At 34.0% G+C, this 72089-nt stretch overlaps 4 protein-coding genes across 17 annotated transcripts; 2 read left to right on the top strand and 2 right to left on the bottom strand.

Moving 5' to 3' along the window:
- Positions 1–7462: 7462 nt before the first annotated feature.
- LOC147392001 (protein ACCELERATED CELL DEATH 6-like) lies at positions 7463–16984 on the top strand. 10 transcript variants are annotated; one of them, XM_086457630.1, is made up of 6 exons: positions 7463–8127; positions 8236–8351; positions 11614–12395; positions 14625–15148; positions 16219–16262; positions 16730–16984. In XM_086457630.1, exons 3-6 carry the CDS (start codon positions 11681–11683, stop codon positions 16830–16832), a joined length of 1386 nt encoding a protein of 461 aa, XP_086313756.1. In that variant the 5' UTR covers positions 7463–8127; positions 8236–8351; positions 11614–11680; the 3' UTR covers positions 16833–16984. The 10 variants fall into 10 exon arrangements, with proteins under 10 accessions (XP_086313756.1, XP_086313753.1, XP_086313750.1 ...); XM_086457623.1 differs by having other exon boundaries at positions 7470–7689; positions 7812–8127; positions 16219–16984; XM_086457629.1 differs by having other exon boundaries at positions 7475–8127; positions 16219–16455.
- Positions 16985–26641: 9657 nt separating this feature from the next.
- LOC147392000 (homeobox-leucine zipper protein HDG2-like) lies at positions 26642–33831 on the top strand. Of its 4 annotated transcripts, XM_086460003.1 has the most exons (14): positions 26642–26890; positions 27073–27205; positions 27302–27559; positions 28290–28501; positions 28604–28721; positions 28918–29106; positions 29215–29634; positions 29756–29857; positions 30189–30389; positions 30502–30673; positions 30775–31049; positions 32400–32495; positions 32594–32980; positions 33480–33831. In XM_086460003.1, the coding sequence occupies exons 3-13, from the start codon at positions 27455–27457 to the stop codon at positions 32957–32959; spliced, it is 2256 nt and encodes a 751-aa protein (XP_086316129.1). In that variant the 5' UTR covers positions 26642–26890; positions 27073–27205; positions 27302–27454; the 3' UTR covers positions 32960–32980; positions 33480–33831. The 4 variants fall into 4 exon arrangements, with proteins under 4 accessions (XP_086316129.1, XP_086316128.1, XP_086316130.1 ...); XM_086460002.1 differs by having other exon boundaries at positions 27073–27559; XM_086460004.1 differs by having other exon boundaries at positions 26642–26948; positions 27073–27559.
- A 12730-nt stretch (positions 33832–46561) lies between these two features.
- On the bottom strand, positions 46562–50985 carry LOC147391999 (uncharacterized). Its single transcript, XM_086417362.1, has 9 exons — positions 50818–50985; positions 50248–50395; positions 50009–50085; positions 49665–49736; positions 47927–47974; positions 47723–47850; positions 47459–47618; positions 47160–47361; positions 46562–46833 (listed from the first exon to the last, which is right to left on the bottom strand). The coding sequence occupies exons 1-9, from the start codon at positions 50962–50964 to the stop codon at positions 46787–46789; spliced, it is 1029 nt and encodes a 342-aa protein (XP_086273488.1). The 5' UTR covers positions 50965–50985; the 3' UTR covers positions 46562–46786.
- A 4543-nt stretch (positions 50986–55528) lies between these two features.
- Positions 55529–69891, bottom strand: LOC147391998 (AP-5 complex subunit zeta-1). 2 transcript variants are annotated; one of them, XM_086458635.1, is made up of 16 exons: positions 69589–69888; positions 69362–69502; positions 67848–67939; positions 64205–64301; positions 63229–63272; positions 62611–62699; positions 60850–60941; positions 60613–60759; positions 60041–60188; positions 59802–59878; positions 59400–59471; positions 57667–57714; positions 57460–57587; positions 57196–57355; positions 56897–57098; positions 55529–56560 (listed from the first exon to the last, which is right to left on the bottom strand). In XM_086458635.1, the coding sequence occupies exons 1-16, from the start codon at positions 69709–69711 to the stop codon at positions 56514–56516; spliced, it is 1707 nt and encodes a 568-aa protein (XP_086314761.1). In that variant the 5' UTR covers positions 69712–69888; the 3' UTR covers positions 55529–56513. The 2 variants fall into 2 exon arrangements, with proteins under 2 accessions (XP_086314761.1, XP_086314762.1); XM_086458636.1 differs by lacking the exons at positions 63229–63272; positions 64205–64301 and having other exon boundaries at positions 69589–69891.
- Positions 69892–72089: the final 2198 nt, after the last annotated feature.

The raw sequence follows: 72089 nt of genomic DNA, 5'->3' as shown, positions 1-72089 counted from the left end.
TACAAGTCTGAATTACAGTTTAATCTTGTCTCCACCAAATTTTCCAGGTCAAGCTATAGTTTGAAATTTTGAATCTTGAAGATTGTCATTGGTCTTGGTTTTGACTTTGTTATTCTAGCACTTCTCGTGACATATATATATATATATATATATGACTACACTAAAGTTTGCATGTGCTAACAGTATGGCCATCCTCTTTGAGGTTAATTAAGATAGTAAAATAGAAAAACAATAAAATTGGATTGGTATTATTGAAAAAGTGACGAAAAGAGGAAAGATAAATAAATTTGGAGGGTTATAATTGAAAAAGAAAAGAGGAGAAAGTACACTATAATTGGAAGGATATTCTTACTTTCTTAGAGAGAAGGAATAGAAGAGAAATGATAACAAAGTTGGAAAAGTATTCTTGAAAACTAACAAAAAGAAAGATAATAACGTAAAAGTTATCTTTGAGAATTGTAATAAAATTAAATCTCAACCCCACTTTGTACAGGGGGATAAAAGGAATGAAATTTGTCATTGTATTTTATGATATGGGTTAGTTTTGCTTGGCCTAACGTACTTAGTGTCTATTTCATAAGTGACCGTAAGAGTTACGCATTAAAGTGTTAACTCTTGAAAGTTCAATTTTTAAAAGTTGACAATGAATATTAATTATAATTTTTATGTTTTGTTATTTACAAGAATTCACCTAAAAGTTATATAAAGCTCCAACTCCATTGGAAGATTGGAGGAAATATTTTTTAAAATCCAACTTCCTAGTTGAGGTTGAACATAAATCCTTGTTTATTTATTTATTTTTTTCAAATTTTAATTTTAATTATTTAATATTATTTATTTTTTTAATTATTAATTATTTTTCTCATAGTTACAAAAATTAGTGATATAGGTTTTATTATTATTATTAATATTTCATTAATTTATTTTTATTACTTTTTGTTTTCTTATTACTATAATAAAATAATAATATATATTTTATCATTAATTATTTTTAATTTTATTATAATTTATTTATTTATTTTATTATTATTATTTTTTCACAGTATCGTAATAATAAATAAAATGAAAAAAAAAAAAAAAGGTGAAAGTTGGTGGGTGAAAGTTGAAATGCTTCAATTTTAGGTAGTTAGTGAGTTGACAACTCTCGTGAATTGAATTTTTCAAACGCACAATCTTTAACAATTTATGAGAGTTGCTAATTCTCATGTTCAAATTTTTGCTTATCAAACACACCTTTAGTAAGATTTCAAACCTTACAAAGGGTAGTGAGCTCAAATTATGCATGGCACCCAAAAATAAAATTTATTTTTTACCATTGAATTTTGGAAGCTTTACGAGATCGGTAGCTTTCCATTTTTAACCCCTTGGATTAAGTTCAAAAAATAGTTTTTTTTTTAAATCTGAATTTTACCATTAAGTCTAGAAGCCTTTTGTGTTGGATAGATAATGTGGTAATCCATGTGGGCCAAACAATTTTTGGTTGTATAGAACCATAGATTACCAACATCTCATTGTCTCATGAGAAGAAGAGAAATTGAAAGGATGGAGAAACTCGTGACGTGTTGTTTGGTGATACATCAAGCTCAGCCCCCTTCTTTGGTCATGCGTTGAAAACGAAGGCTGGCCCCATCATTGGATGGTTTGACTATTTCAACGAATAAAAAACAATAATAGAAAATAGCTTCTCAGCTTTGATTTCTCTATCTATGTTTTTCTATGAACTTAGAATGAGGAATGTCGCACTTGACTAAACAGCTCGATCTAGAAGTCATTTTAATCATTTAATTGCTTTCCAATTTAACCATTTTAATCTCAATTTGTTTCTAATTATTTTTTATAAATAAAGAATATATTAATCAACCAAGAAATAAAAAGGAAAAAATCCCTTAATTTACAACTCTAAATTGAGGCAATCCCTACTAACTTTTCATACAGGTTTTTTTGCTTTTTTGTTTTTTTGTTTTTTTTTAAATGGAAAACCTTCAAAGTTGGAAGAAGAATTACTACTAATTCTGAATTCAACCAATGCTATCGAACTTTCTCTCTCCACACATGATGCACTACTTAAGAGAGCTGGTCCAAGAGTCATGATAAAATGACTCCCCCACGTGACGTATTCAATCGACTTCGTTAACATGTCTTAGAATCATAAAATTGCACTTCTTGGGATACACAACTGCACATATATCTATAGGGGCGTGCAGTTATGTATCCTAAGAAATACAAATCTACGCTTCTAGCATATGTTACATCAGGAGAGTTGATTGAGTATGTCACTTGCAAGAGTCATTTAATCATTACTCCTTCTCCAAAGAGTTAAGAATTGAGTGCAATCATTGTTGTTACTCTTTAGATTATCCATGAATAAATTATAAAATTAAAATCTAATTTAAAAATATATTGTTAACTCATTTCTACTTTTTCTCTAGTCTCTCACTTCTTCTTTTTTAAGCGAGTGCCTATTAAATATGATCCAACATCAAAATTAATTAAGTTTCAATTTAAAATTTAATGGTAGGCCAGAGAGAATTGCATATCTTGAATTTTTATTGAGTCTCTATTATAGTCAACTTTTATATCGATGATGTGACTAACACTTCGCGTGGTGGTTGGCATATACCGCATCAAATTTGTCCCTTTCGACGTATATGCAAGGGTAGGGATGGAGTTAGTAAGGAGTTAGTGGGGGGAAATTATCCTCATAGAACTTTGAGACACTCTTATATTTTCAACTAATTACATGTCTCATTTGTTCCCACTCCCTCACCTTTCTCCCTAGTTGCCCCCACACCCTGACCTCCCTCTGATTTTTTTTTTTTAATGATATTGTTTCTTGATTGAGCCTTCTCATATATTAATTGCAAATGACCTAAATATCCTTTTCTTTAACTTCTAACAAAAAAACCTCTAAATTTCTCTCTAAAATCATTCACCTTCAACTATACAACTAATCATAATTTGCCCCCACTACAAGAAAATCTTGGCTCTACCGCTGCATATATGGTGATATTTATCACCTTAAATTTGTATTATCATGTCAAAGGAAAATAGTCTAACAAATGTCTTTTTCTAACCATGATCTGTATCTTAAGTAATTATAGGGTTCGAAACTACTATTATTGGTGGTCAGCTTGGTCGTATATGAGATTCCACGTTCCATAAGACAGAAATTAACAGATCCATGGTTTATATGCCATTTTTTGCACACCAACCGTTCATTTAATGCACATAGTCCTTTTCATGTGCTAGGGCTCAAGAGAGTAGACAGTTTCACGCTTGGAGTATGGCAATTGTTTACTTTGACCTTAGGATTCCCTGTGTGACATCCTCAAGGTTGGTGTGAGGCCACGACTACACTGCGGACCACATGATTTTGTCACCATTAAAACATCCAATTGAAAGATTTGAAAGGAAAATGTCTAGCCCCACAACTAATGTTTTTTATTTATCTATTCACTAATCTTTGAATCTACTTAAATTTGGGGTCACATGAATCATGTTTTTCCATTTATTTCTACCTCAAGCTTTTTTCAACTCTACCTTTCCTCTCAGTTAGTTTGTTTTTTTTGGATAAATAGTAATTCATTTATATAATAGAATTAGGTCGGTCGAGATGACCAACCTAACAAGACCTTACAAAACGACACTAAACACCAATAGAGCAACAAATCCCATCCTAGTTATGCATAAAATCCTTGAAAAATAGACCCCTAAACTCCTCATAGACTTTGGACCAACAAAACATAAACTCCAAAGTGGAAATAATCATATCTGAGCCATCTTTTTGTTTCCCTTCAAAGATGTGCTGTAAAAGTTGTAACTCATCTAAGCCTTACATGTGTCTAGATATTGTTGAAAGTCAAAGTAGATCAAAATGACATCCGCTCCGAGTAAGAGGTACCCAGGTAAGATCAACAGTCCAATCCCCCTCAACTACAAGTCAGGGTGAAGCTAGATGTCTGTTCTACCGACAAAGAAGGACAAAATTGATAAGCATGCGTAGATCTAGATCTATTCTTTGACTTTCTAATTTGAAAGATAGATTCCGAGAATCTTAGAGTAATTAACGAAGTAAAACCTGTTCCCTGTATAGTGATCTAGTTTCCTTTTGGATAAGGGATTTTCCATTATCAGATCACTTGATTGAAGGAATCAAGGAGGGAATTCCTATTCTTGAGGGATTGATGAAAACCCTATAAGAGAAAGAGAGATCGAGAGGGGAGGCGAACGTGAGAATTGATTATTCCTTTTTTTCTAGTCTAACTTGGTCGTCGAATAATTCTTGACGGGTACCACACCGGTTCCACCAAATGACTGGAGGAGTAAGGAGCATTCATCAGAGTTACAGAGTAGAGTTGATAGAGGTAAACCTGGAATCGCCTCTATAGTATGTATGGATAAAACTATATACACCCAAATAATTTACTTTTGATCTAGTTGCTATTACAATAGGTCGGTGGTGGTCCCAAAATGCTCAAATATAGCAATTGGATTAATTCGCCGACCATATGAGTCCAATGGGACATAGGGTCGCCAATCATCACATGCAATCCATATTCCTTATTACCAATCTTTCCTTGTATTATCAACCATCAAACTTTCCCTCCCTTATCTCCATCATAGGAGTGAGGGGTTGATGTCTCTCATTATCTGGCCCTTCCCTTGTCATAACCAAACATCTAATTTGTTATCTTGTAAGGATGGTTTCAGAATCATAGTTTTTAAAACTCAGTTGAATGGATTTGAAACCTGACTCATAAGTACGAACACAAAATAATTGGATTTTGAGGTGTCTTGGTTCCTAAACTCGATGGAACCAACTCTTTGAGTGAACTTGACAAACCATTGAGCCAACTTGTCAATTTGGGAAAGTTAAAATGAAAATGCAGTAAGTTAGTCATGTAAAAAAACTCGACCTAATAATTTAGTTATATATCTAATTTTTGTGGAGAGCAAAACGAATGTATTCCTTATTTATTTTAAAATATTAAACCATTTTTAAATATTTATAAAATTTTATTTGACTCAATTGAGTCAACTTTTGTGAGTTTTCGACTTGACTCAAATTGCTTGACATTTGAGTTGAGTTTTCTAGTTTTAAAGTTATGTTCAAAACTAAGGGGACAGTTAACTGATTTGACTTGGTCAAAAATCAGTTCAAATTGGTAAAAAAAAAAAAATTTTAATCAGGGTTTGAACATTTGAAAGAGTCCATCTCTTTGAAAAATTTTATTTTTGTAAAATGAGTTTAGGAATTTAATATTTTTTTTTAATATGTAAATATAATATGATTTAAATATAGTAATCATGATTACATATTTCTCTAGAACTCCATTAGAAGTCTACAAAAAGTAATACCTCTGTAATTTCAATCAAGACTTGGTCATTTGCTATTATTAGAGATGGAATAATCATTGATAAGAGTGGGAAAATCAACATATAAAATCGAATATAATACTCATCATTTCAAAAAGGTAGGTTCGTTTCTTCCTCTTTCAATTAAAATAAGATATTTATTATAGAATTTGAGAACATGTTAAAATTGTGATATACTTAGATGATCATGAAATTTTATGCTTAGAGTGTGATTAATAATGAATAGTTTTTTTTTTCCCTAATATGTTTGAAATTATTACTGTCATTGATTATACGCGCGCGCGCGCGTGTGTGTGTGTGTATGTGTATGTGTGTATTCTTGTATGATTTTCATGTTCTATTTCTTTTTCTTATGTTAAATTATAGAAAAATGTGGAGATGAGTTCTTATTCAAGTTTTGTGACTTATGTTTTATCAACATGTATAAATGATTTTTCTTTTGTTTTCAATTTGAAAAAGGCAATTGAAGAATGAATAACTAAGTTATTGTATCAAAAAAAATTAAAGATGATTCTTGATCTATAAATTAAATAAATGTTTTTTGTCTCACCCTTGAGTCCTGAGTCACAAGAAGATTAGTCATGGATAATGAGTAGAATTGTGGATCCAGAATTCAGGGTATGATAATTTATAAGAAAGTATATGTTGGAAATTCAGTCCAGCATAAGTAAATTGGCTCGAATACTTGTTTTCTAGGCTGGGCTTGGATATAGATGATCTTTATTAGACTTCGTATGACCCACTAGACCTGGCCATTAGACGGGCTGGGGTCAAATAGAATTTTAGGACCGACTAGCTAGTAGCGGTGCCCTAAACAACTAGGCCACTGCATTGGCAACCTAACGACACGACCTACCCTTTTATAAAACAAACTCACTCATCTTAAGCTTACAACTCTCCATATGACTAGCATTTCTCCCTTAACATTTTAAGATGGAGAGTTTACACTGAAATTAGAGAAAGCTTAAATTTATTAAACCTCGTCATCAATTCATTGACTTCAATATCTTCAAGAAAATCTTTGATTTTTACCTAAATTTTTCATCATTTTTAAGTTTTTAAACCTATCAACATCATTTTCAATTCATCAGCTTCAACCTCTGGAAGCTAACTCTTTCTATCCAAAAATCCATTCTTTCCTACTTCCCAAAAAATCATATCTTGTAGGTGATATATGGATGTTTGAGAAGAAGAGATGAACTTCTACTTCCCAAAAAACCTAACTTCTTAGTGAGGTAAGAAGTTTGAACAAGAATATATCCTAAGGATGAAAAGGAGGGTAAAAAATTTTACCCCATAGGTTCAAGATAACTTGTTTTGGAAGAGAAATCAAGAAACTCCTTTTAAGTTTCTCATTGGAGGATCAGTGCATCTTTATCTTCATTGTGCTTCAATCCCTTATAAATTTTCTTTTATCAACAAAAAAATAATAATTTGACGCCATAAAGGATTAGGTTTCTTGGCGATCTAGGAGGACGGTTTTGATAGGTGTAAGTTTGAAACAAGCTGAGATGTTTAATTAATTAAGTTATTCCATCACTTTCGTCACAAGAAAGGAATTAAATAAATCAGCAGTATGTAAATGTACACGATATTGAAATGGTTATTGAGCAACTCAAATTGACCAATTCTACTCTATTTTATGCAACAGAAACGTTGTGTTTTGAAAACTCACTATTTAATTTGGAACATTACAAAATTCTTTACTTTTTATTGTAACATTTTAATTGACAGCTTTAATACTTAGGGTTCATTTTTAATTATTTTTTAAAAAGAATAATGATGAATGCACATGATTGGTACACGACGGACGTGACAAGAGTATAGAGTCATAAATTTTTTTCTTGTTTATCTCGATGAAAAAGATTTATGATTCTATGCCCTTACCACATCAAGTGCGTGCATTGATAACGACTCAAAAAATAAATATAAAATTCATATCTTAATTCTTCACAGGACCAAGGAATAAAAACAAGCAATGAAGTAAAACATTTTATTTGATATCGAAACTAAAAAAAAATTTAATAAAAAATTTCCTTACTCTTAGCACATCTTGATTACCCTTATATGGTTGCGATTCATCCCTCATTGGTTTCATGCCTAATTAGTATTTTTTATGACAAAGGTTCCTACCATTGCGGCACTTATGAGTATGTTATTAGCGTTCATGTAAGGTGCAACGCTGACTGTAGCTGAAAGTATAATAGTGACGAGTAACATTTCTTTACAAGGTTACATCTTTTATAGTGCATGTGCATCTGCAGCTTTGATTTTGCCAAGAACGCAAATTATAATCGAGTTTTCTATATCTCTGTAAGAGTTTGATCTACTTTTTTTTTTTGTCATGGTACATGCATTGTTTTCCAGCGAACGATGGATCAATAACGAGCCGACTGATGTTTCTATGTTATTGTTGATGGATTTAACCCCAATAGGGTCTAGCTTAGTGTTGAGGCTTCTGGCTTTTGGCAACCCATCGACTGTGGGGCCAGAGCGAGACCTGACTATTGCACATTTGCACTGCTTGGTCGAAGCAAGGTCATACGGCTTGTGATTGCAGAAGTCTTACACATGGTGTGCGATTCTGGTAAAGTCAATGAAAATCTTTCATTGACGAGTTTGATTGAGCCAATCACGGAATTGGTATCTTGCAAGGAAGATGTTTGCGGAAAGTCGTGAAAGAACGACTAATCTGCACACTAGGAACGATTATTCCTGACCATCCGTTTCCAAGTTAAAACACTCACCAAGGTAGGATCTCTCTCCTCTCTTTACTCTGTCTCTCTCCCCTCTCTCATTGGATTCTTTTTTTGGATCGGTTAGATTCTTCATATATATATTGGAAATCTAAAACCCTAGGTGAGAAGAATCGGTTTGGTTTGGGAGATGACAGGGCTGACTTGCAACGCTTAGATTTCGAAGATGAATGGTTGCAAAAATTGGAGTTCGAATGACACGGTTGCAACTCTGGTAAGGTATGTTCTCTTCCTCTCTCTTTCTCTCATTGAATTGAAAATCCCAAACCCTAGAAGAACAATGATATGCAATCCCCATAATCCTAGAAGTTTATGATCTGCTAGCCCCATAACCTACAAGAGAATACGACCACCCTAACCCGATCTGCGAACTCCTGGAAACTTATTTAAAAATCAAGATTTTCGATTTGATTTCTGCTTCAAGTGATTCTATCTTAGTTCCAGATGTGTTTTTGGCCTTCTCTGATCTAATTTCTGCATTGGTTTAACACCTCCATCAAACTTGAACTTTAAAGAAATTTATGTCTTTCAATGGCTTAAATCAGTTGGAAACGGAATATGGTGTGGTAAGGTTTTCTCTATAGGTTAGTTTGAGCGTTGTAGAACATAAATGTTTTTTTGTTTTGTTTTAATGTGAATTTCTTTGTTTTATTCTCTGTTAAGCTTGAATCAGTTCTATTGTGTTATTTGGTTATCATGCTTTGGAATAAATTCTTTGATTGCTGGTTGGTTTTCACACATTTGAAGATTAAACTTCTTTGATTGCTGGTCTATATCATGCTTTTGGTTTTCATGCATTGGATTAAGTTTGTTTTTTTCTTTTTTTCTTTTTTCTTTTTCTTCTTTTCCAATATTTTTAGCTTAATAAGTTTGGGGGAAGGTTTGAATAATTGATGTTTATGGAAGGCACATACATCCAATTTTTTATTAATAACTTTGTCAAGTTTTGAATAATTTGTATTTCACGAATCACCCTAATTTTCTTAACAAGTTAACACCACATTCGAAATCTCAAAAACCTGTGCGCCTTAATATTTTCTATACTAGTAAGTTTTTTTTTTCCCTTCTTTTTCTTATTTGTTTTAGCTTAATACGTATGGGGGAAGGTTTGAATAATTAACGTTTATGATTTTCTTATGTGCTTGTACCTAAGTTACACAGATTGAACAATAACAATGTAAACTTGTTTGTTGGTTTTGTGGACTTTTGTGAGTGTAACCCATTGTAGTGGCTCTAGCCTTAGCCTTGAAATTATCTACACTACCGAGAGCAACTTTAGAATTTCAAGTGAGTTGATTCAATTTGATTGATTGGTATATATTCATCTGTGTTTATGTGTATAGGGTAGAGAACCTATATCATTTCCCACTAAATCAAGCATGATCCAATACAAAGTTTGTGCCACCTGCTTACAAGCATCCTCCCTTCAATGGTTTGCGTATGGTAGGATGTGCCATATCTTAAATATCTAAGGACCCCTAGCCTTAACACCTATCTTGTTTGATACATTGTTCCTTAGTGTTTTTAATGTTAATTTTTTGCTATTAATGTTGATTTTGATACTCCTCATCACACCTCTCTTCTTCTTGGTGTAATGTTAATTTTTGGTTTGTTATTTGGTTTACAAACATTGTATAATATTATACACATTGTAGAGGCAAATTTGACTTTTACCTCAAGTTACTCTGCTTTGCTGCTTCAAAATGGTGATCCTAACTCTTCTGTGATGGCACCGGTGTGATACCTGCCAATAATCCTCCAACGATCTAGTTAGAGTTGCAGAAAAGATTAACATATGTTCACTCAAATCAAGAGTGAGCCAAAAAGATCCCCTCCGCTTGGTTCTCCCTTGAATATATATAAGATCTCCCAAAGATAAGGGTTTCCCCTTTATTTGGGATTTGATCATGGGAGATCCCATGATTGCAGGAATCTAAAATTGAATTGGAATTTCCCTTATCGTAGCCCTGGATCCTTGGGATCTCTCCTAAAATCTTGGAGTTTGATACGTGCGGCAAGGGATTACTCGAATCCATTGATTTACTTTGCCCTACCTCCTACCGGGCAGGTCTGGACCATTGACCTGTTCTGAGTACCACTTACCTTCCACGATTGCTTCTTTGCCTTTCTACTCATATTTTCATCAAAACACGTGTAAGGTCTTGATGAAATACCGATTTTACCCTCTACACATTTTACATAATACTTAAGTACGCTTTTTGGTGTAGTCTTAATAAGGTCTACCCATGTAGGGATTTCATTTTTTGTATTAATATGAATTGGTGGGGCCCATTGCCACCCTAGTCAACTTAAAACTTAAAACCCATTAATCTGACCTTTCACTAAAAATGGTGGAGCCCGCTACTATTCCAAACCAGCTAGCCAATATTATCTTTTAATTATTATACTTCTCTGAACTAATCAAATTATTTTCGACCACATCAAACTTTAATCTACATAAACTCTTTATTAATAAACCAAGCTTCATTTAAGTCCTTGAATTTTTTTTTCCATCAAATTACTTCAAAATTTATTTACAACTATTTCATATATTTTTAACCACAATTAAATCTACTAAACTATATTATCTAAAATACCAAAATTTGGGGTATACAATCTACCCCCCTTAATTACGTACGTTTTGCAACGAAACATTCTTGGTATTTCCAACGGATCTCTAATTATAATTACACCTCACTCCTTATAAAACAAAATTACACCTCACTAAAATAATTCTTAATCAATCTCAATTCTCAGCCATTATCTACATACTTGCACCTAAATCTGTAATTCACAATATTTTATTATTACTAACACTAATATGCTCTTATCACTATTGGTTTTCTCATAAAATTTCCTGCACACCAACTTTACATACCCCTTAATTCTCCTTTTTCTTTTGTAAACCTTTCCCCCCTTTTAAAACAATAAAGTAATAGGGCCAACCTCTCCACACACAATGCGGTTTGACCCCTTTATTTTAATAATGCTATTGAGACCACACCTGCATGTCCTTCAACTTTTGAATGTGCTTCATGCAACCTCTTCAATTAAGTAAAAAATTTGGGGTTCTTCTACTACTAGCCCACCTTTAAACTATAGAACCTTTTAAACTTGTAATTTAAGTCATACAACCCATTCTCTTACTCCCCCTAAACGACTTAAATTCAAACTCACCCATCAATAGTCTCTTGGGTGGGTGTAGAGAGACCAATGTAAAATTAACTTGCTACAACGAGTAATGTCAATTTTTAGGTCCATGCAACGAGTAAGTGGGTACGTTCAGCATTTTGGGTGTGTGCAAATTCTACCAGCCTAAATTTATCCTCTACAACCCTATGGCATCGGATCATGTTTTTGAATGCCATAAGGTGATGTGGTCAGGAAACTTTACTTACTAAGGAAAGTGTTTTTCTTACGAATATGATTCTTCAAGATAATATTATGCACTATGTCCTAAAAAATGATATTCTTCTTGCAGCATTTCTTGCTACTTGGTAAATCTTTGATCATTAAAATACCCCCATTGATTGATTTGAGTGACACCCATGGATCCTATGTTGGTTGAGGTAAGAAATGCAGGCTACACAGAAGTCTCTGTGACTCATATGTTGCCTACATCAGGCCGTGCTGGTTTCGTCAAAAATGAAGTAAAATTCATGGATCCAAAGTTATTCAAGGCAGCAACTTCTGGCCATGTCAACCTCCTTGATCAACTTACAGAGGACAACCTAGATATCCTACTTCAAGTAACCCCAATCAAGGATACCGCCCTTCACATTGCAGCAAGACTAGGACACTACGAGTTTTCTAGAGGAGTCTACAGCCGATGCCCATCACTTCTCACCAAATCAAACTCAAAGGGTGACACTCCACTCATTGTGGCTGCAAGAGCTGGACATCTGCAGGTAGTCAGTTTTCTTATCAATTGTGCGAAAAATTCTATGGGTGCATCAACTTCTAGGGATGTTGAAGTCGGAAGAAGCGAGGCACACGAGATAGTGAGAAAGGGGAATGAAGAGAACAACACAGCTATGCATGAAGCTGTGAGAAATTGTCATCTTGAGGTGGTGAAATTGCTTATGAGAGAAGACCCTGAACCACTATCTTCCATTAACTATGCTGAGGAGTCTCCATTGTATTTGGCTGTTGAAAAATCAGCTCTAGACATCATTAAAGAAATCTTACGAATGGATCATTATAGTCATAGAGGTCCAAATGGTCGGACAGCTTTACATGCTGCCTCAGTTCTTCAAGATACAGGTAACCTCATGATTACCCCTGGCTTGAACTAACCGATTGATCCTTAATTATTTGACTCAATACTTAGTAGAGTCATAACGGAATCCGGGTCTTAGCTTCCCAATGCAAAATCAAATAACACTTTCCTTACTAAGGAAAATTTCCTAATTGCCCAGTCATGGAGCAGCCAAAAACATGATCAGATGCCATAGAGATGTTGATCACAAAATTTTAAGAACTTTCGAAGTTTGTTTTTTTTTTTTGAAAGTTATTGTTCACCGTTGAATTTTTTACTTTAAATTTGGGAGTTCCTATCCTTCCATTTTCATCAATTTGGAGCAAGGACGAAAATTAATTTTTTTTAGGAAAATGCTGAAGTGACATTGACATTGACATCAATTCACACATTGCTGATGTGGATGTATGTATGTATGGAGCCATAGATTTTTCTTTGAGACACCCCTATATTTTCAACTAATTACATGCCCCATTTGTCCCCACTCCCTCACCTCTCTCCCCATTTGCCCCCACACCCTCACCTCCCTCCTCCCCCCAATCCCCACCCCCCTTCAATTTTTTTGACATTGCCTCTTGACCAGCCCTTCTCATATACTAATTGGAAATGACCTAAATATCCTTTTCTTCAACTTCTAACCAAAAACCTCTAAATTTCTCCCTAAAACCATTCATCTTCAAGTTCTTCAACTATACAATTAACCATATTTTGCACCCACTAGAAGAAAATCCTGGCTCCACCCCTGATGGGGACTCTAACTGCTCGACTCCAAATCTTTGCTCCATCCTTCATGAATCTGGTGTTGAAACTCCCATAGTCGTGGCGTTCCCTACTTAAAATATACTATTTTTTTTCTTTTTGCTAAGCAAGCAAGTGAAGTATATTAATATGAAAAATATCTGTACATAGGGCTTCCCCTGGTTAATTACAATTCTAATTTGTGGTAGTTCTAGTTCATCTCCTGCAAAAGATTTCTTAACCAATAGAGGTAAACTGGTGAGATCAGAAATGTGGTTGGATGAAGCACATTGCACAGAAGCAGTAGCAAGTGCATCAACCATCGAATTGGCCTCCCTCCACACATGTTGCACCTTACAATTAAGCTTTGACAGCAGCACTCTTGCTTTGTGTACCCATGAAGCCAGCCTCCAAGGAACTTTGGCACCTAGTAAGCCTTTAACAATAAGCTCTGAATCCATCTTGATGATCCCATCTAGTTTGAAACATTCAAGGGCAGCAACTAACACTCTCACTTCAGCCAAGTTATTTGTAGCCGAGCCAAAAAACCAGAACCCAGCTTCTAAGAAGTTAACATTCGCATCACGAAGCACTCCACCACCTCCAGCAATTCTTGGATTTTGTTTTGAATCCCCATCTACATTCAGTTTAATCCATCCCATGGGAGGTTTGAGCCAACAGATAAGAGACAATCCTACACTTCAGCAAAGGCTTACTGTGAATCCCCAACCAAGCTAGCTTAGAAAGCTCAAGGTCTGAAGATGATTTCTCAAAAGATAAGGGACCTTCCAACTCGCAGATCCATCTCAAGCAGGCATGTATGACTCATTGCACCATAGGATGATTGCCCTCGAAAATGCTGTTGTTCCTTGCTATATTTCTAGTGCATGTTGCGCTTGGGCATATTGAATGATGACACACGATGGTATGAAAGCTTCTCCGTTAAGATCGGTTAGTGTACAAGCCCGATTGACAGGTTATTGTCTTGTCACATTGCAAAACATGGGATGAGATGACCTTAGTAAATCATTGCATGTTTGGGGTGGTTTGGTTTCTCATTCTTAGTGTTAACTGTCTTCGTAGAAGGGTCCTATGTATGTGCTATGGTGCATCTAATCACATATCTTGCAAATCTTAGATTTGCATCAATTAGGTTCAATTAGGATTAATTAGGGATGTTATACTAGGTTGATTGATAATGTTTCCATATTCATGGATATTTTGAATCTATATAAACCTTATGCGATATGTAATCATCATTCAAGAATTCTCAATAAACTCATTTTTCTTAAACACTTTTGTCTTTGCTAGTTAGTAGACTAGTAATCCTGCCACTACTGGAAGGTCTAATTATCTCCCTATATCATACCGTTCAAAACCAACTCTAGATCCAACTCCGTCACTCTATCTACAATGTCTTCTGTTCTCTTCCCCTCTTATTTTGTAAAAACTTACAATATTGATTTGTATTCTCAATCTCTTCTTTTTTATGTTAGTTATCACCAAAATGCTGCTCAACGAAAAGCAAAAACTCACAGAAGAAGTAGATTCCAATGAGAGAACTCCGTTGCACTTTGCAGTAACCTTGGGGCATGATAGGATGATCAAACAACTATTGAAATATGAGACCTCGGCAGCCTATCGCTTAGACAAAAATGGCTTTGCACCAATTCACATGGCAGCAGGTAATGGTCACATTAGCATCATTAAAGAGCTCCTTCGATGTTACCCAGATCAAAAAGACTTGCTTAATAGCAAAGGTCAGAATATACTTCACATTGCGACCGAGTGCGGGGAAGAGAAGGTGGTTTTCTATGTGTTGAAAACGAAGGAGCTCGAGGGACTTATAAATGAAAAGGACAACAGTGGTAACACACCTTTGCATCAAGCCACCATCAATTGTTATCCTTATATAGTGAGAATTCTCTTAAGAGATGGCAGAGTAGATGTGACGACCTTGAATAGCAAAATGCAGACTGCTCTAGACATTGCAAAGTCACTAGACACCAATCGTGCAAAGGTATGGCAGACAGACAAAAATAAAATGTGTATTTAAAAATAAAAAAAATCCCTTCATGTACCTGTGTTTTCAAAATGACGACACGCCTCTTTTGATCCCGTCCTTTGAACACATAGACTAATAAAGAACACCCAAATGCTCTAGTCTTCAACTTCTAGGCAAAAATCATTGATTTTATTTTCTTCTCAAAACTAGCCATCTTCAACTTCAGTAAAAATTTTCCTTCATCTTTAACCATCAATAAAACCTCTTGAGGCAAAAAGATAGGATTTTGCACTATGCGAAAATTGAAAATTTTGACAAGAAAATTCAACGGGCCAAAGCCCACAAATTTTAGAAACTGAATTTTGACGGCCCATAGCCGTTAAAAATTTTTATGTTCCCAATTTGACGGCTTAGAGCCCTCAAATGTCTCCCATCCTCCATTAATTTGATGGTTTTGATCCATCAAAAACAAAATTGACAATGAAAACTTCGACACGTTGGTCCATAGAATTTTATGAAATTTGCAGGCCTTGGGCTGTCAAATATAGGTTTTTTTTTTTTTTCACATTGTGCTGGAGTTATTAGAAATCGGTGGAATTTTGGGTAGTAGGATTTTATTTACAAAGTGTTAAAACTAGGTTTAAAATGATGGATTGAAGATTAAGGATGAATAGAATAAAAATAATCCATGTAGAGTTTTCTACATAGAATTAAGATTTTGTTGAAAATGATGGATTTAAAATAAGATTAAATAGATAAATTAAAATAATACACATGGAGGTTGAAGAGTTTGGTGATAACTGGTTTTGGGATAAAAATAAAGGTTTTGTGTTAAGAGGTTGAAGATAAGGGTACTTGGTTCATTTAATTTTTCTTTTTATTTGTTCTATTCTAGAAGGCCAAAGTCAAGGGGAATGTCATCAGTTTGAAAACACAGTATAAATGTTATTCTCATAAATTTTCTGAAGATATTTGAAAAACTATTTCTTATTAAAATGGCACAAGCAATTGATAGTAGGTGAAAGGGTGTTCTGTATCAGGTTGTGATATCAACTCATTGATTCCTGCATTTTGTCTACGTGCAGGCACTAAACATAACAACCTTGTTGCAGTATGCAAGCCCACCATGGTATAACCCTATTCACGTCGCAAAGGAAATTATGTACTACAGTAGTAAGGGAAAACCAGATGATTCTTACAAGGATAAAGCAAACACCCTTCTAGTGGTGGCGACATTGGTTGCCACTGTCACCTTCGCTGCAGGCTTCACATTGCCTGGGGGGTACATAGGCCAAGGCCAGAACCAAGGGATGGCAACTCTAGTAAACCTTCAAAACTTCCAATACTTTATTTTATCCGACACATTGGCAATGTATTCATCTATGGGTGCAGTGATTAGCCTCATATGGATGAGAACCATGCCGAGTTGGCTTAGTACTAGTGAACTCTATGTTATTGCAAACATGCTTACCCTCGTGGCGCTAATGTTTATGTCATTAGCATTCACGTTGGGTATAAACCTTACGGTGGCCGAAAGTAAATTACTGAGCACAGAAATTTTAATACTTGGTTTCTTCCTTTACTTTGTGGTTGCAGTTTTTGCTTTTCCAAGGAAAGTGCTGGGAAATCTGTTTTTGTACATCTACAAGTGTTGCATAGGCTTTCTATTGTGGTCCAATTTCTATCATTTGGGGGATAAGAGAGCAGTTCTCAGAACCAGTAGGGAGCACCCAACTCATGTTTCTATGTTGTTTTCTTACAATAATTAAAGCAAGTTTTAGAATTTCATATTTATGTAATGTGCCTGGAATCCATTCATGGACCTTCTATATTACAGACCAATTGATATCACATCACGATTTATAGTTTTTTTTTGTTTTTGTGGTAAGCAAAGATATATCTAGAAGAAAAAAAAATTCTAATATTATGGATTATTATGATAAGAGATTCAACCAAGAGCAAATTTGTTTCGAGACTTTGATGAAAATATAGAAGAATTTTATTAGAGCATTAGGAGATTCAAAGAAGATTATATATTAGAGTATTAAATATGTTGTAGTTATTAAGGTTCATCAAGATGCGCCATGTTAAATATGATTTAATCATATATGAGGTTGCATTTTTTTAAAGAAGTATTGAGATAAACCGAATCTTGTGATTTAATAAAATCACATAGAGATCAACCTGATCTAGGTTTTCAGTTAATATAAAATTTATCATGGTATCAGAGCGGTCGGTTCCAATCTGGCAATCAAATCGGCCATGCTCCTACCTTCTAACTCATGTCCACTCCAACGTATCCCAATTCCTAGCCGTTCTCCTCATTGTTCCCACCACATAACATCTCACACGCATTTTCATTGAAAGAGTCATGCACACCACTTCTACCACACTACATCACTTCATATTCTCAATTTTGCATTCGCTTTTCCACAAACAACTCACCAGTCCGTTCTTTTATCCTGATTGTCGTAACAAGGGACATCTATTCTTATTGTTCCTCTATGGCCTGCAACACCTCTAGATTCCGACCTATCTTTCCAACCAAATTTTGTTAGATTTCCCATTATGGCCAACAATCTTCCTTGTTCATCATTTGTTGTTTTCACTCTTCCACTTAGTATTACCACATAAAAATCCCTTTATTCTCTTTTAGTTCAATTAATGATGAGTATGAATCACTTGTATCTTATAAAAACTGAACCATTTGTTGAAATAATGAATGATAAATTAGAGTTTGGAGATAAATTAGAGTTTGGATTTGTCTCAAATTATAAAATTTGAGTTCATACCAATAATCACATGGGTAGTTACAAAACTTGTTCATAACAATCATGTAAACTGAAAATTATTAAGAGTTGCAATAATTTTTTCAAAAGTTATGTACCTCTTCAAAGAGATGTATTAAATGTTAATAGTTGCAATACATTTTTCAAGAGTTATATACCTCTTCAAAGAAGTGCATTAAATGTTAAATGTTAATAGGTGTAATACCCCTTCCAATAACCATGCCCTTCCTTGAATAAGTGTTTAATTGTCACGTTTATTTTATTTATAGTCCATCCCTCATTGCATTTTTTACATAATTTTTCTTAATCATCTTCATATTAATTTTATAGAAAGGGTGTTAAAATCATAGTTGTTTCATTATTCTTATGATTTGAAGTGCTACTATCACAAGAAAAAGATCGTTATACTGTAGGAGATAATCACCAAAAATCATGAGCACCAGTGTGAGGTTAATATTGTCTTAAAGACATAGAGTCAAACTCTAATATCGATTCATTCATTTTTTTTTTCCTATTTTTTCGTATACATCACTGTAAGTATTTTTTAATTTTATTTTAATTTTGTTTCCATTGAATATTATTTTACTTCCTTTTTCAATAAAAAATGTATACTGTCATATTAAATAAGAACAACACCATTTTCATTCTGAAGCCCAATTCATTGTACTTGTTTCTTGATGGATGTTTAAATAATACAACTCATGGGCTCTTCTTCGGGCCCAAACTTGAGCCTTCTATGAAAACCTATAAGAAATCCAATCATCTTTAATTTTTTTTTTGTGCAAGAGGACAAAATAATAATAATAAGAGGAAAAGTTTTCACCACCACTGACTATTTTTACCAGTATCACAAGTAGACCTAAGTCCATTGGTTCACAATGACCCTCTAAAATAAAGTTTTAGTCCCGTCACCCGTAACCACCCAATTATCTCTGGCACTAATGATGCCTCTCCATACCGAAGAGGCATTTTGAGACATTAGCATGAATACATATTTGAGTATTTCCCACGTATTGGGCTTGAAGCCAGCGAGACCACAAAAACTTCATCATTCCCACCAATTAAGTTCCAATACTATAGATGTCTTATGCTAAGGCCCCTTGGTCAACTGAAATACAAACTTTTAGAGTAGTTAACTAACCAATTAACTACTCTAAAAGATCGATATGTTGAAGAAGGGGAGAACTATAAATATAAGAGGGTCATAGGGCTTAACTGAGGTATGATACACCCAAGAGTGCAGAAAAATATACACTCAACAGTAAGATTAAGGGAGATTTGCTTGGTCTGTCTGATTTTTTTTTTTTTTTTCTTCTGCACATGTTGAACTAAAGGATGGCACAATGAATGCGACGTACAAGACGAAAACAGAGGCCAACCCAGGTATTTGATTGGAACATGATCTTTAAATTTCTAAGTTTCAAGAGTTTCCGATTTATCAGAGCAAGATTCACTAAAGAAAATCTGACTCTTACCATTACTAACTTGAAGGACATACATACTATGAAATTCATCAAGCACTTGCCTAAGATTGCTAGTAGAAGACACATTATTTGTCGAGAAGAACATCACGTATCACCAACAAAACATAAGGTAAGACAGAGAAAATGCCCCTCTTGCATGGAATTTGAATATCCTCCCTACCCACCAATCCTCCAGAATATGTTGTTGGGAAACTACATGCCTTTCCTACTATGTGTAAATTCATAGATATTCATCTACATTAGAACATAAAAATATGATATTAATGAGAATAACCCGATTTTTTATGTGGAAAACAGTTCAATGTGAAGATAACAATCAATCCCCTTTTAGAGGTGTTCTTCAAGCTCGATAGTTACACATTTTAACTCAAATCTTGAAGTGTATTGCCGAACTAATGAAGATTGATCCAATGGATCAAAGGTATTGATAGAAATTCCAAAAGATCAAGTTTTGGAGGGATCTTACAATTCACTTTGGGGTTAGGGTATACTTATTGTTGTTTACTAGAGTTCACTTATTTACTGGAGATAATTTGTAATCCAAGAGTTGTGTTTCTCTTGATGTTTGTAGTATCCTACAACTTTGTCCAATGAGAAATTTTGTAATGTTTGTTGAGTTTAGTCCCACATCAAACACTCATTGCCTTGTCTCTCTCCTTATAAGTTCCTAGGCCTCTTCGCTCATTGTCAACTGGTTTTGTTGGATTTGTTTTATTATTTTCGCTATGATTTCGTTAATTCGATAGTTATATTATCTGTCGATGAATATCTATTGATTTGCACATTGAGAGAAAAGAGTGTGGTTTTCCGACATTATGAATCACCTAACATGTATTAGTAGACCTACACCTCAAAAATGGTATTATTGAAGACTTCATGGATTTTGTCACACCCATTGTTTCAGGTAAGAATTATGTTTCTTTTCTATTAGTTTTCCTTTCGGGTGGCCATCTTCCCATTTTAAACCCCAAAAGTAATTGTCCCACTCTTTAGGGTTCCAATTTGGGGGTTTAGCTTGGTTTGACCTGAACCCAACTCTTGCTTGCAGAGTTTTTACTCACAGACTCTCTAGTATGTGTCATGTCAAGCAAAGCAAGGGTAATTTTTTAACCAACAAGGGTAGCTATGCATTCAATACGCGGGCTCATGTGATCGGTGGATCCACCGGCGGATTTATAATGGGGGCACTTGCCCCCACAAGACTTTTTAAAGTTTATACAGTAATGGGTTATTGCAATAGAAATTAGAGGTAGATAAACAAATCCTCCTCTATTGCCCCACAAAAAAAAAATTTACTCTTAGTTGCCCTCACAAAATATTTTTTTTACTCTTAGTTACTCCCCACAAGAGCAAAATCCAGGCTCTGCCTTGGGGGGATCTCTTATTTCCCTCTCTATAATTTTATTTGGGTGAATTACTATATCCTAAGTTGAATTTTAAGAATTTTTTATTTCGATTCACTATTCATTTTAAATACCAAAACACAAACGGTAATGAATTTGAAGGTTTTAAAGTGACTACTTCACTGGTTTAAAGTGCATTATTTCACGTCACTTTAAACCTACAAAATAGTAACTTTAAAACCTCCACCTTTGTTACCGTTCACATTTTGAAAATTAAAATGAATAGTGAGCTGAAATCATAAATTCGTTAAAAGTTGATCACTTTTTCATAAATGTCTCATTTGTATTTTGAATGAATATTACACCAACATATCCAACATAACATTCATTCCCAACTTTGATAGATGTTCCTTTAATAATCGTTTGTTGAGGTATAACATACTAATCAGGTTTATTGAGGACTCAATTTCAATCTCAACGAATGTCACTCTACTGTTAAGATCTTAAATCAAGGATAAATTACACTTTTGACCCCCTATGATTTGGCATAATTCCATATTGACCCCATATCCTATGGATAATTTCACTTATATTCCTTGTCAAAAGTTGCTTTGGTAGTCCAATGTTATTAGATTACTAGAATTCACCTGTGTCGCACCCTCTCTCGGGTTAAAGGGGTAGAAGTGAAAAAAATCAAGTTAATTGGTAAGTTATTATTATTTAAAAAAAATTGAGATTAAAAGGATAAAATATGAATAATAATAAAATGCATTAAAAGGGTAAAAGAGAAAATAGTAAAATTAGAGAAGGTAAAGAATAAATGAAATAAAATGGATCCCAAGTAACACTATGACTTGATGGAAGGGGTATTATTAAAGAAAAATTGAGATTAAATAAGTAAAAGATGAAAAATAATAAAGTGAACTAAAGGGTAAAAAAGAAAATATAGTAAACTTAGAGGAGGTGATATCTTCTTTCGGATTAAGAGGGTAAAAGTGAAAAATAATAGAGTTGGAGAGGTATTATTAAAAAAAATTGAGATTAAAATAGTAAAAGATGAAAAATAATAAAGTGAATTAAAGAGATAAAAAAGAAAAAATAGTAAAATTAGAAAAGATGAAAAATAAAAAAATCAATTAATCACATGAAACTATAACTTGATGAGAGGTTTAACCTACAAAAATGTTATAAAAAATTTGAAATTAAAGGGTGAAAAATAATAAAGTAGATTAAATGGATAAAAGAGAAAATATTATAAAATTAAGAGAGTTGAAGAATAAATGAAATAATGGATCCTAAGAAACTATAATTTAATGGAAAGGGTACTATTCAAAAATGAAATTAAAGGGATAAGATATGAAAAATAATAAAGTAAATTAAAAAGGTAAAAGAGAAAATATAATAAATTAGAGTGGATATTTTTTTCGGATTAAAGGGGTAAAAGTGAAACAAATAGAGTTGAAGATGTATTATTAAAAAAAATTAAGATTAAAAAGGTAAAAAATGAAAAATAATAAAACGGATTAAAAAAAAAATAGAAGAAAAATTATAGTAAAATTAGAAAATATGAAAAATATAAAATAAAATAAAGTAGGTCTCAATTCGTTGCTATTAGTCCAAATCATGAATTGATACGAAATGAATCAATTCGTAATACAATTTATATTGAGTTTATAAAATCAAGTGAACCAACCCACCAAATTTTGATTGGGTTCAACGAACCAAATAATTAAATTTGACGAAACCAATAATTTGGTATTGTGAACCAAATAATTTTTCAATCGGGTAAAGATTGGTTTAGACTTTAGACATGTGCTGTGACTGTCTGGTCCAAATAATCTGACTTTTGTAGTTTAGATTAGAGTTTCGACATCAACATTCAAAATAGATCTTTTCTGATATGGATGACTGAATCATTTAATACGCCACGTGTGACGTTTGATTGTAATATGTGGGGCCTACATAACACTTTTAATCACGAAAGATTTTCTTTTTAAATATTTTCATTTCCAAAAGTAATGGGTTGACAATGACGTAAGAAAAAATCCAAAGTCAACGTTAAAGAGAGCAGAAAATAACAAATCTATAATTTAATGCCCTAGGAAGACATATTCCCCATCATGGACACCGTTGATCTGGAGTAGGTAAAAGCCTAGGTTTTATAACTAAATTATAGATCTAAAGGAGTACATCCTCCTGAGTCCGACAGGGATACATTCCAAATAAAGGAAGAATTTAGGGTCAACGTTAAAGAGAGCAGAAAATGACAAAGTTATAATTTAGAGCCTTAGGAAGACGTATCCCTCATCGTGGACACCGTTGATCTAGAGTGGGTAAAAGCCTGCGTTTTGAAACTAAATAATATATCTAGAGGAGTACATACTCCTGAGTCCAACAGGAATACATTCCGAATAAACAAAGAGTTGGACTAGCGTTACTAAGTTAGTAATGATTTTCACGGTTACTAAGATTCTTTGCGCTCACCTGGTGAAAAAAAAAAAAAAAAAAAACATGATCCTATACTCCAGGATTGTAGAGGACAAAATTCTATAAACTTTTAAAATAAATTATTTTATAGCGTTTGAATTTTGAATTTTAAATTTTGGAGTTAGGTGAAAGTTTAATATTTGTGGACTTTCAAAACCTTGGGTCAATCTTATGAGAAATTATTTTTTGAAAAAAAAATTGGATCTGAATTTTTCAATGAACTTTAAAGGGTTGTGATGTTCTATTGCTAATGAATAATCTATTTGAGCAGAACAACTCTTAGTAAAATTTAAAATCGTATTAAGTTAGTAAGGGAAATGTTTCTCATAAAGAAACATTTTCTTAAGAACAAAGTATTTGAATTTAACTAGCCTTACCAAATTAGTAAGGATTTCACCTTTACTAAGGGTTTTTGGGCTTGCCTTGTGACATCGTAAAACATTATTCAACTCATTAGGGTTGTTAAGGATAAAATTCTATGAACTTTGAAAATAGAATATTTCAAAAAAAAGTTATTTTTCATCGTTGAATTTTAATTTTAAAATTTGACGTTAGGTAAAAGTTCAATAATTATTCGTTTTAAAATTCTTAGGTCAAGCCTAAAATACTTGTTTTTGACATATATATTTTTTAATTTAAATTTTTGGATGAAATTTAGAGGGGGTGTAGTGTTGGATTACTAATGTGGTAATCCATTTGAGCAAAACCAACCTTCAAAGCTTTACCAAGTTAGTAAGGAAAATGTTTCTCGAAGTCTTATATTATATTATATTTATCTCAACGAAAGGATTTTTCTAATCTTAACACCATACACACGTTTCCTAAAGATTAGTGCACACTTCCTAGTGATGCTCATCTCAACTGTTATTTTGATGGAGACCATCAAATAATGTCAACTCATTGACATTAGTCAAAAAATTGACCAAATTAAAGGTTGGTGGAAACCAACTATTAAGGAAAGAAGCAACAGGTCATCCTTCCTTTTCAGGTCAGTGGGACCCACACAGATGTGCCACATGGCAAACACTCATTCGACCTACTCAAATCCAACGGTTGGTATGGTAGGTAAGCCAGATAGGATGGGTTAAAACACTGGGCCCAGTATAGTGTCCCCATATTAAATATTTTAGCTGACCCACAAACCCATTTTGGAAATAACGTCAATTTGCTTAGAAGAAGAATAATCCAAGTGTTAATGCGGTGGGACCCACTGATACAATCGAGGTTAGGAAATTGGAAGAGGCGATACCAGTTACCCAGCGTAACGCCCTACTCTTGAGGATGGAAATCCAGAGTGGTGAGGGTGAGAATATTGCAGTTAAGGAAAGAATCATTTAAAGACGTGCATGCGTGGCATGATTGTAATAAATGACCTTTTCCATGCAAGGCCTGCGTGACTCAGGTCTTTAAATGGAAATTTGAGAGAGAGAGAGAGAGAGAGAGAGGTGTGGCTGGGCTGAATGAGAATCTCAACAGGCCCACACCAAAATGACTCTTACTATAAAATAAAAATAAAAATAAAAATAAAAAAATAAAAATAAAAAATAAAAAAAAACCTAAACAAAACTATAACCCAAATGCAACTACAGAAGCATATCAAACTCATGCAAATAAAAACTATTTAAAAGTGAACCATTATTATGTCACTCTCATCAGTTCTATGTTGCGAGATTAATTTTTTTTCTATGTAACTGGATATTATGTTGTTCTCTTTAGTTTGCAAGAATTTTGTGATTTTATTCACAAATGAATTAGATATACAATAAGAATTACTTCTTTATTTATTTCCTTATATATTCTGTCCCAAATTTAAAAAAAAATAATTAAAATTGTATTCATCCTAACAGATACGGGCTCATGTGCTTCAAATTTGTGATTCGTAGAATTCAAAATTGATCGTGCCCAACTAACAAAAATGGTATACCAATATTTTTTTTTCAATTAGCTAAAACCTAATAAATATATACATACCGTGCATCCAAGTGACACCAAGAACACGATTTGGTACCACATTGTCATAGAGCATAAAATTTATGAGATCCTAAAAGTTATTTTGAAAAGATGTACTTTTTTCATTGTTAATTTTTTATTTTAAATTTGGAAGTTCAATGGCCGTTATTACAAGAGAGTTGAGAAAAATATGAACTCATAACTTCATAATTTTCCAAGGCGTCAGCTATTGCAATACCTTCTCTCCAAACACGTTGAACTTTCCAAGGAAATCTTGATAGAGACTATCAAATTTGCCAACAAATAAGCCATATTATTAGAAGCTTCTCTGAAGAACCAACTAGCTAGTAGCCTTTAAAATTTCACCCCCCACTACCTCTTAGAATGCATCCATGATGCTCACATTCAAAAATCCATTTTCCAAGATCAAAGCAATGACCATGGTAGCGTCGAAAATTGACTCTCGATTTTTTATTTCTAGCGCCTAAAAATGTTTCATTGATAGGTACACACTACAACTTAAATCTTTGTAATAAATTTATGTAAATATGTATCACTAGTAACCAAAATTGTTTATTCATTACGGAATATTGCCCATTACTATACGAATCTTTGTCTAAAACTTTCTTAACAGATACGAATCATACATAAATTATTCGATACGAAATTAATACGTGCATATAAAATACAAATCTTCATGTAGAACTTGCATGATATATTCCCATGGTATAGATATCTCCATTGATAAATTGTTAAAACTACCATATCTCTCCCATATTTGTGTTTTATAATGAGTTGCATTTGTTTTTCTTGTTAGGAAATATATAAACAAGACTATATAACATATTATTTTTTAGCTTCATCTCTTTCTTAAAAAATAAAAAAATAAAGTTTTATATTCCCACATGAAAGGAATAAAAATATTAAAAAAAATTCTAGAAAGTTTTGTATTTTCTCTTTGTTCTTTTTTGTGATCCCGCAAAGGGTGAATTACCATTTCATGAGCTGAATTTGATGAATTTACTATTTTGGCTCATTATTCATTTTAATTACGTAAATGTGAATGGTAACGAATTCAGAGGTTTTAAAGTGACTATCTCACTAAAAATAGTGAAACCTACAAGATAGACACTGTAAACCTGCAAAATTGTCACTTGAAACCTGTGATATAACCACTTTAAAACCTCCAAATTCGTTATTATTCATGTTTGGTAATTAAAATGAACAATAAGCCAGAATCGTAAACTCTTCAAAAGTTGATCATGTTTTCGTAAATGTCTCAAAAAGAAACATATAGAAGATTTCATAGCTTAATGTACATATAATATATGAAATTAATAAAAATAATAAAATTAAAAAAAAATGTGGAGTTTGGTAGCTGCAATTCATTTCACATTACTTCTTGAGGAAAATTAAAGATCTGATCATCTTCTCTCTCTCTCTCTCCTGCAATTACTCCTTTCTCCATTAATGCTATTGCACCGTCTGTATACGCTCTTCATTACTCCTCGCAGCCACATTTCCACCTATTTCCCTTTCCACTTCCCTTCTCACCTTCTCCAAAATTTCTCTATTTCTTCGTCTCTCTTGCTGTCTCTCATCCCCATCTCAACCTTTCTGTCTCTTTTTCGGCAGCGCATAAGCTAAATCTCAGCCAAAACTGACTCAGAAGTGAGATCACTCTTCACCTGAAAACATTTTCAGGTCTGACTCATCTCTTCACGGAGGTTCTTTTGCTTTTTAATCAAAGTTTGCATACAAGGTTTTTTTTTTTTTATTAATCCTCTGAATCAATGTAGTAAGATAGTTTTCCGTTTGATCTCTCCCTTGCCTTTTGTTTTTGTCTTATTTATTTTATTTATTTTTATTTTTTTCATTTTTTGCAGATAGAGGAGAGATGGGGCGTGAAGTTAGATTCTCTGAGATCTTCTTAGGAGATATTTTCTTTTTATTTTCAACGTTTGTCAACTCTTTTCCTACTATTTACCTTCCTTTCTCATGTTTAGGAACGTAAGACAGGTAGGGTTTTATGTTCAGACCTTCCCCCATTTGAAAATCATATCTGACCCTTCATTACTTGTAATTGTAATAATAATACAAATTAACTTTGTACAGATAAACAGGCACAGAATCCACTAAGAAACACCACTCAAGAGTCAATTTAAGAAACAAAAAACCAAATATAAACCTCAAAAAAGAGTAAGTCAAGAGAGGAGAGCTGTCGGAGAGTAATAAAGAGAGTCTTTAGGGTTTTGTGTAGAGTGAAAGATGCCGTCGGGAATGATGATTCCGGCAAGAAACATGCCGCCGATTATGGGAAGGAACGGAAGGGTCGTAGAATTTGGGTCATCTTCAAGGTTTCCGCTCTGCCAGGTCAGCGCTTCTGACTTTCTATCTCTCTCTCTCTCTAATTTGTGGTTTAATGGACTTATGGGGTTTTTTATTTTTTCTTCTATGTGCTTCTCCTTACTAGTTTTCATTTTGATGGAGCTGTTAAGGGTTGAAAGGGTACATCAGTTAAATGAGAAATTAGGGATTTTTAATTTCCCTCTATTTTTTCCCTCTCTACATTGGAATCCATCAGAGCGTTACAATGTTATAGATATTGGATTTGAATTCAAACCAGTGGTTTGTAGCCGGCTCAGGCTAAATCCTTCTCGATATCTGCAAAACGCGTATTAGGAGGGATTTAGAGAGAGAAAATGGATAGACTATGAGTCATCAAGTAAGAGAATCAAGAGAAAAAACGACAAGAATCTGACTCATACTCTTATACAAACGAGACAGTGGGCCTCCTCTTTCTCATCTATATAATAGGGGTCTCAGTTCCTTTCATTCTCATAGATTTCAGAGTTGGTCTTCTCTGAGAGATTGTGTGCTTGAGAGACTGAGAGCGACTACTTTTCTCATGTAAATATATTTCATCTTTCTTTTTTGTTTTATTTTCTTCTAATCTTAACAAGATGGGTTTTTTGTTTCTTTGATTTCTACCCTCTTTTAATTTATTTCTTCCACTTCTATGAATTTAACATTGCAATATTCTTTCTATTGTTGATTTAAAAACCCAAGCTTCAGAATATTAAAGATCTATGGTATGTTACAGCAAAACCTAATGGAGGAACAGCAAAACCAGCTGGAGATGATTCAGAACTCTGCAGAAAACGAAATGGAGACGAATGGAGACGAAGAAGTTGATAGTAAGTCAGGGAGCGACAACCAAGAAGGGGCCTCTGGTGATGATCAAGGTCCTAACCAGCAGCCGCAAAGAAAGCGCTATCATCGCCATACCCAACATCAAATCCTTGAGATGGAGGCGTAAGAATCTGATATGTTGACTAAAAATGAGGAAGTTAATTCATACTAACATTTTGATTCTAACGTCTTGTGATTATTTGTTCTTCTATTTGATTATTTCAGTTTTTTCAAAGAGTGTGCACATCCCGATGATAAGCAAAGGAAAGAGCTAAGCCAGGCGTTAGGGTTAGAACCCTTACAGATTAAGTTCTGGTTCCAGAACAAGCGTACCCAAATGAAGGTAAAACGCAAAACTCCTTTTTTGTTGATCGGTGAAGGCTTGTTCTGCAAAGAAGCAAAATCCTTTAAACAGCTTCTCAGAATTTTTTTTTTTTTTAAAAAGTCTACAAAGCACATCCTTTTGAACTACTTGAAATTCTTAGACCAATGGACCATCTAAGGCTTTGATGTATAACCTCACTTTGTTTCCCTCACAGAATTACCAAGAGCGCAGTGAGAACTCACAATTGCGTGTTGAAAATGAGAAGCTTCTACTTGAGAACATGAGATACAAAGATTCCATTGCACGCACTTCATGTCCCACCTGCGGAGGCCCAACTACTATAGCAGAGATGTCTCTGGATGAACACAATTTGACGATCGAAAATGCAAAATTAAGAGAAGAGGTAACCAAGAGAGGATTGAGGGAGAGAAAATTGTCTTCTTCTTATTGTTCTTTGAGATGATTGTACATTGATAACCTGAATCAGATTACTGTTTTACTTCATTTGTAGATTGACAGGATGTCAGCAATAGCAACAAGATATGCTGGCAAGCCGATCCTCCCTTACGGTCTTCCACCTATGGCTCCACGTTCACTTGAACTTGGGGTTGGAAACTTCGGGAGGGACATGGTGGGAGCTGGTGGTCATTTTCTTAGGCCAATCTCCGCAACTAATGAGGTTGAAAAACCTATGGTCGTTGATCTTGCCGTTGTAGCCATGGAAGAATTATATAGAATGGCCCAAGTTGGGGAACCCTTGTGGACAATGGGCATGGATAATGTTACTGATCATCTAAGTCAAGAAGAATACTTTAGAACATTCCCGAGAAGAACTGGGCAAAGACACATTGGGTTGAAATCCGAAGCTTCTCGACAAACAGCTATTGTCATCATGAATCACCTCAACCTTGTTGAGATTCTTATGAATGTGGTAATTACAATTTCTCTAAGTTATAAATTTTTAATAATATGATTACCAAGAGACAGAAATAACTAGCTTTACTTTCTTTTTCTTTTTTTCTTTTTTTTTTTAACTTTTTTGTTATTATCAGAATCAGTGGTTGAATATGTTTTGTGGGATTGTTGCAAGAGCCACGACATTAGATGTCTTATCAACAGGCATTGCAGGAAACTACGATGGAGCCTTGCAAGTGGTATTGTACAATTGCCCTAACATTCACTATGTGAAAACTGAAAATTTTGACAAGAAAATTGGATGGGCCAAAGCCCACAAATTTTAGAAAGTGAATTTTGACAGCCTATGGCCGTTGAAATTATTGATGATCCCCATCAAATTTCTCCCATCTTCCATTAATTTAATGGTAAAAATTTTGATGCCTTAGTCCGTCAAATTTTATGAAATTTGATGGCGTTGGACAGTCAAACTTAGGCTTTTTTCACGTTGTGATTTTAAGTTCATAATTTGGTAAAGAATGATTTTAACCTTATCAACACTTTCTTCTAAAAATGATCTTATAATTTCAGATGACAGCAGAATTTCAAATCTCTACCCCTCTTGTTCCAACTCGTGAGAGCGTGTTCCTTCGGTACTGTAAACAGCATGCCCATGGGATTTGGGCAGTGGTTGATGCTTCCTTGGACCTTTTAGGCTCTGGCCCAGGATCGAGATATCGAAGAAGGCCATCGGGTTGTGTAATCCAAGAAATGCCAAGTGGATACTCAAAGGTTAATTAGTGTTTTCAATTAGATGATAACTCATACTATAATTTCTAAGTTTACATATGTATCAGAAGGAAAAATTACTTGAGTAATTGCCGTGTTGTTGTAAATTTATTAGGTTATATGGGTGGAACATGTTGACGCTGATGATAGAGGTGTTCATGATATATGCAAATCTCTTGTTAACTCCAGCCTTGCATTTGGCGCAAAGCGTTGGGTTTCTATCTTAGAACGACAGTGTCAACGACTAGCAAATGTGATGGCTCTGAACCACCCATCGGAAGTTGGTGGTAATGAACACATTATACATCCCATTATTGTTTGTTACCTAATTATGTTTTATTTGTTAGTTTTTTTTTTCTAACAACTTTGTTTTCTTGTTATTTTATAGGGATGATACTAAGTCAGGAAGGGAGGAGGAGTCTCCTCAAGCTAGCAGAAAGGATGGTTATGAGCTATTATTCTGGTGCAGGTGCTTCTATTGCTCCTATATGGAGTCCAGTATCTGGAGGTGGGGATGAAGAGATAAGAATCATGAGTAGAACGTGCATAGATAATCCAGGCAGACCTACTGGTGTTGTGCTCTGTGGAACCATTTCATTCTGGCTTCCAGTCCCACCAGCAAGAGTTTTTGATTATGTGAGAGAACATAACACCAGAAGTGAGGTAAATTTTCAAATTATTGAGTCAACTCTTTTAATATTGCAAATTGGACACAAATGAATGACATAGAAATCTCAAATTTTCATGAAAAATGTTAGTTAATCATCACTAAAGGATCTGATTTTAATCTTAATTTTGTGGATGATATACCTCATTCAATTTTTTAATACAAAACCATAGAATTGGTTGTGCCTAAATATTAAATATTTATGATCTAGGTTAGGGCCTTTATCATATATGTAATATTAATTTTCTAACTTGGGCAGTAATATAATATGCAAAAAACTTAGGCATGTAATCTCAACATTAAGGTAATGGCAGTTGGTTATGTTATTTGATAATTTTCTGTTACTAATTTAGTGCGTATTAGTTATATTCATGTACTAACAGTTGGCTACATGAAGTGTATGAATGTCAAATTGCCTATAAATGTTCTAATATTTATTTTTCTAATGATGCATGTAATTTTTATATTCATATGCCAACAATATTATGTTCATTCCTGTTTAATAGCTTACAAACATCCTAACATTCTTTTGCTTGTTAGGGATGTAATCTTTACATTCATATACTACAGTTGGCTCTTGAAAGCATGCCAAATGGTTAACTGTGTTGAAGGCTTTCTTTTTTTTTAATAGGTATAAGGTTAGTGTTTAGCAAATTTGTCCAAGGATTTCACGTCGTTGGTACTGTGCTTACACGTATTCTACTACTTATAGTAATAATATTGTCTGTAGTTTATGCACTAATATAGGTTATTTAAATATATGCATTTGAATATTCTTTTATTTATTATGTGTGCAATCTTTATATTCACAAGTACTCACTCCTAGTGATTAATCACTTCCTTCGGAATGTTATCATCTCCCGCAAACATGTTTTTTCATAGATACCCCTCACAAAGAGTTCCAATTGTCTTAGGACAAAAAAAATAAGGATATGTGGCTGTAAAAGGACATTTTTGTACAACTTTTTATGACTTGGTTATATTAAAAAAAAAATACCATTTAGCAATGATCCTTTCTTTGTTATACTAAAATTAACAAAATAAAAATCCTTTTCAAAGATATTTATGGAAGAAACATGATTGTGAGTGACGCTTAGATGTTCATGCAAGACTTTGACATTAGCATTCCCCATATATAAATAAATTCCAAAGCTACTTGTCTGCTCAAACATGTGAAATTCCAGATTCTTACACATGCATTTATGTACCTATAACCACTCCGAGCACAAGTTGATTAATGTCATTTCAAGCCCCACCTTATAATGTTCAAGTAAAAACCCTGCGCTGAATATTATTTGAGATTCTGTTTCTTAATCATTATCCCATCATGTGCTACCATGTGACAGTGGGACATTTTATCAAATGTGGGACTCGTTCAGGAAATTGCTCACATTGCTAATGGTCGTGATCGTGCCAACTCTGTTTCTGTTTTACGGGTGAATGTAAGTTGAAGATAAGGTTTTTTTTGTTTGTGCAACTGAAAATAATATGTATTGAGCTAAGTCAGATATTAAACTTATCATTGATATCATGATTGTAGAGTGCAAACTCAAGCCAAGTAAACATGCTGATAATACAAGAGACCTTCATGGAATCGAATGGATATTATGTGATTTACGCTCCTCTTGATGCTGCTGCAATGAATGTGATTATAACTGGGGATAACCCAGACTGTGTAGCCGTCCTGCCCTCAGGATTTGCCATATTCCCTGGGCCGACAACTCATGGAGGTGGGATCATTGAGGGTGGTGAACGTGGTGGAACTGTGCTGACAGCATCATTTCAGGTCTTGATTGATCCCTGTCCAACGGCAAAAATCGATATGGGAGCAGTGGCAACAGTTAACAATCTCATTTCTTGCACCATTCAGAGGATCAAGGCCGTGTTTTCATGCAACAATGCATGAAGCAAAAGGCCTAAAATAAAGGTGAGCCAAAGTTATTAAAAAAAAATTTAAAAAATGAGCCATTAGTACTAGAGTTCTATTGTTCTATGCAGTTCTCGTTGATTCAAAGTCACTCTTTATTTATTTATATGTTGTGGAAGAATTATGGTTTTCCTACTTTAGGTTCTGTTCTCTTATAAGTTTGTCAAGTTTATCAACTAGAAGGGTTGAGGAATAGAGTTGGGTTTAATGTTTACTGATTTCAGGCTTTAAAACTTAAATTTACAATGGAGGACTGAATTTAGAGCTAAAAAGAAACTCTTTTAGGGTTTAATAGTTCTCCTTCAACTGCACTCCTAAGTGATCTTTTCCAACAAAAACCTACCCACCTAGAAGAAGCATTAAAGGAACAAAAGAAAGGGAAATCTCCATGAATCTCCTCACATTACATACATTTTATGCATTAATAGGACTTTCTATCAATATCCTCCTCTTGTTGTTGGTGATTTTTTTTTCTGACTTCTTTTTATATTTATTGCAGGAATAATAATAATAATAATGATAGTAATAAATGAATAAAAGAGAGGAAGGAACAAAATCAACAAAGAAAGAAAGAAACGAAGAGGGAAGGAGATTTGGGTAGTAAAAAAGAAAAGAAGGTAAGAAGTCAAGAGCGCACCTTTTACGGTCCTTGCTGCAGCTGCAGGAGGGTTGTGGTTCGGGTATTGACTTTCTTTGATAGCTTGAACTCCCCCCACCTTGTGTTTTTTTTTTCTAGGGTTAGGGTTTTGTTTCAATCTCCTCTCCTTTGTTCTGTTAAGAGTATTTTTAGATTTCAAACATTGGCTTTATGACTTGGAATATTGGAATGAAATGGTTGTTGATGTTTGAAATGACTTGCTTGTGTGTGTTATTTCCATACCGTAGTTGTGGTTTAGCAAACTAATAATGGATCATAATCTTTTGAAGGTCCCACTACTAGGTCATTTATGGTTAAACAATGACCCATTTGAGAGCTTGTACCACTGTCAAAGTCTTGATTGACCATAACGTCATCTACCTTCAACCATGACCACATCTCTTCCAAGACAAAGAGTCAAACAGAAGGGACTTCAAACATGCCCCTCCAAGTTTCTGTGAATGTTTGATATATCACAATCTTTTGAAGGGCCTACCAATTAGGCCATTTATGGTTAAACATTGACCCAATTTAAAAATTGTACCACTGTCTTAAGTCTTGATTGACCATAACGTCATCTACCTTCAACAATGACCTCATCTCTTCAAAGCCAAACAGTCATACAGAAGGGAATTCAAACATACCCTTCCAAGTTTCTGTGAATGTTTGATATATTCATTTTCTTCAAACTAATAACATACCCCTTGAGGCCTTGACTATGGTCCTATCTTAGAAGCTAACATAATATTGAACGAAATACTACAACCTCTAAAACCCTTCCATCTTTTTCAACAAAATCTTTCATCTTCAAAAAGTTGCTTGTTCTCTCCATGATTTGACCAATTACTATTTTCTTTTTCATCTTTAAATCCACGATAAGAAAATAAATAATTTTTTCCCTACATGATTTTGCCAAATAAATAAAGGGTTAAACGCAATGATGATGAGTTTCGGAGAAAGATCGAGTGATTTTTCAAGAAGTTGGAGACAGTTTTTAGGTTATTTTACACTAATCTCTCTCAGAAGAACATAGTCAAGTATTTCATCAGTTTGAAAAAGCAGATATATATATATATATATATATATATATATATATATATATATATATATATATGTCAAATAGATATTTACCTCAGCCCAGAGAAGTATGCTTAAATCACCCCAAACATGGTTGTAAACCATGACCTTCTATGGTCCCTAACATAACTGCCTGTATTGGGGTCATGTGCAGCATATGGAGTGTTAATTTGGACTATTGTATTGTTAACTTAGAAGAAATTAACCAAAACAAAAATTCCATCTACATACCCCGTATCCCAATATTAGGGTGAAAATCAGGAAGCCTTTGCCTTATTCAATCTTATTTAAATACACTAAACCCATATATCCATGTTAAATCCAGACACCCTATCAGGATTTGGGAGGCAAAACATGAGGGAAACCTAAAGTTAACAATTGTTAGTTTAAAAAGTTAATAAAAATTTTAAATACCTGTCTTCATATGAAGTTTACAATGGCAAGACTGAGCAAAAAGATTGGTAGAGCTTCCAACGCATGAAAGGTGTTGATCTCATTCTTCTTTTTGTTTAACATTAGATTAGGTAGGGTTTTCTTAGGTATTATATAAGATCATGGGAGAGAATGTTCGGTTAGGATTATTTGGGTTATATCCTTTCAAAGATTCTCCCCATTGATTCAAAAGTTTAAAATACTCTTACTATATTTCGTTACAAAGACCAGAATAGAAATATTTTCAACGATTTCCAAGATTAAAATAGAAAAATTATGTATTGACTTGGTTAGAAATGTAGTGGTTATTGATCAGACGGTTAAGGTTGCCCAATCAACATGATACCCTATGACACCTACAAGTGGTGCACAGGAAATTGAACGGTCTAGATTGATCCTAAGAAGACAGCTTTGGAGCCGCATCATTTCACTTGAAGCAAGAAATATACATGGTTGCTATAACCTCTAGAAAATTATGTTGTATTAGCTGATAAACAATGATGATCTCACTGTCTACCTTTATGATCTTCCAATCTTCCAATGCGCAATAATTGAGATTAAGGAATATTTGGTCTCGTTTTAGGGATGAGAATTCATCTAATCATATTCTGAAATCTAATTTGATCTAGCTAGTCCTACAATTCAAGATTTGGATAGTCTTTTTTAAAAATTCAGACTATGATTAGATGAATTTACATAGACCAAACATTATGGATCACAATAACAACCCAAGTATGTACATTACATTATATGTATTGTGTAATATATCGTGTATATCAATTATATATTTTGGTTAATAAAATTAGTTTAGATACTGATCCAACATGATTTTTATCAAACGAGGTTTAGCGTAGATCACATGATCTGGGCTAAATCATGTGTCAGCTTCCTGGTGGATTTGTTGAATCATGTGTTAGTTTACTCTACTAATTCTATTATCTGTGATTAATGTTATGGTTTGTTAAATCGGTGACCATAGTTCACATATCTGTGCTTAGACATGTTTAGTTTACTGATATCAGATCAAAAAGTCAGTGCTAGATCATGTGTTAGTTTATTAACAAATGCAATTAGTGATATGGGTTTGAATTAGTGAACTATGGTATTTATCTGTGATAAATCATGTGTTTGTTCGCATAATCTCTGATTATTTTTAGATCATTTGTTTGTTCACATGATCTGCGATGATTTTTAGTTTACTGATATGCATGGCACAAATCACTTGATGTGTATTGACATATCATGACATGTGTTAGATAATTACTGATAAATGCATTTTAATTTTTATTCATAAATGGGTTTGAGTTTGCTTGAGTGGGTTTGTGATGATTTTTAGTGGGTTTGTTCATTTGGGATTAGGTTTTTAGGGCTTATAAATAATTACCGTATTTATTTGTGCTTGGAATGAATCTTGAGTCAATTTAGTAATTGCTTTGCTTGAAATGACTTTCGACCTATTCGGTAATTATTCGTGTTTGGGACATATTTTGAATCGATTTGGTAAGTATTTTCATCTTTGGTGAGATGATAACTAATTTGATAATTTATTTATGAACATAGACTATTTACCGATTTGGGGTTTAAAGGTAGGAATTATAGGGTTTAGGAGTAGAATTTTATAGTTAGGCATAACGGTTAAGAGTTTATGTGGTTTTAGGGTCGAAGGATTATGGTTAGGGTTTAGGGTTAAGTTCAGGTTTTGGGTTAGGTTTAGGATTAGGTTTAAAGTTTAGGATTATGGCAACTTCACCTTTTTAAATATCTTCTTTGCATACGCTACATTATTTGTTTCAAGCCCAGATGAAGGAGGAAGGCTCAGGAGGGCTATAGAGTTTTATGAGTTTTAGGATCATGGATTGAGATTATAGGGTTGAAGGGTAGGGTTTAGGTTTAAGTTAGGGTTCATGAATTTATGGGATATTAATTAGAACTATGGTTTGTATGGTTGGAATTCATGTGGGTTTTATTCTTTTATATTTTTATGCAATATGTTTTAAAATCTACCTTGTTGGTTAGCAAATAACTTTGTATTCGTGTGTGTGTGTGTGTGTGTGTGGTTGTGTGTGTGTGTGTGTGTGAAGAAAGAATGGTTAACCCCACTATTAAATTCTAGTGCCTAGCTATATTGACTCGAGATAACACTCAAAGTATAGTACTGTGTGAAGAGAACCGTTTTTCCTGAAGTGCATGCATATAATTCATATCGCAAGAAAAAGCATGTATGGTTTTCTGCACACTTTGTCTTTGAGTAGTGCTCGTTCAAATGCTATTTCAAATCACTTTACCACTTTTCTTTAATTCTACAATGAGATCTTACAAGAAAAGTTATATGGAAATGATTCTCTTTTAATATTCTAAATTATCTTACACATACTCTCTGGATTTAGGTTGAACTCCGCTAATCTTCTTTCATATGATTCATACCCAAGGGTATTCATAAATATACCTTGTGATATTTATAAGAGTAAATTGCCATTTTCAGGAGTTGAATATGAAAAAATGCCAATTTCGGCTCTTTGTTATTTTTATTCCCAAAATGTAAAAAGGGAGATCGTAGATTTTTCAAAGTGACGATCTTGCTTGTTTAAAGTAGCGAGATTGCTGCAAACTTGTGAGATCGTCCTTTTATAACTAACGAGACTGTCATTTCCAAAGAAACAAATCAGCGATCTTACTACTTTAAACTAACGAGATAGTCACTTTGAAAAACCTGCAATTGCTCTTCATGTTTTGGGGATTAAAATGAATAGTTAGCCAAAATGGAAATTTCGTCAAAAGTTGATCATGTTTTGGGAAATTTGTCGATTTATAAAAATCTTGGGTGCATTTGAAGCAGGAGATTTTTTGCTCACACAGGAAAGCCAATCCATGATTTCACAAAATCTCACATGAGCAATCGCACGAAGCCTTGCGAGGTAGTTCGTAAATTGGGGACCTCTTGGTACACATCGATTCATGTGATTGGTCGATCCAGGATTCTGTGAAATCTCGAATTGACTTTTTTATAAGAGAAAAAAGTCATTTGAAGCCCATGATGGAATAAAAAAAAGAGGCAGCGATAAGAAATTAGGTGCACCTTTGGTGTGCTCATTGGGAGGGAAATAATTCATGGATAGTTGGACTCACAATGCACAAAAGGAGATTGGGATGAGATTATAAATATGATTTGGATATGAGATAGTTGGAAATCTGCAATATTTTAGTCAAAGTTTTTTCTTCCCAACAAATTAAATGATAAGTATTTTAAACAAGAAATATAAATATAAAAGGAACACTCGAAGGAGGGCTGAGATACAGAAAATGATCCCATGCACCAGTGAATGTACTTTCAACTCCAAAATTAGTTAATGTTGTGCTTGGTGGATGTTTAGAAAGCATTTTTTTTATATAAGTTTTTGTCAAAAAAAAAAAAGTTAAAGTACTGTATTGATATATTCCATTATCTACAAGAGTACTTTTATTAGGTTAACTTCCAGTCAAGTTTCTTAATTATTGATGTAGCAAATTAGTATTAAACAATCAAGGATATAAATGTTATCATCCCAACAGTAAGCCTCTTAGTGTTGATTTTGACACTCCTAAAAAATAAATATCTTGGCCCTGATGTATTTATTCCATCTGAGTGCATCGAATAGGTCTTCTCACTCACAGGCGCTGTTTCCAAATTGAATGATTCTGATTTTACTAAATTTTGGAGCATTGTTGGTGATAATGTATGCAACACAATATTAAAATTTTCTCCGAGGAAAATTGCTTAAGAAGGTAAATTCAACTCTTATAGCTCTTATTCCTAAAGAAGAAGCGTGTTACTTATGTTTATGGCAATTTCTCTTTGTAACTTTGTGTACAAAGTAATTACAAAGATCACAACAAATAGACTATCAAGATGCATCGGTTCTATTGTGGGTCCTGCACAATCTGCATTTATTAAAGGTCTTCGCATCTCATATAGTATTCTTCTAGCACATGAATTAGTAAGAAAATTTCAATCTTTCCTCGGTTCCAAGGATTTTCTATGCAAAAAAAAATGCATATCAAAAAAGCTTATGATCAACACTCTATCCTTTTCTATTGCGAATCAATTAGCCCTTGATGATATTTGAATTAATTGGATCCGTGAATGCAGTTTTTTAAATAATTTCTCAACTCACTTTCAGATCATTAAATATGAATTACTGCATGGCATGCCATTCATGGTTTTCTAATCTGGCATCACATCTCGGCAATCAAAAAAACCCAAGTTGACACATTCAAGTCGTACGTCTATTATTAGTCTAACCCTTTAAACCTTTTAATTTTTTAATGTGTATTATATTTAAATAATTGTTACTTTTTTATTATAAGGTGGATTAGTAGATGCTCAATCACAAAAATCTTATGTTATATAGATTTTATATAGATAACAAACAGTCGAATTTTCAAATATTAGTTATTTTTATAAAAAAAATATATAAAAATTGATACCAAATTTAGTTGACTCAGCCAGGCTTTCATAATCTCAACCAAGATTTTCAAAATATTGGATGAGTCATCTCGATCTTGGACAAAGGAAACATGTTTAAGGTGTTATCATTGAAAAAAGTAGGATAAAATGGCTGAACTTTAAATCTTATAATTCATGCCCAGGTTCAAATAAGAAAGGGTAATGAAGTTTTAGAGATAAAATACATTGTAATATAGTGTACATAAATTTGTCATACCATATACTTAATTATGAACTTAGAATTATTGTTAGATTAGGTTGTGTTAAATTAGTTAGAACTTACTATGCTAAAACTTCTTCAGCTTATTCTCTATATAAACCTTGAGGGTGTCCTTCTAATCTTATGAGAAAATGATTTGTTTCTTCTTTCTTTCTTCTTCTTTTTTTTTTTTTCTTCTATAAACAAGCTGTAGACTTTTCACAATCAAGTAACATTAGTTTATGGGTCAGGCTGAGGTGACTCGGGAAGAATACATGAAAACATGAAATCAATTAGTCAAGTATTTCTGAGGTGTGTGTTTTATTGGGATACATGTAAATCCTGACTGTTGGATTTCATGCCTGCATACGCGGTTGGGAAGATGTGTTTTCCCACGAATTATTCTCCATGAATCACCGGAACCTGATCCTTAGTATGTTTATCTAATGTTTTAGCTTAAAATCAAAAGGTAATTAAACCATTCATTTACTCAAGATTCAAATGATATGAAATTCCTATTTAAAAGGTGACCAACAAATTGATAATTTGAGGTAGTTTAGATTTTAATAACCAGACCTTTTTGTTAAAGATTCCACTTCCATTTGTGACGAAATACATTAACAATGATACAACATATTTCATACATTCAAATAATATATATGCATGTTATTCTCTACTACTCTCTCACAATCGCATCGTCCTTTCAAGAAAGAATGGAAAATTGGTTGCATTAAAAGGTTGGTCTTAATCTCATGAAGTGACATGTTCATTGATGGCCAAAAATCCAATCTTGTTTATTGGTTATCATTGTTTGACAATAACGTCCTTCATTGTCGCATCCAACTCATTTTTTAGACAGTCAAAACTAGTGGTTCACTAGATTAGACTTGTCAACATTCTCCCAGTACATAAGAGCATTAAAAGGATCATGTGACTTACAAAAGAACTCTTGTTAGAGGGGTTTAAGATAAAAAAGAAAATAGAGATCTTGAGAATTGAATAAGTGAATTAGAGAGGTTTGCAAAGAAATAAAAGGTGTGATTTTTATCAAAAAATAATAATAATAATAATAAATAAATAAATAAAGTAGTTGTAAAAGAGAAGGAAGAAAAAAAGGATATAGGTCCAATGTAGGCGATGGCACCTTTGTTAGAGAATATTGCACCAAGATTGTACTATCAATAGAGCTTAGGATTTGATACCATGTAGTAGAAACATAATTGATGATTCTTGGGTGATTATTACATAAACCCTAAAAAGATATTTATAGATATTACATTAACCAAGACATAGAAATTAAGTATCCTAACATAACTATTCTAATTGTCAAAAAAATTCAATTCAAAATATCCTAATTGATATTGTTAAATATGTCAAGAAGACTAAATAGAATTTTAAGAGCTGTCACTATCATTCACATCCATTTCTGTAGGCAAGAAGGGCGCGGAAACTACCGTTTCTAGAATGCAAACAAGGTAGCTTGCTTGTTCTCCTGGTAGCACTGACCAAAGTAACTCCTTCTTGAACTGACCTTAATAAACTCCTCGTTATATCGAAATGGAATTGTTGTACCGAATTAGAAAAGTAAAGTTCAACCAAAGAAAGAGGAAGCAAACACACTTGTCTACTCTACTAAACTAAAGAAAACTTGAACTCACTCTTTAGATAGAGGTCTGCTCACGGCCATAGAACCTTACCTCCTCAAACTACCAGAAGGAGGTGAGGAAACAAGAGGCTCATACAACCATGAGTATGACCGACCAAGTGTTGATCGGCATAAGAAATTACAAATATTTGATTGTATTCTGTAAGGTATTCTTCAACAAGCAAACAGTAGTGGATACCTCACTTTAGGTAGGGCTCTTGCCTATCAAAAAGATCAACCGTATCACAACCTTCCATTTGTGATGAGATAAAATGACAATAATACAATCCCATGCATCTTAAATATGATGCATATCACTCTCTATAAGATTCTACCCATCATCATTATTATTTGTTCCATTTGAAATAGAGTCATGATTTTTTTACATCCCCTTTGACACATGCCCCCATATGCCCCTTGATGTGGCATAGACTAGAATCATAGATTTTTTCTCTCGGGATACATAACTATATATCCCCCTAATATATTTGTAGTTGTGTATTTGAGGGAAAGAATCTATGATTCTAGCACATGCCACATCAGCAGACATGTGTCAGAGTGAGGCGTTAGAAAATCATTATTCTTTGAAATATTAGGTTTGCAATGTGGCTCCTCTTTTGTCACCTTTTTAACTTCCATAATGTTAGGGATGACCAACTGTTAGCAGATCATCTGGTAGTCTAGTACAAATTGCATTCCATTTATAAAAAAATTCTTACACTCCATAAGTATTATTGGACACCCAAAAATCTCAAAATCGTCTCCTCATTTAGAGGATACGTACAAAGTGAATATTTCCTCCTTCGACGATAAAAACAGAAGTTTCCTCTTTTTGAAGATTGACTTTCTATTTACAGAAGTTACATATAAGAACAAAATATTCCAAAGAGATGTCCAAGAGATCCTATTGACTAGGTCAACTGGTGGGTCGTATACTAAATTCACTGTGGTTTAATAGTTATGACGTCACTCTTACTTCTTTTTCATCGTTACTCAAAAAGTTGATAAATAAATAAAGATTATATATACTTCATCATTATTTTACTACTGATTTCATTCAATACGTTTGGCTACAACTTTGAGGGATACTCCATGGGATTGGTGACTGTTATATATATAATTTTATTTCTATAGATTTAGGCTTTCTATATCTATACATATTCCTAAATATAGAGGAGTCCATCATAGGGAATTAAATATTGATTTACTACGTATTTTAGTAGGTTTAGAATTGTTAGTTGTTGTAGGACTCTTTATTTATACAAGGAGTAGACTCATTAATAAAATAAGATTGTTTGTTTCAATCATGTGTTAATTCAAAAGGAGGTCCTTTCCCTTTCTAAATGTGAGTTAGATTAGTCTTGGACCATCTGAAGAAATTAAAAATGCAAATCTAATTTAGAAATTGGAGGAGACCATAGAGTAAACAAACTAAGATTCGATTTGATTAAGCAAACTCAGGAGTATCTCAACCTGTAATTTCATCCCATCAACAATGAAGCTGAACAGGAATTGAGGAATCTAGCATGGTGAATTCAGATGGGTAAACGATGGAAAGATTTAGCCAAGGTTTGCTCGAAGAGATTTTCCACAATTTGATTCAAGGGAATCACTTAGAATTCATATTCAAAGTAGAGTGATTTTATGGAAAAGTTGAAAATGAAAAGGCTTTTATTGTCTCATTCCACATGAAGGGAGTATCTTCAATTTGGTTTCGATGATATAATCATACAAACCCAGATCTCACATAAGGAAGAATGACGGAGGCCATGTTAATTTGTTTTGGATCAATTGACTATGAGAATCTTTTTGGCATATTAGCAAAACTACCACAAGGTTCTAAATCCATACAAATTTATCGAGAGGGGTCTTTCCAATAGATTTGATGGTTGGACAAATAGAGTCTTGATGGGATCATTGTTCAAGGGCTTCAAGACGAGATAGAGCATGAGGTGTTGATGTCTCAGTCTTCAACGCTACAAGAGGCAATGTGGTTGGCTCGATGCAAACAGAGAAACTATCTTGACATCAATGTGCAAATCGACCAATACTAGGACTGGTCATAAATCAAATTAAAAAATCTACTGCAGATGATTACACATTTCAACAGATGAAATAAAAGTTTGATGTAACAAGGGATTGTGTTATTATGGAGTTACAACCTTCCAAACTCCCTAAAGGTATACTGCTTAACGCTTCGTAAAACTCGTGTTTCACTGTTTGAGCATCAGTCTTTGTTCTTATAGACACAGCCATAGGCCTGTATGTCGTTTGGCTCGGCCTTATGACCTCACTCGACAATTGATGTTCGAAGATGTAAATATATTTTCCAGAAGGAATATATCAGATGAAATGAACAGTTTTAAGGATATTAATGATGAATATGCTCCAATTGAAGTCACTTTTCCACTATAAAAACATGGTAGGTCTTAGAGTGGCCCCGTTACACTTCTATTTCTATCTAGGTTTAGGCTTTTTATTTTTATTGGTATTCCTAAATAAAGAGGATTTCATAGTAGGAAATTAATAATTATTGATATATTAGGTATTTTAATAGACCATTAGGGACTAGATGAGATGGTAAGGGCAACTAGGTGTGCTCCCAAGTCACACCTTCGAATCTCTATATACCCCTTAGCATAAAAGTGGTTATATTAACTATTGTCACGTGCAAGGTGGTTGGTACATGTGGCCGGCAAAGTAAAAAAAAAGGTATTTTAGTAGAAATCGAATTAGTGTATGTTTGATAATACTTCTGAAGTCTGAATGGAGGTGGTCTACCTTTAAAATTCAGATTTTAGAAGCTTTATTTCCATTTGTTTTAGTTCAGATTTCACATTCTAGAACCAAAATCCAGAAGTTTTGAACTAGTGATGGAGAGATGCTAGATGAAACTTCTGAAATCTAAATTTTTTTTTATTCTTAAAATACCCTCCTCAAAATCCTAATTTTTATTATTTATCCTTTCTTTATACGAACCTTAAAACCCTTATTTTTTTTATTTTTCTAATTCATTTCTTTTCTACCTCTCCTTCCTCTACAACTGTGTTGTCAAAGTCTCTCCCCTTTTTCTCGATTTGTATTTGAAAACCCTATATTTTTATATGAACCCTAAACCCCTATATTTTTCAACTAGAAAATAAATGATTATTTATTGTTTGAGTATTATCTTGTTGGAATATAATTTTTCAAGTATGAATTCAAATTGAAAACAATACTTTTGAGGTGTTTGATGTATTAGAAATCGAGATAAAATGTGTGGATGGTTTCATTATGCATAACATATTATGTTTTTTAGTTAATAATTTATTAGAATTACAAAAGTGTATTATTATCAAAATAGCCATTATGTTTTAAAATTCTATTTTTAACCAAAAGATTTTTAAAATGATAAACAAACAATTTTTTCAGAATACGATTTCAGATTTCAAAAAACAAACTTCAGACTTCAGAAATATTACCAAACATACCCTTAATAAGTTGTTTTAACACTTTTTTTTATATAAGAAATAAACTCTTAATAAAATAACAATTTTATTATGTTTCAATTGCGTGTTTACACAAAGGAAGCTATTTCCCTCTCTAAATGCGGTTACATAAAACCTTATCGCTGACAAGGTTAATGGATAATAGAACAGAAAAGTGTGAAGTTAGGATTCTTAGACCAAGAAGAAGAATAATAATTTATTGAAAGGAGGAAGACACAAATTTATTATTATTGCTTGCTTAATAATAAGATCAATCCACCTATGCATAGATGATTACTTGCCACTTTGGCTATAAATCTAAAATAGAATAATCATAATTTAATTTGACAACCTAATTAGACTTATACTAAACTCCTCATAAACTTAAAATAGAAACTCTCTAAAATAATACTAAATTGAATTATATAAGGATCCTAACATCCCCTTCCCCTTTGAAACGACTCGTCCTCAAGTCAAAAAAATTTAGACAACAATATCATCCCTAAGTGTGTCTGCACGATTATCAGTGGAAGGAATATACGTACCTCTAAAATGAGTAGTTGGGGTTTATTTTCAACAATGCTCCGTTTTGAATTATCCATCACGATTGAAAAAGAAAATCCTTGGCACATCAATCCACTTCCTCTATAAGGAAAAGTCGTTGAATATAGGAGGAAACCCATGAGGGATTGGCCCAAGTAATGATGTTGTGGGTTCAAGAGTTATGGCTTTAATAGGAGTATGCAGAAGGGTGAGATAGTTGGAGTTCAATCAAGAGGTCAACTTTACCATTGTCACAGCTACAACTTCATTCTGAAATTTTGCGTAGTTCAAAATTTTGTATAAGGGTGATGACACATCCCCTTTTAACATGATCGTCTATGAGAGACCAATGAAACATGACTCAAAACACACTCATCTTTATCCTCTTGCCTTCTTTTTTTTTTTTTTTTTTTTTTTTTTAACTCCTTCATTTTCAATATCCTTACAATGTTGAGATTATGAGCAGGATGAGACCCGTCAAAGAAATCAATAAGAAAGGATTAATTTATTATACCAATAATCGTTATAATTGCAAGGAAAAATCGAGAAGAAAAATATAATTTGCAAGTACTGTGATTATGCATTTTAATCAGAAATAATCTTCCCTGAAGCAATGATTTTCCATCTTGGCCAAAAAAAATGATCTTCTCCCAGGACTAATAATCTCCACCCCAACCCAAAAAAAAAATTAATTAATTAATTAATCCTAACAAATTAGTCTACCACAATTAACCCCACCTTCAAAACTAGATCCTCCAAACAAACACCGTTGGCACCTTCTGATCTGACTGTTCTTGAAAGGATAGTATTGATCGATCAGGTCATTATGTACTGCTAATTTATGTTTTTCATGTAATAAAGACATGGTAAATGTTTTCATGAGTAAATCAAAACAAACTCCCTTTGTTCAAGCAGATCCATCAATATGGGTACGTCGTCAATAGTTTGAAAACCCGAACTTCAACCATCGGATTAGCAATCCATGATCTGCCCATTCATCATGTCGGTCCCACTTGGGCGTCCAAACAAGAAAATTCTTTTTTTCTGAATCCATCATCAAAATAAATCTTCTCGCCTAGGTGATTTGCAATGAAATTTAAAAATATAAACTCACTTTGTTTATAATACATATCCATTTCTGAGATTTTCATGAGAAATTTGATCGAACCCAAGTTTATACAGAAGAGATACACAACTTTTGTTGAGCACAAAAAAGACTTTCTTTTTTATCAATAAAATAAATCGATATATCCAAAATGCTGATCGTGCTCTTAACTAGAAAAATTGGGACATGCCTCTTATCTGTCAAATGGCACGTCTTTCTTAGCGTGGAATGATATCTGAGAATGAAAAATCATGGAAGGGTGGACCTGCAATAAGGGCACAATTTAGAGACAGACACCATATAAAATAATCAAAACATAAGAGTTAATCCAAAATCCATAAATTCCATATTCACTTGTATAGAGCACGAGAACATTTTCCATTTCATGTACTGGGATGCAATAATTTTTCAACTTACATAATATTCTTCAAAATGAGAAACAAGTAAATAATTTCAATATTATCACCACTTGATGAAAATGAGCGTTATGCTCATCTGAGAATTTTGAACCAAAAACTAGCTCTTGAAGTAAATCAAAACCTAGCTTTTAAAATTCCAGACAATCATGACTCCACGCTACATGAAGCATACCTTCTTGTTCACTTAGAATGTAAAATGGAATGTGAGCAATCATCTCAGTGCCACCCTTACTCCAGTTGACAGTGCCTGGACTCTGCTTGTGGCCACTTGAAGGTCCCAAAACAGACATACATATTGCTGGTTCATTCATTAATCCCAAATAATCACGAGCCCGCCTCCAGACTCTCATGTCTGCATTTCGGGCTCGAGCTACCTGAAGAACCAATATAATTTAACTAAGTATAATTTATACACGAATGGACAAGTTTTCAGAAATTTTGAACCTTGTTGACCTTAAGTGATGCACAAACCTTAGCTAAAGATACACGTGCCCTTGGTAGTAACTCACGATGATATGTTGCAAGCTTTGCAATAGCTGTCACGACAAAACATAGAAGCCTAGCTTGGGATGATTTTCTAAAAGCTGCACCATCAGAGCCAAGAATTGACTCCTGGCTTAGACCCAGACGACTTCCCAAATAAATAAAAAAGAAAACATCAAAGCATGTCATATAATCGATATAACCAAGAAAAATTCTAAAGGTGCCAATAACATGGGCAACAGTTACACCAACCTAGATAAGAGATTCTCATATAAAAGCAATTCTAAGCTTTCAAAAAGCTCCCGAGCTGCATCTTTGTGGGATCCACCTCCACCTCCATGCTCCCCAATAGCCCAACATAACTGTAATGCCAATTCTATCTGTACAAGAAAATATATTATTTGTGGCAAAAAATGTAGTATACAGACAACAACCTGATTGCGAGAGTCGTCTTACCTTGGCAGGGCTGTCATAAGCTTCGCCAAGTCTGTCAATGATAGGCTTCTGCAAAAGATTTTACGTAGATTATTACTGTAATATTTATTCAAAGTACGGCCAGAGTTCATAAGAGGAAAATCTAGCACAAGTACCTTTGACAAATTAAAATTGGGTCAAAGTTAGAAATATAACTGACAAACGGATTCTAGTAACAACAATAATGAAAATATAGTGGCAGCAGATTTAAGCATTAACTCTATAGGATGATAATGGTGCTCTCTCAGTCAACCTTCAGGTCAAGGTGTGATCCCAGTTTATCCGAAAGGGAATACGAAAAACAGTGGTATTATGAAGACCAAAAGCCAATGCAGTCTGGTATTTCATCGAGAATTATAGCAAGACATTAAAGTGGCAAATTTGTGATTCTAGTTAATAAGATGTCATATACACAACAGTTCACACTCTGATGTAGTATGAAACAGAATTAATAATGTCAGTTACTTGGGACAGGAAACAAAATTATAAGATAAGTGTGTTACATAACCAAAATTAATGATTTTGTTGATTAGAGTGTATGAAAACTTGAGAGGTTTCGCTAAATTACTACCAACAACAAAAATGTGAGAATAAATTTGCTTCTACTCAACAAATAAGATCTATGAAGATAAATTGCCCCTTTCTTTAGCCAGAATGTCAGCCATAGAGGATTTTCAACCCATTGATTTTGGACTCTGACCTGCACTATAACTGCACTATGTTTGATCCACGACAAAGCAATGGAAATCTTTCGAGATCATGTAACAAATAATAAGTTTTCATCGAACTTGCATGGTTGCACTTTAGAAAGCATCATCCAAAATTACTCGTCCCAATCTATATGGGCCAAAGGCCCAAAACTGATTCTTAAAAATGCCCTTTAGCATATAGCATGCTATCCTTTGAAAAGTTGGAGTGACCAAGTGGGAACCATGTTACAAAGAAAACAACTCGACCAGCACAAGATAAGTTCTTAATGATGGAAATTGCCTCTATATATTTATCTCCCTGTGATTTTTCTCAGGAAACACCAAAGGTTAGACTTTCTTCAACATTCTAAGGGCATGTTAGAAAGACCAAAAGCAACACCTGATTAAATAAAAGAACCGAGAGAGACAATCGGCAATGGTGGTAATAGCAGGGACGCAAACCAACAGAGCATGTTCTGTCTACAATTCAGGCTCAATTTGCCACCAACTGGGCTTGAGTCTCAAGCTAGGTTCACAAAATAAACAAGCCCAAGCTGAGAATATGGTGCTCAACAGGCTCAATCTCAGATGTGTCGTGTGCATTATAGTGGGCTCCCAAACTTTGGGATCAGTGCATTACTCGACCTAAGCCAGGAAAAGCTTGAATCAATTCATCTTATTTTCACTGCTAATTAGAAGACCGCTTTGCCCTCATACAGTAAAACAATTCCTAAAACCTAATGTTCAAAACTACCATGACTATGTAGAACCTACAAATTATCTAACAATATTTCACAAAATGAACATATTAAGAAATGAAATAAACATCCAGAAAGTAGCTTAGTTAACCCCTTTTTACCTGTCATAATCATATCTTAGACCCTCAGCCTACCAAAGGGAACGAAATTTCCAGCTTTACAATATTATGACCATCAGTAGTAAGTTATTGAGAAATCAGTGCTACGAGGTTAATGAACTAATGAACAAAACAAATTAACGAACTGGTAAGCTAGAGTTTGCTAAGGAAATACCTTCAACAGTGCAATAAAATCTGGAGATCGTTGAAATGCGGCTAGCATGAATTCTAAAAGCCTCCTTCGCATCTGCAAATACACACTAAATTTTAGAAATACTAGTTTGTCTTCAGGAAGCACTATAGCCTTAAGTAACAATAAGAATTCCAACAACACACTGCAAGATTTAATAGGGGGAAGAAAAAGAATGTGAAAAAAAAAATATCTTTGTCATGTCTTAGTAATTCCTCAATGCTCAACTATGGAAGTGTCCAAATTCACCTCCAGGTAGCTAGGTAAGGACCAGAATTTATATGGAATATTTGTTTAAACCTTGAATTCTGATAATAGTATTCACGCACCTCATAAGCAAAAATCCTGTCTGGAAATAACGTGGCATTTCTTGACATAAGTAGTGGAATTAACGCGCAAATTAGTGCTGAAATAAACATTGACTTGAATTTCAGAATTTTAACAGATTTAGATGAAATTGAATAGAACCTTCTTTTAAATAAAAAAAAAATTTAGTCTGCTGAGGTAGAAGAGTGAAAAATAAAGATTTTGATGTATATATAAGAATTGAAAAAGAAAAGCTACATACAATTATTAACATCCCGCAATGCTATGGAAAAATACATGTCAAGAATCCGAGGTGCCATACGAAGTGCTTGTCTTAGCCTCTCGGACTGAGGGGTGTTAATTGCAGCTTGTAATGCTGCAGCAACCCCAGGAGAAGTCCAGTGGCGTTCCTGAAATAAGTGATAAAAATATTATAAAAATTTAAATGCAATATTCAGCTACTCATAAGTCATAATAACAGGAAAAGAATCTCTGCAAATCAAACATCTAAGTATAACCATATGGAAGCCTGAAACGGACATGAACCCTATTTGAAAGAACCAAACATAGTAGACAAAATAGGAAAAATAAATGTGAAAAGAAAAGAAAATGTTGAAAGAGAACATTTCAGCTGTTTGTTCAAATTCATTAAAAACTAAAACACATTTGTTGTGGTTGCATAGCAAACTCCATATTGATGAGAGACACTGTCTTTGCAATAGATTCCATGACAATATGTTTGTATTAATTATTCTTATAAATTGTCATACCCAAATATATCTGTTTTTGTAATAAGACAAAAATGTGTATATGGACATGGAAAGAACCATACAGCAAGCCCGTCATTCTCATCCTTGAGAAGATCGAGAAATAGAGAATTAGCAACATCAATAGTATCATTATCTTCAGCTTCCGAGTCACCCTCCCTATCCGCTATGGTTGAACCAGTGTAAGCTTCATCCATGAGTGCAAGTAGCATCTGCAACCAGAGAAAAGAGAATCCTCAATCACACAAGGAAAGAGGAAGCAAACACACTTGTCTACTCTACTAAACTAAAGAAAACTTGAACTCGCTCTTTAGATAGAGGTCTGCTCACGGCCATAGAGCCCTACCTTCTCAGACTACCAAAATGAGGAGAGGAAACAAGGGGCTCATACAACCATGAGTATGACCGACCAAGTGTTGATCGGCATAAGAAATTACAAATATTTGAATGTATTCTGTAAGGTATTCTTCAACAAGCAAACAGTAGTGGATACCTCGCTTTAGGTAGGGCTCTTGCTTGTCAGAAGGATCAACCGTATCACAACCTTCCATTTGTGATGAGATAAAATGACAATAATACAATCCCATGCATCTTAAATATGATGCATATCACTCTCTATAAGATTCTACCCATCATCATCATTATTTGTTCCATTTGAAATAGAGTCATGATTTTTTTACACCCCCTTTTGACACATGCCCCCATATGCCCCTTGATGTAGCATAGGCTAGAATCAAAGATTTTTTCTCTCGGGATACACAACTATACATCCCCCTAATATATTTGTAGTTGTGTATATGAGGGAAAGAATCTATGATTCTAGCACATGCCACATCAGCAGACATGTGTCAGAGTGAGGCATTAGAAAATCATTATTCTTTGAAATATTAGGTTTGCAATGTGGCTCCTCTTTTGTCACCTTTTTAACTTCCATAATGTTAGGGATGACCAACTGTTAGCAGATCATCTGGTAGTCTAGTACAAATTGCATTCCATTTATAAAAAAATTCTTACACTCCATAAATATTATTGGACACCCAAAAATCTCAAAATCGTCTCCTCATTTAGAGGATACGTACAAAGTGAATATTTCCTCCTTTGGTGATAAATACAGAAGTTTCGAAGATTGACTTTCTATTTACAGAAGTTACATATAAGAACAAAATATTCCAAAGAGATGTCCAAGAGATCCTATTGACTAGGTCAACTGGTGGGTCGTCTACTAAATTGACTGTGGTTTAATAGTTACGACGTCACTCTTACTTCTTTTTCATCGTTACTCAAAAAGTTGATAAATAAATAAACAAAGATTATATACTTCATCATTATTTTACTACTGATTTCATTCAATACGTTTGGCTACAACTTTGAGGGATACTCCATGGGATTGGTGACTGTTATATATATAATTTTATTTCTATAGATTTAGGCTTTCTATATCTATACATATTCCTAAATATAGAGGATTCCATCATAGGGAATTAAGTATTGATTTACTACGTATTTTAGTAGGTTTAGAATTGTTAGTTGTTGTAGGACTCTTTATTTATATAAGGAGTAGACTCATTAATAAAATAAGATTGTTTGTTTCAATCATGTGTTAGTACAAAAGGAAGTCCTTTCCCTTTCTAAATGTGAGTTAGATTAGTCTTGGACCTTCTGAAGAAATTAAAAATGCAAATCTAATTGAGAAATTGGAGGAGACCATAGAGTAAACAAACTAAGATTCAATTTGATTAAACAAACTCAGGAGCATCTCAACCTGTAATTTCCTCCCATCAACAATGAGGCTGAACAGGAATTGAGGAATCTAGCATGGTGAATTCAGATGGGTAAAACGATGGAAAGATTTAGCCAAGGTTTGCTCAAAGAGATTTTCCACAATTTGATTCAAGGGAATCACTTAGAATTCATATACAAAGTAGAGTGATTTTATGGAAAAGTTGAAAATGAAAAGGCTTTATTGTCTCGTTCCACATGAAGGGAGTATCTTCAATTTGGTTTCGATGATATAATCATACAAACCCAGATCTCACATAAGGAAGAATGACGGAGGCCATGTTAATTTGTTTTGGATCAATTGACTATGAGAATCTTTTTGGCATATTAGCAAAACTACCACAAGGTTCTAAATCCATACAAATTTATCAAGAGGGGTTCAAACATCTTTCCAATAGATTTGATGGTTGGACAAATAGAGTCTTGATGGGATCATTGTTCAAGGGCTTCAAGACGAGATAGAGCATGAGGTGTTGATGTCTCAGTCTTCAACGCTACAAGAGGCAATGTGGTTGGCTCGATGCAAAACAGAGAAACTATCTTGACATCAACGTGCAAATCGACCAATACTAGGACTGGTCATAAATCAAATTAAAAAATCTACTGAAGATGATTACAGCACCCACACAACACATTTCAACAGATGAAATAAAAGTTTGATGTAACAAGGGATTGTGTTATTATGGAGTTACAACCTTCCAAACTCCCTAAAGGTATATTGCTTAACGCTTCGTAAAACTCGTGTTTCACTGTTTGAGCATCAGTCTTTGTTCTTATAGACACAGCCATAGGCCTGTATGTCGTTTGGCTCTGCCTTATGACCTCACTCGACAATTGATGTTCGAAGATGTAAATATATTTTCCAGAAGGAATATATCAGATGAAATGAACAGTTTTAAGGATATTAATGATGAATATGCTCCAATTGAAGTTACTTTTCCACTATAAAAACATGGTAGGTCTTATAGTGGCCCCATTACACTTCTATTTCTATCTAGGTTTAGGCTTTTTATTTTTATTGGTATTCCTAAACAAAGAGGATTTCATAGTAGGAAATTAATAATTATTGATATATTAGGTATAATAGACCATTAGGGACTAGATGAGATGGTAAGGACGACTAAGTGTACTCCCAAGTCACACCTTCGAATCTCTATATACCCCTTAGCATAAAAGTGGTTATATTAACTATTGTCACGTGCAAGGTGGTTGGTACATGTGACCGGCAAAGTAAAAAAAAAAAAAGGTATTTTAGTAGAAATTTAGTAACACTTCTGAAGTCTGAATGGAGGTGGTCCACCTTTAAAATTCAGATTTTAGAAGCTTTATTTCCGTTTGTTTTGGTTCAAATTTCAAACTCTAAAATCAAAATTCAGAAGTTTTGAACTAGTTATGAAGAGATACTGGACGAAACTTCTGAAATCTGAATTTATTTTTTTTATTCTTAAAATACCTTCCTCAAAATCCTAATTTCTATCACTTATCATGTCTTTATACGAACCTTAAAATCTTTATTTTTTATTTTTCTAACTCATTTCTTTTCTCCCTCTCCTTCCTCTACAACTGTGTTGTCAAAGTCTCTCCCCTTTCTCTCGATTTGTATTTGAAAACCCTATATTTTTATATGAACCCTAAAACCCTATATTTTTCAACTAGAAAATGAATGATTATTTATTGTTTGAGTATTATCTTATTAGAATATAATTTTTCAAGAATGAATTCAAATTGAAAACAATACTTTTAAGGTGTTTGATGTGTTAGAAATCGAGATTAAATGTGTGGATGGTTTCATTATGCATAACATATCATGTTTTTCAGTTAATAATTTATTAGAATTGCAAAAGGGTATTATTATCAAAATAGTCATTATGTTTTAAAATTCTATTTGTAACCAAAAGATTTTTAAAATGATAAACAAACAACTTTTCTAGAATAAGATTTCAGATTCCAGATTCTAGATTCCAGATTTCAGAAAACAAACTTCAGACTTCAGACTCTAGACTTCAGAAGTGTTACCAAACATACCCTTAGTAAGTTATTTTAACACTCTTTTTTTATATAAGAAGTAAACTCTTAATAAAATAACAATTTTATTATGTTTAAATTGCTTGTTTACACAAAGGAAGCTCTTTCCCTCTCTAAATGTGGCTACATAAAACCTTATTGCTAACAAGGTTAATGGATAATAGAACAAAAAAGTGTGAAGTTAGGTTGAAAGAGTGTTAGGGTTCTTAGATCAAGAAGAAGAAGAAGAATTTATTGAAAGGAGGGAGACACAAATTTATTATTATTGCTTGCTTAATAATAAGATCAATCCACCTATGCATAGATGATTACTTGCCACTTTGGCTATAAATCTAAAATAGAATAATCATAATTTAATTTGACAACCTAATTAGACTTATACTAAACTCCTCATAAACTTAAAATAGAAACTCTCTAAAATAATACTAAATTGAATTATATAAAGATCCTAACATCCCCTTCCCCTTAGAAACGACTCGTCATCAAGTCAAAAAAATCCAGATAACAATATCGTCCCTAAGTTTGTTTGCACGATTATCAGTAGAAGGAATATAGACCTCTAAAATGAGTAGTTGGGGTTTATTTTCAACAGTGCTCCGTTTTGAATTATCCATCACAATTGAAAAAAAAAAAATCCTTGGCACATCAATCCACTTCCTCTATAAGGGAAAGTCATTGAATATAAGAGGAAACCCATGAAGGATTGGCCCAAGTAATGATGTTGTGGGTTCAAGAGTTATTGGTCTAATAGGAGCATGCAGAAGGGTGAGATAGTTGGAATTCACTCAAGAGGTCAACTTTACCATTGTCACAGCTACAACTTCATCCTGAAATTTTGCATAATTCAAAATTTTGTATAAGGGTGATGACACATCCCCCTTTAACATGATCGTCCATGAGAGACCAATGAAACATGACTCAAAACACACTCATCTTTACCCTCTAGCCTTATTTAATATTTAAAAAAAAAAAAAAAAAACTCCTTCATTTTCAATATCCTTACACTGTTGAGATTTTGAGCAGGATAAGACCCATCAAAGAAATCAATAAGAAAGGATTAATTTATTATACCAATAATCGTTATAATTGCAAGGAAAAATCGAGAAGAAAAATATAATTTGCAGGTACTGTGATTATGCATTTTAATCATAAATAATCTTCCCTGAAGCAATGATTTTCCATCTTGGCCAAAAAAATGTTCTCCTCACAAGACTAATAATCTCCACCCCAACCCAAACAAAAAAAATTTAATTAATTAAAAAATCTTAATAAATTAGTCTACCACGATTAACCCCACCTTCAAAACTAGATCCTCCAAACAAACACCGTTGGCACCTTCTACCACTCCCTGTATGCATGGGGGGCCAAGCTGCCATCAAAAGTTGGCTTTTTCTTTTCTTTTTTTTTGGTCTGATCTGACTGTTCTTGAAAGGATAGTATTGATCGATCAGGTCATTATGTACTGCTGCTAATTTATGTTTTTCGTGTAATAAAGACATGGTAAATGTTTTCATGAGTAAATCAAAACAAACTCCCTTTGGTCAAACAGATCCATCAATATGGGTACGTCGTCAATAGTTTGAAAACCCGAACTTCAACCATGGATTAGCTATCCATGATCTACCCATTCATCATTTGGGTCCCACTTGGGCACCCAAACAAGAACATTATTTTTTTCTGAATCCATCATCAAAATAAATCTTCTCGCCTAGGTGATTTGCAATGAAATTTAAAAATATAAACTCACCTTGTTTATAATACATCTCCATTTCTGAGATTTTCATGAGAAATTTGATCGAAACCCAAGATTATACAGAAGAGATACACAACTTTTGTTAAACACAAAAAAGACTTTCTTTTTTATCAATAAAATAAATCGATATATCCGAAATGCTGATCGTGCTCTTAACTAGAAAAATTGGGATATGCCTCTTATCTGTCAAATGACGGGTCTTTCTTAGCATGGAATGATATCTGAGAATGAAAAATCATGGAAGGGTGGACCTGCAATAAGGGCACAATTTAGAATCAGACACCATAAAAAATAATCAAAACATAAGAGTTAATCCAAAATCCATAAATTCCATATTCACTTGTAGAGCACGAGAACATTTTCCATTTCATGTACTGGGATGCAATAATTTTTAAGATAATTTTTCAACTTACATAATATTCTTCAAAATGAGAAACAAGTAAATAATTTCAGTAGTATCACCACTTGATGAAAATGAGCGTTATGCTCATCTGAGAATTTTGAATCAAAAACTAGCTCTTGAAGTAAATCAAAACCTAGCTTTTAAAATTCCAGACAATTATGACTCCACACTACATGAAGCATACCTTCTTGTTCACTTAGAATGTAAAATGGAATGTGAGCAATCATCTCAGTGCCACCCTTACTCCAGTTGACAGTACCTGGACTCTGCTTATGGCCACTTGAAGGTCCCAAAACAGACATACATATTGCTGGTTCATTCATTAATCCCAAATAATCACGAGCCCGCCTCCAGACTCTCATGTCTGCGTTTCGGGCTCGAGCTACCTGAAGAACCAATATAATTTAACTAAGTATAATTTATACACAAATGGACAAGTTTTCAGAAATTTTGAACCTTGTTGACCTTAAGTGATGGACAAACCTTAGCTAAAGATACACGTGCCCTTGGTAGTAACTCACGATGATATGTTGCAAGCTTTGCAATAGCTGTCACGACAAAACATAGAAGCCTAGCTTGGGATGATTTTCTAAAAGCTGCACCATCAGAGCCAAGAATTGACTCCTGGCTTAGACCCAGACGACTTCCCAAATAAATAAAAAAGAAAACATCAAAGCATGTCATATAATCGATATAACCAAGAAAAATTCTAAAGGTGCTAATAACATGGGCAATAGTTACACCAACCTAGATGAGAGATTCTCATATAAAAGCAATTCTAAGCTTTCAAAAAGCTCCCGAGCTGCATCTTTGTGGGATCCACCTCCACCTCCATGCTCCCCAATAGCCCAACATAACTGTAATGCCAATTCTATCTGTACAAGAAAATATACTATTTGTGGCAATAAATGTTATTGTATACGGACAACCACCTGATTGCGAGAGTCGTCTTACCTTGGCAGGGCTGTCATAAGCTTCTCCAAGTCTGTCAATGATAGGCTTCTGCAAAAGATTTTACGTAGATTGTTACTGTAATATTTATTCAAAGTACAGCCAGAGTTCATAAGAGGAAAATCTAGCACAAGTACCTTTGACAAATTAAAATCGGGTCAAAGTTAGAAATATAACTGACAAATGGATTCTAGTAACAACAATAATGAAAATATAGTGGCAGCAGATTTAAGCATTAACTCTATAGGATGATAATGGTGCTTCTCAGTCAACCTTCAGGTCAAGGTTTGATACCAGTTTATCCGAAAGGAAATACGAAAAACAGTGGTATTATGAAGACCAAAAGCCAATGCAGTCTGTTATTTCATCGAGAATTATAGCAAGACATTAAAGTGCAAATTTGTGATTCTAGTTAATAAGATGTCATATACACAACAGTTCACACTGATGTAGTATGAAACAGAATTAATAATGTCAGTTACTTGGGACAGGAAACAAAATTATAAGACAAGTGTGTTACGTAACCAAAATTAATGATTTTGTTGATTGGAGTGTATGAAAACTTGAGAGGTTTCGCTAAATTACTACCAACAAAAAAAAATGTGAGAATAAATTTGCTTCTACTCAACAAATAAGATCTATGAGGATAAATTGCCCCCTTCTTTAGCCAGAATGTCAGCCATAGAGGATTTTCAACCCATTGATTTTGGACTCTGACCTGCACTATAACTGCACTATGTTTGATCCACAACAAAGCAATGGAAAACTTTCGAGATCATGTAACAAATAATAAGTTTTCATCAAACTTGCATGGTTGCACTTTAGAAAGCATCATCCAAAATTACTCGTCCCAATCTATATGGGCCAAAGGTCCAAAACTGATTCTTAAAAATGCCCTTTAGCATATAGCATGCTATCCTTTGAAAAGTTGGAGTGACCAAGTGGGAACCATGTTACAAAGAAGACAACTCGACCAGCACAAGATAAGTTCTTAATGATGGAAATTGCCTCTATATATTTATCTCCGTGATTTTTCTCAGGAAACACCAAAGGTTAGACTTTCTTCAACATTCTAAGGGCATGTTAGAAAGACCAAAAGCAACACCTGATTAAATAAAAGAACCGAGGGAGACAATCGGCAATGGTGGTAATAGCAGGGATGCAAACCAACAGAGCATGTTCTGTCTACAATTCAGGCTCAATTTGCCACCAACTGGGCTTGAGTCTCAAGCTAGGTTCACAAAATAAACAAGCCCAAGCTGAGAATATGGTGCTCAACAGGCTCAATCTCAGATGTGTTGTGTGCATTATAGTGGGCTCCCAAACTTTGGGATCAGTGCATTACTCGACCTAAGCCAGGAAAAGCTTGAATCAATTCATCTTATTTTCACTGCTAATTAGAAGACCGCTTTGCCCTCATACAGTAAAACAATTCCTAAAACCTAATGTTCAAAACTACCATGACTATGTAGAACCTACAAATTATCTAACAATATTTCACAAAATGAACATATTAAGAAATGAAATACACATCCAGAAAGTAGCTTAGTTAACCCCTTTTTACCTGTCATAATCATATCTTAGACCCTCAGTCTACCAAAGGGAATGAAATTTCCAGCTTTACAATATTATGACCATCAGTAGTAAGTTATTGAGAAATCAGTGCTACGAGGTTAATGAAGTAATGAACAAAACAAATTAACGAATTGGTAAGCTAGAGTTTGCTAAGGAAATACCTTCAACAGTGCAATAAAATCTGGAGATCGTTGAAATGCGGCTAGCATGAATTCTAAAAGCCTCCTTCGGATCTGCAAATACACACTAAATTTTAGAAATACTAGTTTGTCTTCAGGAAGCACTATAGCCTTAAGTAACAATAAGAATTCCAACAACACACTGCAAGATTTAATAGGGGGAAGAAAAAGAATGTGAAAAAAAAAAATATTTGTCATGTCTTAGTAATTCCTCAATGCTCAACTATGGAAGTGTCCAAATTCACCTTCAGGTAGCTAGGGTGTTTTGCATCTTTGCACCACTTATTGTATTTATCTTACGAAAGCAAAATAGCAACAGTAAGGACCAGAATTTATATGGAATATTTGTTTAAACCTTGAATTCTGATAATAGTATTCACGCACCTCATAAGCAAAAATCCTGTCTGGAAATAACGTGGCATTTCTTGACATAAGTAGTGGAATTAACGCGCAAATTAGTGCTGAAATAAACATTGACTTGAATTTCAGAATTTTAACAGATTTAGATGCAAATTGAATAGGACCTTCTTTTAAACAAACAAAAAAGTATTCTGCTGAGGTAGAAGAGTGAAAAATAAAGATTTTGATGTATATATAAGAATTGAAAAGGAAAAGCTACATACAATTATTAACATCCCGCAATGCTATGGAAAAATACATGTCAAGAATCCGAGGTGCCATACGAAGTGCTTGTCTTAGCCTCTCGGACTGAGGGGTGTTAATTGCAGCTTGTAATGCTGCAGCAACCCCAGGAGAAGTCCAGTGGCGTTCCTGAAATAAGTGATAAAAATATTATAAAAATTTAAATGCAATATTCAGCTACTCATATGTCATAATAACAGGAAAAGAATCTATGCAAATGAAACATCTAAGTATAACCATATTGAAGCCTGAAACAGACATGAACCCTATTTGAAAGAACCAAACATAGTAGACAAAATAGGAAAAATAAATGTGAAAAGAAAAGAAAATGTTGAAAGAGAGCATTTCAGCTGTTTGTTCAAATTCATTAAAAACTAAAACACATTTGTTGTGGTTGCATAGCAAACTCCATATTGATGAGAGACACTGTCTTTGCAATAGATTCCATGACAATATGTTTGTATTAATTATTCTTATAAATTGTCATACCCAAATATATCTGTTTTTGTAATAAGACAAAAAAGTGTATATGGACACATGGAAAGAACCATACAGCAAGCCCGTCATTCTCATCCTTGAGAAGATCGAGAAATAGAGAATTAGCAACATCAATAGTATCATTATCTTCAGCTTCCGAGTCACCCTCCCTATCCGCTATGGTTGAACCAGTGTAAGCTTCATCCATGAGTGCAAGTAGCATCTGCAACCAGAGAAAAGAGAATCCTCAATCACACAATAAGTACCAGTTTTTTTCTCCACTCAAGCAAGTTTCAAAAGTTATAAAGATAACCTCAGGAGCCGTACTCTTCTGGATTGAAGCAATGCTACTCCCAAGGAGGGACCCAGAGCTCCGTTCCACCTTTTCCAATGCTACTACCAGTACTGGCAACAAATGAATGGAAAAATATGTCAAAATAATGTAAGCCTAACATAAGAAATCTTCACACCATAAAAAGCTAAAACAAGAATGCTCGTAAATTTTTTAATAGAAAAGAAAATTATATTAAATAAAAAGGAAGGAGATCAAGGAGACCAACTAAAATACAAGGAAATACGCAAGCTACCTATTGCCCTAACAAATATTATTTCATCTAAACAAAAGGTCCTTAAAATGCACTCCATGAAACTCCTTGAACACATTACACACAACAAACAAAAAGGAAAACCAATAAGCCTGCAGTACTAATGATAACCCCCCAAAAGGAATGTTCTTTCCCTTCGAAGACCCTGATGTTCCTTTCCTTCCACATGCCCCAACAAACAACAAAGGAGGTCAATCTCCATAGAATCCTTTAAACAATGAAGCACCTGAGCTAAGGAAGCATTAATAAAAGTGGAAAAAAGATATGAAGTGAGTCCAAATTTCCTAAGAAAAAGGACAATGAATACATAGATAGTTAATAGATTCCACTAATTTTACATAAGAAACAAAAATCAACTGAAATGATACATCTAACCATGATAGATCAGTAGTAAGGATTTTCTTTAAGGTTGTCATCCAAATGAAAAAAGCAACCTTTAGAGGGAACCTTTGGATCCCAAATGATAACTTGAAATTCCACGCCAGAAACGGACTTTGATAAATCATGGAAAGATTTGACCGAGAACATATCCGTTTCAACAACATGACCAAATTGTTTTATCCTCAATAGACAAGGCAAAAGCACAAGAGATAAGGTTGGAGAGATATGCGATGACTTGAACATCACTGTCATTGAAGTTTCTCCTTTTTCTGTGTTGAAGGTTCTCTTGGAACCAAATTCCAAGAAAGTTCATCCCCAGCACCCATAAGTTATCAAGTGGCAACCTTTTTTTCTGATGAAATGGAAAATAAACAAGGGGAACTAATGTGAAGAAATGGCTCTTTACACCAACAATCATCCCAAAATAGCACCTTATTCCCTCTACCAGCCTTCATGGCAACTATTATGCAAATTTTCAAAGAAAATGCTCAAAAGCTCTGAATCTGAACCTCAAATTTAGCAAAAGTTCATCAGCCAAAGTTAACCAAAATAAAAAAGAACTGCAATGGGTTAGGTAGCCCATTTCCATCCAAACGTAAGGTTATAACTCAAGGCGCATGTCTCAGCAAGCTGAAGCTATAGCCTCAGTATGACCTGTTGAGGTTATAGGCTTCCACCTATTAATTATTGTTCCTGCCAGTGTTCAATTATAGTTATTACTGCACAGCAGTTAAACGTGGACATCTGACTGATACCCAAGATAATATGACTCAAATCTCATTTTATTGAACCTTGTCACATGCAACTGAAGTACACCAAAAGATGGTCGGCCACAGCAGACAAGTTTTGCAGTACCAAGTGTGAATGCAGGATAAGGCAAAGACAGATAATCCATTATTCATCAGGATACACAAACTATAAATAAATAGGGACCAACCAAAGAGCAGGACTAGATTGTGTGTGTATTTGATAGATGACCAGAATGCATATAAAAACTTCCAAAGGTGGTTGAACTAGCATATTTATGACATTATCAAAGGCGAGGCAAAAGAAAACAGTTGCTAAGAAAAGAAAATAAGAGAACTCACTTGGCAGGTCCACTAGTGACGGGAATAGCGGAAGAAATGACCCAGGAGACATCATTCCAGGAAATATCTTTAGAAATAATTTCTCTAAACTGAAAAGAGAAATAGCCAAATCATGATCAGCTTATATCCATGAAACATTCTTGAAGATTAGTTAATGTATCAAGATCACCTAATATATGACTATTACAAAATCTTTTGAGACTTAACAATCAAATGATATCTGAAACAATTACAATATATAAGGTTAAGAAATATAGAAGTTATTGTGAAGAAAATGGTTAGAAATAGAAATAGCAAAGAAAGTGACTCTCTTTATCATTTTTACTTAAACCTCACATGAAATGATTTTTTAAAGTTTGTGAAATACAAAAGAAATATGATTGAGTATTGGATTGACTTATGAGTATTCTACATGTCATCAGATGAGTCATCATTGCATGATATTGAAACTCAAAGATTATGAAAAATGAGGAACAGATCATGAATCAATTCTTAACTCTACATACAGATAATAGTTATGCCAATAAAAAAATGATGGGTAAAGGATAAAGAATTTATTAGAAAAGAAGAGGGGGGCCAAGGAGGCCACCCAATTAAAATCAACCTATATTAACTTACTTCTCTCCATTCCACGCAATCAGCTTTAACAGTAATGGAAAGAACTGCAAATGCATGATGGGTATTAGGCAAGAAAAAGTCATATGCATAAAGCCAATTCAAAAAATTAAAAGCAGATTAAGTTTTGAATGACACAATAATTTATGAATGCTATAAAGTTAGCTAAATTATTTAAGACTCGAAATTCATTTAGCCAACCCCAAATCTTTGGGATAAGACTTATCAAAAAACAAAACAAAAAACCTTGGGGATTAAGGTTTTTGTCGTGGGGGTGACAGTGGCGGGGGTAAAATTAAAAATATTGACATTAAATATAACATGTATTATTTTATTAGGAAAAATCGGTTCACCATCCAATATGAATACTAAATGCCACTTTTCCACCAGCCATGTATAGTTAAAATTTGAGATTAAAAAGTAAAAAAATTAATAATAATAAAAACTTATGCTACTTACCAATTATTAGTAAATCTTAATCACAAGGCATAGCTGTCATTTGTTAGCCTGCACTTAAGATTATTAACTTCAAGTTTCTACTGTGTGCGGCCAAACAAACAATTTGCTGAAAATGTTCCTTTGAAACTGTGAATGTTAAGTTAGCAGCATTTCAGTTAATAAAAAAGGCCCACCTATAAAACCATTCTATGTTTGTTTGACCAAAAACAAAACATTTCTAGGAATCTCCCCCCTTCACATACAACAGAGTGTATGTTCTGGTTATGTAAACAGAGGTTCGTGTGTATCTATGTAGGTCTGTGTCATCCTTGCATAGGGACCACACTTATCTTTAATATTTTTCCATTTTATCAGGTGTCTCAGAAGATACTATGCATAACAGTAGCTCATACAAGCAATTTTGAACTTGTGGTTTGAAATCCCCCAAATGGTTTTGCACATAGTATATTCGAAAAATTGAACAGATCAGATGCTCCAAAATTCACGCATGACAAGAAGTGTTCTTAACTTCAGATCATACCAGTGGAAGTAAGGAAGGAAAAGAACTGATAAGTTTTGCTTTATTTGCATTCAAGAAATGGAGAGTTGCTTCTGCAACAACAGGGTCCGCAAACTCACTGCAATCGACATGAGATAAAAATTAGTGTGAACTTACCCTTGCAATTGGATTATTACCAAACATATAAGCAATAACTTTCATAACAGCTACTTTTCTCTTCAAGTAAAAATTTTGGAAAACTGAACACCGAAACAATACAAAGTCAAATTGGGTGGCAAAGAAACAGGCCAGGCCAGAAAGATTAAGGGTATGTTTGATAAGTGATAGTTGCATGTGAGAGTTGGTAACCAGCGCATGTTTGTAAATTTACGATGTTTGGAAACGCAACTTACGCGGGTTGACAACTCGCAAACTCTCAAACCACTTTGTCGTTTCTGAAGTTCCATTCACCCTTTAGGGTGAATGTTGAGAACATTTGCAACCCGCACTTTCCATCGCAGCCATCTCTCTCCTCCTTCTTCCCCAGCCATCTCTCTCCTACTTCTTCGCCTGCCACAACCACTGTGCCAGCCATCGTCTCTCTCCTGCTCCTTCCCTACCCACAACCACTGCACCAGCCATCTCTCTCTCTCTCTCTCTCTCTCTCTCTCTCTCTCTCTCTCTCTCTCTCTCTCTCTCTCTCTCTCTCTTCATTGATTTCTCTGCACATTCATGACGTCTTCTCTCTCTTTCTGCCTCATCTGTAAATTCATGGGGCCCTCTCTCTTCTAGTCTCTCTCAATCTTCTCTCTATACTTGTCTCTTTCTCTTTTGATATGGATTCTTGAACAACTCTCTCAAATTTGAACAACAATAGTGGAAGCAACAACATCTGCTCCGTCCCCAACACCGAAACTCTCTCCTCTGCTCTGAATCTCCACCCCTGACATCACCGACAATCTCCAAACCATCTTCACCAACCAAACACCAAAGTTATTTTTAACTTTCACAATAGACTTTCAAAAGTTGAACTCCCAAGAGTTCAACTCTTGAAAGTCCGACTCTCACCCTCAATCTTCGTGTTCCAAGCACACCCTAAGCAATGTTAGAAGAAGTGAAAAGCCAATAATATGTTATATACTTACATCTAAGGCACTTTTTATCAATCTTCATCTATGTTATCAATCGCATGTGCACATGCGATCGCACAATAGCATATACAGTCGCAACTCAGGAAAATCTATTTAAAAAATAGAAAAAATATGAAAAGTCGGGGGGAAAAGTGCATGCAATCGCATGTCATTGCATAATTTTGTTAGTTTATGCAGTCGCATATCGAGAAAACTTATTTTTTTAAAAATACAATAAATGAACAGAAGTACATGTGCATATGCCATTGCATACTTTTGTATGCGATCATGTGATAACCTAATATGATCAAAACTGCATATAAAAACTCCGATCTTCAACCGCTTTGTACTACATTTTCTATATGAGAAAAGATAGGTAATTGCATTCTTCTTTCAATAAACAACAATACCTTTTTTTTTTCTTTTTAGGGCGCGGGGGTGTTAGTAACTATAAAAATTAATTGACCAGCCTTCACCAACTAATTACTAACCACTAACTCACTTGCTTATCAAATATATAGACTAGAGAAAAAAAAATTAAAAACTTATTGCTAACCGAAGAAATAATGAGAGAAGGGAAGGGGGGGGGGGGGGGGGGGGGGGGGGGGGGGGTGCATAGGAGAGCACATAATGAGAAAAGATAAATGTGGATATCCTAAAAAAGACAACGGTGTGAACCACTACACAAAGCACGCTTTAAAACATCTTCATTTTTGTTAGGATATCTGTTATGTTGTTTGCCAAACGAGGAAAGGAGAGAACAAGAAGCTCTAAATCACCAAGTCCCAAACCACTATAATAATCTTGACATCACTTTTTTTAGTACGCCAAACTAAAAGCATTACAAAAGACCATCATTTCAACTAAGTTGTCCAATACCAAGCCTATGAGATATATAAGACCTTGTAGAAATGAGATACCCTGGCTTTGTTTGAGTAGCACTACTCTACAAGACCCAATCTCCCCCCTCCTTGTCTCGAAAACTTTTGCCCATATCAACAAAGTCACAAGAGAACAACCATAAAATCTACCTTAATAAAATTTATGACTAAAGGACCATTTTCTACCTCTGAAGCATGAATAGAAAGGGAGGATCAGGCCTTCGTCCTTTAGGCTCTCAAAAAGTTACTAGCTACTACAAAACATTTCTCTAAACTCCTTCGACGTAGCCATAGGAAAACCACTACCTTGATCTTGTTAATGACTCCATTTGCTCAATGGAAGGTTGTGAAAAATCCTTCCATTTCTTTCATTTCAAATGCTCCACAAAATTAACAAATAAGGTGGATAACTAAAGAATAAAACCCAATCCCTAAAAAGACGCTATCCAATGGAAGACTAATTGCATTCTTATCTATTTGTGATTACCAATCATGAGAAGTCAGAATCAATTTATTAAAAATTAATGGTGTTCTGATACTTTGTTCAACCTTAGGTCTTGTTGTTACCAATTCTCAAATACTAAACCACCATGCGGTTGAGTAATATTGTAAGTGAAACCCTTGCCATAAGTTTTGCTTGACTACTCATAAAGGTGGCAAGCGATCAGCTAAGATCAAAGTTTCAACCAGTATTTGTGACCTGGATCAAAACCGAGCCAAGTTGAAAAGGTCAGTCAAGAACCTACAACCCTAAACCACGAAGAAACAACAAATGTGACATTAACCTGAACCCAGCTTAAGAATCAAAAGTCTAGTCACCAAATACTGCAACTTATTGAAAAAGTTGCATTGAAGCATGACTTTTTTCTTTCAACACTATAAGTCGCGACTTTTATTCAATAAGTCACAAATTTTACAAATTTCTCTATTAATCGCAAACTTCACTATTAAATTACAAACTTAGTAGTTAAATAGGGAAGAATGAAAGTATGACCTTAATGCAGAGAGGAGATGATCTTGATAAACATAATGGTGACCATTTTATCAACGAAACATAAGATAATGAGGATACAAATGATAATGACAATGAATTTGATGATTTTAACCGGTTGATGAATCATAATTTGGACTATTGATTGTAATCGTTTTATATTTTAACAAGTGTTGAATGTTGTGGATTTGTGATTACATTTTTTTTGGATGTATGAATGATATTAATACGAGGTTCGGTGATTTATTGTTATAGATTAATATGGTATTGATGATATAATATGAGAACACAACTTGTACAGACAATTCTATAGCCTTAACCCTGGCACAATTTTTACCCTTTTTTTTCCGAATTTACTGAATTTTTCCCATGCTAGCTATTCCCAAACCCAACTTGGTGACAATGATCAAAAGTACCCAAGAAAATGATCAGGTGGGTTTGGGAAGGTTTTAGGATCAAATCAAGACTTTAAAGACAGTATATTGTTGATATCGGGTTTGTCTTTTAAAAGAGTTTTTTTTTTTTTTTTTTCAAGGAGTTTAAAAGAGTTTGTTTTTAAGATTTCACACGTAGATGGGAGTGGGTTTATTACATCTAAAAAAAATAGCAACAAACATCATTTAGACATATGTATTATGTCAGCATAAAAGATCAAGAAACCTTTCATAATGTAAAAAGATTACCGGCTTAAGCATGAACGGAAATACGTCCTTAGACTAGGATCAGCATCATGTAGAACCACCTCTCCAAAATCAAGAAAGAATTGAAGAATTGCCTAATAGAACCAAGAACAAAAAAGGATTAGCCCTTTAAAAGATAAATTACCATACTTAGCACAAAAAGTTCCAAAAGATAACAAAGCAATTTAAACAATGGAAAATTACTTAACGAACTCTAACGGCGTGATTTCTTTCCAATACCTCCTACTTTTTGGGTGGTATCTTGACAGTCCAGTTAGTAAACAATTTTTTCATTCTTAATGCCCCCTAACCCCGCTTTCAATCATTGAGATGAATAATTCAAACTCTTGAGATCAATAATTCAAATCATCGGGATTTTCCCAAATTGTCAAGATGGACATTTTACAACCATTGAGATCAATGATTATAAATTGTTGATCTCAACATTTGGAAATGAATTGTCAATATCAACTATTTGAATTGTTGATCTTGATAATTTGAAACTCAATCTCGACAGTTTGAGTTTGCAGTTTTATTGGGGTGGGGGGCATTGAGAAAGAAAGATTTGACTAATTGGGTTGTTAAGATACCGTCCAAAAACTTAGGATGCATTTAGAAACATGTATATGGTGCATTTTTTAGGCAGTCAGACATATGAAACCTCTTGGAAGTATAGGTGTCAAGGGAGTTTATCTTGCTTTAATACTTAAGTGGAACAAGGGCCACATTCCATAATTGAAGAAATTTGTGATGGAATCACCCATCAAAATTTGGACTTCATGCCAAAGAAACAAATCTTTATTCAAATTTGATAAAGAAAACATTAAATTAAATGTATGTAGTTCTCTCCTTTATTACCCATCTTTATATCTACTTCGGATCTTCATAGAATTCATTTAAAAAAAATTATAATAACTAGTTTTCTAAACCATCTCTACCACATAAGCATGAATTTTAATCAAAATAAACAAACAAAGCAAAATCTAGAACTAATATAGAAAACATTATGCACCTGTGTATAACCCAGAACATGTAGACTTTTACTTTGTGCCACTCATCTATGCTTTATCAATTCCAACTATTGCAATGAGCTTGATTCCATTAAAATTGATCATTAGAATCCTTTATGTGCATTAAAATCCCACTAAGTTACACTAATCCTTTGGGAGAAATGATAAAATATCAACCCCTATGAGCTCCTTTGACAGGAAAGTTTCTCGAAGGCTTATTGTTTGAGAAACTCTTTCGATGCTTTCTTATGCCAGGCATTCATCCCAATCTGGTTTTTTAGTTCCACTATCAACAATGACACTGCATAGTTTTACTCTCCTCTTAATTTTAATTTGAAAAATGATGGACCAATTCCAGTAATTAACTTGTTTTTCTTCTTATACTAGCCGGAATTCTAGAGAGGTTCAATTATCTCTCAATTCTAAAGCATAATCACACTAAAAACACATCAAATTCAACTTAGAGACAACAAATTGAACCAACAGATTGAGAAAATGAAACCTTACCAGCAAGAGAATGCCATTAGAGGTCTGCGACTGAGACAAGGTCGCCACCGAGCGTTGAAAGATTTTGCTCATTTGTGGATAAACCCTAGCTATCAAATCCTCAGATTTCTCAGACTTACAAATCTCATAGAGCTTTTTCACCTAAGAAAAAAAGAATCACAGAGCCAAATCGATTATGAAAAAAAAAAAGCTAAAAAGAGATTGTGAGAGAAAGAGATGAAACAAACAGATTGAAGGAGAGATGGATCCGAAGCAGGGTCGTTTGCAGAAGAAGAGTCTCTGGCACCAACAGATAACGATCTCAGATGAAAATCCCAATCTCTGTCTCGATCCACTGTTTGTTTCTCCATTTTTTTATATGAAACAAAGATTCAATTGTTTCTCTGCTTTTCGGAAATGAATCGAATTCATGAAAAAAACAATGATTTGTGAAAGTTCGATATGTAGGGAGGTTTGTGCAATTGTCTTCTTCTGGTTTTTCAGGAGCTTTAAAAACAAAATTTTAACGAAGCGTCGCCGTGGCGGGTTATGACTGATGAGCTTGCCATCACTTGATCCTAGCCGCCCAATTTGGATACAATTTATTATTTAGTAATTCAGATTTTTTATTTGTTAATGTCCACCAAAGAAATTAAGAATCCTACATAATCAATTTTTCTCTTTTTCTCTTGATTAGATGATATCAACTTCATCAAAGAACTCACATTAAGTTTGATGATTGTTGAATTACAAATATTTTTCTTATGTAGCCCTGAGGGGTTGGCTCAATGGCAACTTCGGACCGATTAGCAGTTAATGCTCATAGGTCATGAGTTTCATACCCAATATGAGCATTAATTCCTAGGGGTCATCTGCGTGAGCGCACCCTCACTCGATGTGTGCGATGTGATGGTATTGCACTAGTCCTTAGACAAGACCATGGTCTATGAACTGGACAAAACCTAAATACGAGTTTGGTCCGTTGTCTACACAGATACCCAATTATCAAAAATATATATATATATATATATATATATATATATATATATATATATATATATATATATCTTATTTGCCTTGTATGGACATTCTAATTTGCATGAGCCCATCAAAAAAGTTCCAAATTTTCAAAATCTCAAGTTTGATTTTAATTAGAAAATCTAAAATCCTCCAATAAGCCCACAATTCACAATAATTGTCACTTAACATCTTTTTCATGCATATGCATCATTTCGTACTCAAATCTTGTCACTAACCTATTTCTCTAAACCCATAACCCGACTCAATTCCATACCCACTTCTCTAACCTAAAACCTAAGTCACAACTTAAGTCCAAACTCATTTTAATTTTAGACCCATGATCTATCCTAGTCCAAACCCACCTTCAAAGCATATTTCAAGTATCCAAATAAAACTCAAGTCCACAACCCAAATCCATAACTTAATCCAATATTAAGCCCATTTCACATCCATGCCAACACTAAAAGCTCATGGCCCATGAGTATATGTTGGTCTTTAATAAGCTCCAACACCCAAAAAGATCTTCACTCATGGCCAATTTTTCAAGCTCATTGGAAGGTAGACTCCCTTGAGAAATTTTAAGAATGACCTCTTCAAAAAGTAAAATCAACCCAAAGGTGTTTTGATCTTTGGTAAAAAATTTCTAAAGATGAGAGAAGTTCTAACTCTACCCCAATTTTTAAAGTTGGGGTATTGATATGATCTTGTTCATTGTAGTTTAGATTTTCACCCTGAAGTTCACACTTTTTTACCTTCTTATTTGAACTTTTTGAAACTTGTTTGTTGGGACCTTTAAATGATCTTGTAAGGGCATGAATTCAAGAGGTCGTTATTGATACCCTAGACAATATTAGGCTTGATCGATTCGTCATGCAATTACTTTTAAGGAATTTCGGGATCCATCTTTCAAGGATTTTGTTTATGGACTGTTTACCACCTAATCAGCTTGATTTAGAGGGTCATGATACATCCAAGTCAACAATCCACGTTGAAGAAATCAGGGCCACTCATTAGAGATTGTAACCATCACCACCATGCATTTCTTCATATTGGTAAAGGATTAGTTACAAAATGTGGTGAAGAATACTCTTAAATACGCCAATAAAACCAATGACTTCAAAAAACTTGAAAATGACTTCTTCTTCTTTCTCAAATTTTTTATGTCGGAATGGAATCTTCAAAACTCGATTGAGATTTTGGAAATCCAATTTTTTTAACGAAAAACAGTAAATTCAAATGATTAGAGTCGCTTCAACCTTTCAATCTTGAGAAATGTGAGGAGTGGGGTTCAGGACTGATTAGAAAGAACTTTTTTACTAAATGGACTAGTAAGAGAAGTCCTAAAGCTTAGGGACTAATTAGAAAGAAATCCCTCCACTTGCTCCTTTAAGTTATTTTCCAAAAAAAATAATTTGAATCATTTTTAAAGTAGAGAACTGCTATTGGTGCCCCCAACCTTTATTACACCCCAAGTAAAAATTAAAAATAAGCAAATTATTGAGAATAAGTAAAAGTTGGGGTGGCAATAGAAGCTCTTTCTCTCTTTTTGTTAGATTTCTATTTTATACGTTTAGGATTTTATATGAGTCTAACACAAATTGTAAACAATGTCTGAAATAGTTTGAACGAGTGTTATAATGTTTTGTAACGTTGAGATTATAATTTGAGCCGAACCTTTGCACTGTTTTAATCTTTAATTGGGGTGTGATAAATAATTTAAGAAATTGGG

Source organism: Akebia trifoliata, chromosome 11, assembly GCF_017979445.1.
Source record: "Akebia trifoliata isolate Shusen 1 chromosome 11, ASM1797944v1, whole genome shotgun sequence".
Taxonomy (NCBI): Eukaryota; Viridiplantae; Streptophyta; class Magnoliopsida; order Ranunculales; family Lardizabalaceae; genus Akebia; species Akebia trifoliata.
Note: the sequence above shows the minus strand (reverse complement) of the source record. Positions and strands in the feature narration are given on the sequence as shown.

Bases quoted from the DNA above. Each gene is read 5' to 3' on its own strand.
- LOC147392001 (XM_086457624.1), top strand. From the start codon at position 11,681: ATGGATCCTATGTTGGTTGAGGTAAGAAATGCAGGCTACACAGAAGTC. The intron at 12,396-14,624 runs GTAACCTCATGA...TTTTTATGTTAG, and splicing joins CTCAGTTCTTCAAGATACAG to TTATCACCAAAATGCTGCTC. The intron at 15,149-16,218 runs GTATGGCAGACA...GTCTACGTGCAG, and splicing joins TAGACACCAATCGTGCAAAG to GCACTAAACATAACAACCTT.
- LOC147392000 (XM_086460003.1), top strand. From the start codon at position 27,455: ATGCCGTCGGGAATGATGATTCCGGCAAGAAACATGCCGCCGATTATG. The intron at 28,722-28,917 runs GTAAAACGCAAA...TTTCCCTCACAG, and splicing joins ACAAGCGTACCCAAATGAAG to AATTACCAAGAGCGCAGTGA. The intron at 30,674-30,774 runs GTAATGAACACA...GTTATTTTATAG, and splicing joins CCACCCATCGGAAGTTGGTG to GGATGATACTAAGTCAGGAA.
- LOC147391999 (XM_086417362.1), bottom strand. From the start codon at position 50,964: ATGCTACTTGCACTCATGGATGAAGCTTACACTGGTTCAACCATAGCG. The intron at 50,396-50,817 runs GTATGGTTCTTT...CACTTATTTCAG, and splicing joins ATGAGAATGACGGGCTTGCT to GAACGCCACTGGACTTCTCC. The intron at 50,086-50,247 runs GTATGTAGCTTT...TGTTTATTTCAG, and splicing joins ATTGCGGGATGTTAATAATT to CACTAATTTGCGCGTTAATT.
- LOC147391998 (XM_086458635.1), bottom strand. From the start codon at position 69,711: ATGGAGAAACAAACAGTGGATCGAGACAGAGATTGGGATTTTCATCTG. The intron at 69,503-69,588 runs GTTTGTTTCATC...TTTTTTTCTTAG, and splicing joins ATCCATCTCTCCTTCAATCT to GTGAAAAAGCTCTATGAGAT. The intron at 62,700-63,228 runs GTAAGTTAATAT...TTCTCTTTTCAG, and splicing joins ATTGCGTGGAATGGAGAGAA to TTTAGAGAAATTATTTCTAA.